This window comes from Pristiophorus japonicus, chromosome 1 (assembly GCF_044704955.1).
Source record: "Pristiophorus japonicus isolate sPriJap1 chromosome 1, sPriJap1.hap1, whole genome shotgun sequence".
NCBI lineage: Eukaryota > Metazoa > Chordata > Chondrichthyes > Pristiophoridae > Pristiophorus > Pristiophorus japonicus.
The window spans coordinates 88469799-88541887 of NC_091977.1; the positions used below are offsets into that span (position 1 = coordinate 88469799).

The following is a 72089-nucleotide window of genomic DNA, read 5'->3' on the forward strand; positions in this document are numbered from 1 at the left end:
CTGGAGAAGTACCACCAGTGCTGCTTCCGCAAGATCCTGCAAATCCACTGGGAGGATTGACGCACCAACATCAGTGTTCTCGCTCAGGCCAACATCCGCAGCTTCGAAGCACTCACCACGCTCAACCAGCTCCATTGGGTGGGCCACATCGTCTCTATGCTCGACACGAGACTCCCAAAACAAGTGCTCTACTCAGAACTCCTACACGGCAAGTGAGCCCCAGGTGAGCAGAGGAAACTTTTCAAGGATACCCTCAAAGCCTCCTTGATAAAGTGCAACATCCCCACCGACACCTGGGAGTCCCTGGCCCAAGACCACCTTAAGTGGAGGAAGAGCATCCGGGAGGGCGCTGAGCACCTCGAGTCTCGTCGTCAAGAGCATGCAGAAATCAAGCGCAGGCAGTGGAAGGAGAATGCGCCAAACCAGACTCCCCACCTACCCTTTCCTTCAACCACTGTCTCTCCCACCTGTTACAGAGACTGTAATTCCCGCATTGGACTCTACAGCCATCTGAGAACTCACTTTTAGAGTCGAAGCAAGTCTTCCTTGATTTTGAGGGATTACCTATGATGATGAAAGAAATGCAATCACAGACCTCAATAGAAAAGTATTTTACATATAAACACCATTGAGGGGAGGAGGATGGCAAGGGTTCTTCTACTTTACCACATACAGCATATATAAAAGTTCCTAGCTAAACCAGAGGACTACTGATAATGTAGCTAAAGGTACACTGACACCCAGAATGCGTGACCATCTAGAGATGGATGGGATAATCAAAGACAGTCAGCACGGATTTATTAAAGGCAAGTTGTGATTGATAAATTTTGAAGAAGTGGCTGTTGAAAAATCATCTCACCGCGGTGTTGTGCAGTCTGTGTTGTAGCCATGCAGTCGAGCTGGTTGGTAGGATTTCTAGGTGCTGTGATGGATCCAAGTTTGGGGTCGCGTGGGATGTCGATCACCGAGGCCCGTAAGCCGTCGTCACTCCGATCGATTTGGACTTGCTTCATCATCTTCTTCCCTGCAGTGTTGGACCATCACCAGCAACAATCCACAAGGGAAGCTTGTACATCGCGCTGCCATGGGACACCTGGGCATCCATGCTGCCAACGACTGGGATGGTGCCTTTTTTGTAGGTGAGCAGCTTTGCCTGGATTGGGGGCATTTTTGGTCGTTCGGTGGGATTGTCCCAGAGTTTCTCAAAGGCCGTCTGATTCATCAACGACTGGTTCGCCCCTGTGTCGATCTCCATCGAAACTGGAACCCCGTTGATTTCCACTTCCATTTTCCACGGGGAACTCTCGGTGGAGCAGGTATATATTCCGTACTCTTCTTCCAGGGGTTGAGCAGCTTCACCTTCATCAGTGTCAGAGCCCAGGTGATTGGCCAACTCTTCAGCGACTCGGTGGATAAAACTTTTTCTACACATTCGCTGAAGGTGACCTTTTGCGTTGCAGCCTTTGCAGGTATAGTCTTTGTATCGGCACTGGTGGGCCCTGTGGTTTCCTCCACAGTGCCAGCACGGGGCTAGCCGGTTGGCCCCATGTGGCAGACTCAGGATTGCGGGACTCGGGGCAGCATTCTTGCCTCTGAAAGTCGCCATTATGTTCACTGTGCTCGTTGGGTTAGAGTCCTGGGTGTGGGTCAAAATCTATTTGGAGTCACAAACCGAAATCATGAATGCCTGGCTCACTTCGATTGCCTTCTGCAGGGTGACCGTAGTGTCCGCAAATAGCAATTTATGGAGGAGGCCCTCGTGGCCGATTCCAATAACGAAGATGTCCCTTAGTGCTTCGGTGAGATGGTCACCAAAATCAGACGGTGCAGCCAATCTTCTCAGGTCAGCAATTTCTTAGCCTTCAGGCCACCGGTGAGTTTAAAAACGGTGCCTGGCTCTGAGGAAGCTCTCTTTGGATTTAAGTTGTTCTTGTATTAAAGTTACGAGCTCTGCATAGGTCTTGGTTGTCGTCTTTGCTGGGGCTAGCAGGACCCTGACGAGGCCATGGATAGTGGGCCCACAACTGCTGAGCAGGATGGCCCTGCGCTTGTTCCCTAGCGATATCGGTGAATCCCCAGCCAGGTCGTTCGCGATGAAGAAGTGTTCTAACCTTTCCATAAAGGCATCCCAATCTTCCCCATCAGCAAATTGTTGGAAGTTGCTTAGATTAGAAATGTTGTGCGTGGAAATTCGTAACCTCGTCATCAGTTATTGTGTATGCAAGCACTCTCTTAATGACACCACGAGGCAGGGGTACTGTACAGACTTTGGTCTTTTATTGCAGCTCCTATAGTGAGGACACCAAGATGTGAGCTCCCTTTTATATTTGGTTACCTGCAGTGTACAGGTGACCCTTAGGTTTCCAGCAGCAGCGCCCTCTGGTGTACTGGTATGTAATACAGGGTGAAGGTACATTCAGGTCATTCAGTACATCATTGACATGCATACATAACAGCACCTGTGGCCTAACCAAAAGTATTATACAATTTAAGCATAACCTCCCTGCTCTTATATTCTATGCCTCAGCCAACAAAGGCAAGCATTCTGTGTGCCTTCTTAACCACCTTATCCACCTGGCCTGCTACTTTCAGGATTCTGTGGACAAGCACTCCAAGGTCCCTTTGTTCATCTATACACCTTAAGCCTACCGCTTAATGTGTATACCCTTTCCTTATTAGCCCTCCCAAAGTGCATCACCTCACACTTCTCTGAATTAAATTCCATTTGCCATTGCTCTGCCCACCTGACCAGTAGATTGATATCCTCCTGCAGCCCATGACTTTCTTCTTCATTATCAACCACACAGCCAATTTAAGTGTTGTCTGCAAACTTCTTAATCATACTCCCTATCTTCAAATCTAAATCGTTAATATATACCACAAAAAGCAAGGGACCCAGCACTGAGCCCTGCGGAACCCCACTGGAAACATCCTTTCAGTCACAAAAACATCCATCAACCATTACACCTTGCTTCCATCCTCCAATCCAATTTTGGATCAAACTTGCCACTTTACCTTGGATCACATGGCCTTTAACCTTCTTGACCAGTGGGACCTTATCAAAAGTTTGCTAAAGTCCATATACACTACATCGTAATGTAACCGCAAACATAACACCCCTATTTAAAAAAGGAGGCAGATAAAAAGCAGGAAACTATAGACCAGTTGGCCTGACATCTGTGGTTGGGAAAATGTTGTAGTCCATTGTTGGGGGGGCGGTATCAGAACATTAGGAAAAACAGAATTCAGTCAAGCAGAGTCAGAATGGATTTGTGATAGGGAAGTCGTGTTTGACAAGTTTGCTGGAATTCTTTGAGGGTGTAGCGAGCAGGAAGGTGGGGGGAATCAGTGGATGTGGTGTGTTTGGACTTCCGGAGGGCATTTGATGGGGTTGCTGCACGGGATGGGGGTTCATGGGGTTGGGGGTAGTGTATTAGTATGGATGGAGGATTGGCTGACTAGCAGAGAACAGAGTCGGGATGGGTGGTTCATTCTCGGGTTAGCAATCAGTGACTGGTGGGGTGCCACAGAGATCGGTGCTAGGACCCCAGCTATTTACAATCTGTGTTGGCGGCTTGGAGGACTGGACCAAGTGTAGCGTGGCTGGGTTTGCTGACAATGCAGGGATGGAGGGGAGGGCAATGTGTGAGGAGGACACGGGGTCTGTGGCGGGATGTGGACAGGCTAGGTGAGTGGGCGGGGATTTGGTAGATGGTGTATGGTGTTGGGGGGTGTGGGGTTATGCAATTTGGTGGAAGAGAAATCAAAGAGCAATATTGTTTAAGTGGAGAAAGATTGCGGAGTGCTGCAGTGTGGCGGGACCTGGGGGAACTTATGCATGAAACACAAAAGGATAGTATGCGGGTACAGCAAGCAATCAGGAAGGCCAATGGTATCTTGGTCTTTATTGCAAAGGGGATGGAGTATAAAAATAAGGAAGTCTTGCTACAGTTGTATAGGGTATTGGTGAGGCCACACCTGGAATACTGCATTCAGTTTTGGTTTCCATATTTATGAAAGGATACACTTGCTTTGGAGGCAGTTCAGAGAAGGTTCACTAGGTTGATTCCGGAGATGAGGGGGTTGACTTATGAGGAAAGGTTGAGTAGGTTGGGCCTCTACTCATTGGAATTCAGAAGAATGAGAGATCTTATCGAAACAGATAAGATTATGAGGGGTCTTGACAAGGTTGATGCAGAGAGGATGTTTCCATTAATAGGGGAGACTAGAACTCGGGGGCATAATCTTAGAATAAGGAGCTGCCCGCCCATTTAAAACTGAGATGAGGAGGAGTTTCTTCTCTGAGGGTTGTGAATCTGTGGAATTCGCTGCCTCAGAGAGCTATGGATTTAAGACAGAAATAGACAGTTTCTTAACCGATAAGGGAATAAGGGGTTATAGAGAGCAGGCAGGGAAGTGGACCCGAGTCCATGATCGGATCAGCCATGATCGTATTAAATGGCAGAGCAGGCTCGAGGGGCCGTATGGTCTACTCCTGGTCCTATTTCTTATGTTCTTATGTACACACTACCTTCATCGACCCTCTTGGTTACCTCCTCAAAAAATTCAATCAATTTAGTCAAACACGATCTTCCCTTAACAAATCTGTGCTGACTGTCCCTAATTAATCCCTGCCATTCCAAATGTAGATTTATCCTGCCTTTCAGGATTTTTTTCAATAATTTTCCCATCACTGAGGTTAGGCTGACAGGCCTGTAATTACTCGACCTATCCCTTTCTCCCTTCTTAAACAAGCGTACTACATTAGCAGTCTTCCAATCCTCAGACACCATGCCCAAATCCAAAGAGGACTGAAAAATGATGGTCAAGGCCACCGCTATTTCCTTTTTTACTTCACTCAACAGCCTGGGATGCATTTGATCTGGGCCTGGGAACTTATCTAATTTCAAAGCTGCTAAACCCCTTAATACTTCCTCTCTCACTATATTTATTTCATCCAGAATATCACACTCCTCCTCGATAGCAGTATCTGCATTGCCCCTTTCCTTTGTGAAAACAGATGCAAAGTATTCATTAAGAACCTTACCAACATCTTCTGCCTCCACACAAAGATTACCCTCATGGTCTCTAATAGGCCCTACCTTTTCTTTAGTCGCCCTCTTACTCTTAATATAATTATAGAACATCTTAGGGTTTTCCTTAATTTTATTAGCCAAGAATTTCTCGTGCTCTCTCTTAGCATTCCTAATATCCTTTTTAAATTTGCCTCTTAACTTTCTATATTCCTCTAAAGATTATATAGTATTTAGCCGTTGGTATATGACATAAGCTTCCATTTTTTTCTTTAAGTCCCTAGGCATCCAGTGGACTCTAGAATTATTATTCCCAGCCTTTTTCTTAAAGGCACATGTTTAGCCTGAGCCTTCCAGATCTCCTCCTTGAATGCCTCCCACTGTTCATAGAGGAATTCATAGAATGCTTACGGGATTATTTCTTAGAACAGTATGTTACAGGACCTACAAGGGAGCAAGCTATCTTAGATCTGGTCCTGTGCAATGAGTCAGGAATAATAAACGATCTCCTAGTAAAAGATCCTCTTGGAACGAATTTGTAATACAGATTGAGGGTGAGGAAGTAGTGTCTCAAACAAACGTACTATGCTTAAACAAAGGGGACTAAAGTGGGATGAGGGCAGAGTTGGCAAAAGTAGACTGGGAACACAGACTAAATAGTAGCACAATTGAGGAACAGTGGAGGACTTTTAAGGAGCTCTTTCATAGTGCTCAACAAAAATATATTCCAGTGAAAAAGAAGGGCGGTAAGAGAAGGGATAACCAGCCGTGGATAACCAGGGAAATAAAGGAGAGTATCAAATTAAAAACCAATGCATATAAGGTGGCCAAGGTTAGTGGGAAACTAGAAGATTGGGAACATTTTTAATGACAGCAAAGAATGATTAAGAAAGCAATAAAGAAAGGAAAGATAGATTACAAAAGTAAACTTGCGCAAAACATAAAAACAGATAGTAAAAGCTTTTACCAATATATAAAACGGAAGAGAGTGACTAAAGTAAATGTTGGTCCCTTAGAAGATGAGAAGGGGGATTTAATAATGGGAAATGTGGAAATGGCTGAGATTTAAACAATTATTTTGCTTCGGTCTTCACAGTGGAAGACACAAAAACCATGCCAAAAATTGCTGGTCATGGGAATGTGGGAAGGGAGGACCTTGAGACAATCACTATCACTAGGGGGGTAGTGCTGGACAGGCTAATGGGACTCAAGGTAGACAAGTCCCCTGGTCCTGATGAAATGCATCCCAGGGTATTAAAAGAGATGGCGGAAGTTATAGCAGATGCATTCGTTATAACCTACCAAAATTCTCTGGACTCTGGGGAGGTACCAGCGGATTGGAAAGCAGCTAATGTAACGCCTCTGTTTAAAAAAGGGGGCAGACAAAAGGCAGGTAACTATAGGCCGGTTAGTTTAACATCTGTAGTGGGAAAAATGCTTGAAGCTATCATTAAGGAAGAAATAGCGGGACATCTAGATAGGAATAGTGCAATCAAGCAGATGCAGCATGGATTCATGAAGGGGAAATCATGCTTAACTAATTTACTGGAATTCTTTGAGGATATAACGAGCATGGTGGATAGAGGTGTACCGATGGGTGTGGTGTATTTAGATTTCCAAAAGGCATTCGATAAGGTGCCACACAAAAGGTTACTGCAGAAGATAAAAGTACGCGGAGTCAGAGGAAATGTATTAGCATGGATAGAGAATTGGCTGGCTAACAGAAAGCAGACAGTCGGGATAAATGGGTCCTTTTCGGGTTGGAAATCAGTTAGTGGTGTGCCACAGGGATCAGTGCTGGGACCACAAACTGTTTACAATATACATAGATGACCTGGAAGAGGGGACAGAGTGTAGTGTAACAAAATTTGCAGATGACACAAAGATTAGTGGGAAAGCGGGTTGTGCAGAGGACACAGAGATGCTGCAAAGAGATTTAGATAGGTTAAGCGAATGGGCTAAGATTTGACAGATGGAATACAATGTCGGAAAATGTGAGGTCATCCATCTTGGAAAAAAAAACAGTAAAAGGGAATATTATTTGAATGGGGAGAAATTACAAAATGCTGCTGTGCAGAAGGACCTGGGGGTCCTTGTGCATGAAACTCTTTTTGGAGTTTACCTGCAAAACAAAAACATTAATCGGTGCCACCCGCCCTGGATGACACACCAGACATTTACAAGGCCCTCTTTTTTTTCCTTTTTTTGGGTTTTTTTTTTGGGCACTAAAATCAAATTTTTCCTTTTTCCAGTGCCCCCTATAAAAGGGGAGGGGGACACTAAAAGCACCGGCAATTAAAACAAATTAAACTTTAAAACGTAAAATCAAATTAAAATTTGGTTGCCGGGCGTGATGATGCACTCCAGTCCCTCCGGTGCCCACCTCTCGTGGAAGGCCGCGAGCGTACCGGTGGACACCGCGTGCTCCATCTCCAAGGACACCCTGGACCAGATGTAAGAGCGGAAGAGAGGCAGGCAGTCAGGTTGAACGACTCCCTCGACCGCCCGCTGCCTGGACCGGCTGATGGCACCCTTGGCCGTGCCCAGGAGCAGTCCTACGAGGAGGCCTTCAGACCTACCCGCTCCCCTCCGCACAGGGTGCCCAAAGATCAGGAGAGTGGGACTGAAGTGCAGCCAGAATTTCAGGAGCAGCCCCTTCATAGAATGGAACAGGGGCTGCAACCTCGTGCATTCAATAAAAACATGGAACACGGACTCCTCCAGACCGCAGAAATTGCAGGCGGACTGGGAGTCCGTGAACCGGCTTAAAAATTTATTGCACGGCACTGCTCCATGCACCACCCTCCAGGCCAAGTCCCCGACAAATAGTGGGAGGACCCCTGCGTAGAGTGCCCTCCATCGGGGACCCCCGCCTCCTCCGGACGGCAGGATGGTACGCCATGGCGTGTCCGGACGGCAGGTGAGGATGGCAAAGTTGAGAGTGTGCAGGAGCAGCCCGTACAGGAAACCCCTCCGCGCGAAACTGAAGGGCACGGAGGGGATTTCCCCGAGGAGGCTCAAGTTGTGAGGCGCCGGCTCCCGAGGGAGGTTCCGGGGTTTGGCGCCGATGAGGAATTCCGTCCGGACGGGGGTCAGTTCGGACGGGATCTCCCCACGTGCTTGAGCCTCCTCGATGCACCTAACGGAGTCAGGGCCCAGAGCTGTTTTAAGCGACTCAATGGCATCGGCCGCGTGGCGGACGTTGGCAGAATTTAGGCGCCGCGCCAGCGTGTCTTGCGCCATCCAGCCCGCTCCTCCGCCATCGAGCAGGTCCCTGACCCTGGTCACCTCACCAGCCACAGCCCTCTCTTCCGACCGCCACATAAAACCTCGGTCGTGGAGGTACGGATTCCCGAGCAGCGGCTCCTGCAGGACGGCCGCCACTCCAGCCGGCGGAGAGCTGCGCTTGGTGGAGACTTTGTTCCAGACCCTGATGAGTTCCTTGTAAAAGACAGGCAGCTCCCGGAGGGCGGTCCTGACACCCCCCAAGTTCACAAACAGGAGCTGCGTGTCGTAATTGAGGTCGCGCTGCTGGCGGAAGAAATACGTTGCCAGAGCACACCACCTAGGAGGGGGCTCGACGTAAAGGTATCTCTGCAGGGTCTGAAGACGGAAAGTTGCGAGCTGGGCGCTAACGCGCGCCAACGACTGACCGCCCTCCTCAAGCGGGAGACTCAAGACCGCAGCAGAGACCCAGTGCTTCCTGTTGTTCCAGAAGAAGTCCACCAGCTTCTTTTGTATCTTGGCGACAAACGCAGGGGGAGGGGTCAAAGTGACCAGCCGGTACCACAACATTGCGGCCACCAGCTGGTTTATGACTAGCGCTCGACCCCTGTAGGACAGCACTCGGCGCAGTCCTGTCCAGCGCCCTAGGCGAGCGGCGACCTTGGCCTCCAGCTCCTGCCAGTTCGCCGGCCAGGCTCCCTCGTCGGGGCTAAGGTAGACTCCCAGATAGAGGAGATGGGTCGTGCTCCAGGCAAAAGGCCTGAGCTCCTCCGGCAGGGAGTCCACCCGCCACTGACCCACCAGGAGTCCGGAACATTTCTCCCAGTTGATCCTGGCGGAGGATGCGGCCGAGTAAATCTCCTGGCACTCACGCATCCTCCGCAGGTCAGCGGGATCCTCTACGGCGAGGAGCACGTCATTGGTGTAAGCCGAGAGGACGACCTCCACGCCCGGCCCTTGCAGAGCCAGTCCCGTCAACCCCGTCCGCAAGAGGCGCAGGAAAGGCTCCACGCAAACGGCGTATAACTGGCCGGACATGGGGCATCCCTGGCGCACCCCTCTCCTAAAGCGAAGGGGCGCCGTCAAGGACCCGTTAACCTTAATCAGACACTCCGCGGCGGCGTACAAAAGTCGGATCCGGGCGACGAAATGCGTCCCGAACCCGAAAGCGCGCAGAGTTCCGAGCAGATAGTCGTGATCCACCCTGTCGAACGCCTTCTCTTGGTCGAGGGATAGGAAGGCGACCGACAGGCCAGCCTCCTGGGAACAATGGATGAGGTCCCGGACCAGATGGATGTTGTCGTGGATTGTCCGGCCCGGGACCGTGTAGGACTGGTCGGGGTGGATCATGTGGTCCAGCACGGCACCAAGGCGAGCAGACATCGCCCTGGCGAAGATTTTGTAGTCCGTGCTGAGGAGGGAGACCGGGCGCCAGTTCTTAAGGAGGCGGAGATCGCCCTTCTTAGGCAGCAGGACGATGACTGCCCTGCGCCAAGAGAGGGGCATCTCCCCGGTCGCCAGACTTTCCCCCAGGACCCGCGCGTAGTCGCCCCCCAGGACGTCCCAGAACACCCTGTGAAACTCCACGGTCAGCCCGTCCAGCCCCGGGGATTTTCCCCTCGAGAGCCGGTCGAGGGCACCGGTCAGCTCCGCCAGGCTTAGCGGAGCTTCCAAATTTTCGGCGCCCTCCGGGCTGACCTTAGGCAGGTCCTCCCACAAAACTCTACGCGCTTCCTCGCTGGACAGATCCGGAGAGAACAGAGCCCCGTAATATTCACGGGCCTTGTTGTTGACGCCCTCCGGATCCGAGACGAGAGAGCCGTCGTCGGCCAGCAGCGTCAAGAGCTGCTTACGGACACTCTGCCTTTTTTCCAGCGAGTAGAAGAAGGGGGAGCCGCGGTCCAGATCCCGCAGGAACCGGATCCGCGACCTCACGAACGCGGCTCGGGACCCGACGAGCTGCAGGTCCTTCAGCGCGGCCTTCTTCGCTTCGTACACCGCCCGCAGGGCCGGGTCCTGGACGACTTGACCGAGACGGGCTTCCAGGTCGAGCACCTCTTTTTCTAGGCGCCCGACTCTGGCCGCCCGCCTCTTGGTCGACCCCCTCGCGTACTCTTGACAGAAGACGCGGACGTGAGCCTTGCCCACGTCCCACCATAGCCTCAAGGAGGGGAAGCCCCCCTGCTTCCTTCTCCAGTCGGACCAGAATCGACGGAACGAGTCCTGGAACCGCAGATCCTCCAGCAGCCGGTTGTTAAAGTGCCAGTACGCGGACCCCGTCCTCGCGCGGAGCGAAGCGAGCTCCGCCCACACCAGGTGGTGGTCCGAACACAGCACCGGCCACATGGAGGCCGCCGGGACGCAGGAAACGTATGCCCGAGACACGTAAAGGCGGTCGACTCTGGACCATCCTACTCCAGGCCTCACCCAAGTAAAGGCGCTGGAGTCGGGGTGGAGATTTCGCCAGACGTCCACCAAGTCGAAGGATCCGACCAGGTCCCTCAACTTCTCCATCGCCGTCATGCACTGCGGGGCACCGGAGCGGTCCCTCGCCTCGAGGGTGCAGTTAAAATCCCCCCCGAGGACAATGCAGTCGCCGACATTGACGGAGCCAAGAAGAGCGGACACCTCTTCAAAGAAGCGCTTCTGCTGCGGGCCGGGCTGAGGGGCGTACACGTTCACGAGATGGAGCGGCACGTCCCCCAGGCGAACCGTTACGTGCAGCAAGCGGCCTGGCACGGGCTCCTCGACCCCCAAGATCTCCGGCTGAAAATGCGGGCCCAGCAAGATGGCCACCCCACTAGAAATGGCGGTGAGGTGGCTCATGCGGACCTCTCCTTGCCATTCCAGGAGCCACGTGGCTTCGTCTCCGGAACGGTGTGGGTTTCTTGCAGGAAGCACACCGCATATTTCCCCTCCCGCAGGAGCGAAAAATTGTCAAATCTACGGCGTGCCCCTCTGCCGCCGTTGATGTTGAGGCTGGCTATGGTTATCTTCATGGCAAAAGCATAGTGCAACCTCTACCTTAACCTATTGTGGGGGAGGGAGCGGAGTCTTTTGTTGAACTCCGCTCCCTCCGCAGCCCAGCGAGGAGTCCCTCGAGCTCGCGCAGCTCAAGGTGTTGCGCCTTTGTCAAGGGCCCGCCCGCGGCCAAGGTTTTAGCGGCGGCGCAGACGGACCCCTTGATCAGCTCTGGCTCGGACCATTTTTCCAGGGCCAGTCGGGCTTGGTGGCAGCGACCCCGGCTCTGGGCCAAAAAGTCCCGGAGTTCCTTTGCAGGAATGAGGATGGTCTCGGCGGCGGCCGCGAGCAGATCCACCGCCTCGCTGGCGGTGGTCTCTAGATTTTCTCCCGCGTCCCCCACCGAGTCCCCGTCCTCCTCCGGGAGGTGGCCGCCAGCAGCCAGCCCATCGACCGCACAAGGTACGGCAATTGAACCGGCCGCTCCAACCGGCCCTGGCTCTGCCCCGATCCCACCCCCAGGATCGTCGGCAGAGGAGTCCCCACTGGGCTCTTTTAAAAATGGTGCTGGGTCGGGAAATGACAGCGGAAGGGGTTCCCCCTCCGCCCCAGGAACCGGGGAACAAGGAGAGACCCGGCCATAGGAAATCCCCAGGCTCCCCAAGTGCTCCAGCTCCAAAGTAAGGGGCGAGGGTGGGTGTTCCTCCCCCTCCCCGCTGCCACCCCCCGGCCCAGCATGTACAGTATCATTAAAATCATTAATTTCATTTTCTGCCGGGTCGAGCGACTCCCGGGGGAAGTTGGATAATCGCTGGGCGGGCTCAGGTTCGGCCTTTTCGGCCCTGCCCGCCTCAGTCCCCGGGACGCCCGGCCCGGCGGCAATGCATTCCTCCGCGGTCCCCACGCCCCCCACGACAGGCAGATCTTCCACGCCATCCCCGGGAGGCAGAGGCTGGGCAGCCTCGACTGTCTCACCCTCCCCGGGGACAGACTCCTCCCGTCTACGGCGCTGCTTGGGGGCGCTGGTGGGGGACGCGGGACACGCGGCGGGCACCGACTCCTCCGCGGAGGGATGTTGTTCCTCCTCCGCCTCATCGGAGCGGCGCCTCCTTTTGTTGCTGGGGGTGCACTGAGGCAGGGAGACCTCCATGTCTGCCGAGGCCTCCCGCTCCGCCCCCCCCTTTTCCTTTTCTTGCCCTCGCCCGAGCCCCTCTGCGGTATTGGTCAAGGGCTCGGGCACGGGCTCAGGGCACCCCGCGCTCGCCGGTGACTGGGTTGGGCTGAGCGCGGTGGTCAATCTTTCCGGCTCACTGAGGGGACCCGCCTCGAGATGTTTCACCTTGTTCCGCGCCTTCTTTCAGGTCGGACGCTCTCCCTCCCCCCCGCCGGAGGCCATGAAAACAAAGGCCCCCGACGATGCCTGCGCACCTACGGCTCCCGGCACGCGGACGCAACTAGGGGGAGGGGTGGCGGCGGCGCCAGCCTTGGCCGCCTTCGGTGGTTTGGCGGCCTTGGAGGCAGGGCAGTTCTTACGAACATGCCCCACCTCCCTACAGGCATGCCACCGCACGCCATCCAACGTCCAGAAGACGCGGTAGGCAGTCCCCTCGTGCACCACATTAAATGATCCCTCCGTCGTGTCCTCCCGCGCCAGCCGGACAAAGAGCTGGCGGCGGAGGGAGAACACGTGGCGCAGGCTGTTCTCCCTGAGGCCAAGCGGTATGGGGTTGATCCCCGACCTTACCTCCCCCAGTTGGTGTAGGTGAGGGAGGAGGAGCTCAGCGGGAACAAAGGGCGGGACGTTTGACACGATGACCCTCTGCGCGGTGGCCTCGAGAGGGTCCACCGGCAGGAACGTCCCGCCCACCGTGAGCCCCTTTTCAAGGGCCAGGGACACCGCCCGCTCCGACCCCAGGAAGAACACGGCCTTCCCAGACATCTTGGAGGCTGCGACAATGGCCGAGGGGCCGACTACCCCAGCCATCGCCCGCACGCACTCCTCGATGCTCATTGTGGGGTGAGTGTAGCTCTTGACCCCGTGTTTCTTTGTTATAAGTCTGAATGGTGGCAGGGCAGCGGGTGGCGCAGGAGGTGCCGTGGAAGCGGTTGCCACCTGCGCATATGTCTTCGCTGGCCCTGCCACCAGCGTGGATGGGGTCACCATCACGGGGTCCCTTTAAGGGCTACACCCACCCCAAAGTCACAGGCCTTAATGGTCTTAATTAGGCCTCGTTTGATTAGACTGAGCAGAGGAGCTCTTAACGAGGCACACCTCTCCCCTAGTTGGCAATTGGGGAGGGGCCTTGCTCCCTCTGCTCAGTTGTCTTAATTGTTTTATATATTTTTTTTAAATTAGGAGGAAGGGGTCTCAGAGAGAGAGGGGAGAAACAGAGAAAGAGAGAGGGGGGTGGGAAGGGGGGGGAACTGCGAGGGCAGGTCTCCCCTCGCAGCTGTGGGTGGGTGCAATCCCCAGATGGTAAAACACAAAATAGTCTTTGGGATGGTCTTCGGGTGAGGGGAGAAGATGTCTTCACCTGGGGCAGCTAGAGCCACCAGGCACACACTCCTAATGATGTTAAATACGTGGTAAATAAAATCTTCAGCCTGGTAGCTCCAGCGATCCCAGGCTCGGCAATTGGGGTGGGGGGGGGGGTTCAATTGTGTGTGGGGCCTAGTTGTAAGCAAGGCCCCCACACACACTTCCACACACACACACCCCCCGCGATGTTCCGGCCCTCAGTGGTCTTCTTTCCTCCCCCCACCGATATAACAAAGTCTTTTTGGGAAATGCACCCACACCCACCTGTAGAATGGTAGAGTCTCCCTCCTTCCACACTGGATGTTGTTGTTGTTGGTCTTTCCCCCTCTCTCCAACTCTTTGTAGAAATGGTAGAATTGTACAAAGTTTTCTGCCTTTTCCTCCTCTCCCTCTGGGTGAAAGTTGGTGGTGAAGCCCCTTCCTTCCTTCTCTTCCTGAGCTGTTCTCAGGGCTCTCCAGGCCTTCCAGGCAAGAGCAAAAGTTGATAACTGCTCTCCTCACTGCAGCTCAGCTCCAACTGTGCAGGACACGCCTCCACTGCTCCACGATTGGTGCACGAAACCCAAAAAGTTAGTTTGCAGGTGCAGCAGGTAATCAGGAAGGCGAATGGAATGTTGGCCTTCATTGCGAGAGGGATGGAGTACAAAAGCAGGGAGGTCCTGCTGCAACTGTACAGGGTATTGGTGAGGCCTCACCTGGAGTACTGCGTACAGTTTTGGTCACCTTATTTAAGGAAGGATATACTAGCTTTGGATGGGGTACAGAGACGATTCACTAGGCTGATTCCGGAGATGAGATGGTTACCTTATGATGATAGATTGAGTAGACTGGGTCTTTACTCGTTGGAGTTCAGAAGGATGAGGGGTGATCTTCTAGAAACATTTAAAATAATGAAAGGGATAGACAAGATAGAGGCAGAGAGGTTGTTTCCACTGCTCGGGGAGACTAGAACTAGGGGCACAACCTCAAAATACGGGGGAGCCAATTTAAAACCGAGTTGAGAAGGAATTTCTTCTCCCAGAGGGTTATGAATCTGTGGAATTCTCTGCCCAAGGAAGCAGTTAAGGCTAGCTCATTGAATGTATTCAAATCACAGATAGATAGATTTTTAACCAATAAGGGAATTAAGGGTTATGGGGAGCGGGCGGGAAAGTGGAGCTGAGTCCACGGCCAGATCAGCCATGATCTTGTTGAATGGCGGAGCAGGCTCGAGGGGCGAGATGGCCTACTCCTGTTCCAAATTCTTATGTTCTTATGTTCTTATGTTCCGACACTGATTTACCCACAAGTAGCTGTTGGCCAAATCACTCCTTAACTTATCAAAATTATCTTTTCCCCAATTCGGGACTTTTATTCCAGGCCTATCCTTTACTTTATCCATAACCAACTTGAATCTGGCTGAATTATGGTCACTGGCTCCCACTAATACCCATTCAACCTGTCCATTTTCATTCCCCAAAACTAAATCCAAGACCACCCCTCTCGTGTTGGGCTTGCTACATACTGACTAAAAAAGTTCTCTTGAGTGCATTTCAAGAATTCCGCATCCCCTACACCCTTCACACTATATTTGTCCCAATCAATATTTGGATAGTTAAAATCCCCTACTATTACTACACTATGGTTTTTGGACTTCACAGCAATTTGCCTACATATTTGCTCCTCTATCTCCCTCCCTCTGTTTGAGGGTCTTTCGAACATTTGGCAGTTCTGACGGTTTCGGTGTTCGGGGCGGCATTTATGTGTTTGGGGCGGCATTTGTGTGTTCGGAGTGGGGTTTGGGTGTTCGGGGCGGGGTTTGGGTGTGTGGGGGCGGGGTTTGGGTGCCGAGGTCAGGGTTTGCATGGCGGGGGCGGGGTTTGGGTGTTTGGGGGCGGGGTTTGGGTGTTCGGGGCAGGGTTTGGATGTTTGGGGCGGGATTTGGGTGCCGGGGGCAGGGTTAGGGTGGCAGGGGTGGGGTTTAGGGCGGGATTTGGTTGTGCGGGGGTGAGGTTTGGGTGTTCGGGGCGGGATTTTTATGTTTGGGGCGTTTTTTTTTTGTTTGGGGCGGGATTTGGGTGTTCGGGGCTGGGTTAGGGTGTTCGGGGCAGCGTTTGTGTATTCGGGGTGGGGTTTGGGTGTTCGGGGCGGCGTTTGGGTGTTCCGGGAGGCATTTGTGTGTTTGGAGTGGGGTTTGGGTGTTCGGGGCAGGGTTTGGGTGTTCGAGGCGGCATTTGTGTGTTCGGGGTGGCTTTTGGGTGTTCGGGGCGGGGTTTAGGTGTGTGAGGGCGGGGTTTGAGTGTTCGGGGCGGGATGTGGGTGCCAGCGGCGGGGTTTGGGTGGTGGGGGTGGGGTTTGGGTGTTCGGGGCGGGATTTGGGTGCCAGCGGCGGGGCTTTTATGTTTGGGGCGGGGTTTGGGTGTTTGGGGTGGAGTTAGGTGCCGGGGGGGAGGTTTGCCGGCAGGGGCGGGGTTAGGTGCCGGGGGCGGGGTCTGGGTGTTTGGGGCGGGGTTAGGTGCCGGGGGCCGGATTTGGGTGGCGGGGGCGTGGTTTGGGTAGTTGGACTGGGGTTTGGGTGTTCGGGGCGGGATTTGGGTGCCAGCGGTGGGGCTTTTATGTTTGGGGCGGGGTTTGGGTGTTTGGGGCGGAGCTAGGTGCCGGGGGGGCGGGGTCTGGGTGTTCGGGGCGGGGTTTTTATGTTCGGGGCGGGGTTGGGCGGGGCCCCGCCTCTCTGTGGGTGGGGCACTGGGAGTTTTGGGGGTGTGCGCAGTGCTCCGCTGTGGGGGTGAAAGTTGAGAGGGCGGACATGTTGCAGTGCGGTAACATGGCGCAGCCTCAGGTGCCGGTGCTGTTCTGTTTCTCGGCGTTTTGCAGAGCCGCCACCGTGCCGGCGGGCGCGGGCCATGAGCTGCTGATCCAGAGGTTCCTGGCGCTGTACGGCGGCATGATCGGCGTGCACCGAAAGTTCGTCATCCAGCTGCACTCGGCCGAGTGGGGCGAGTACATCGACCTGCCCAAAGAGTTTGTGGTCAGCGACAGGTGCAAACTCCGGCTCGTGTCTCTGCAAGTGCCGGTCAGTGCTCCGCTCCTTCAAAACGCCGCAGCGCCAAACTCGATAACTCGCTGCGCCGTCCGTGGGCAAAGCGGCACATCTGTTCAGGTCTCGTCGGTCCAACTGTGTGCAGGATTAGCAGCAGCACTATGTGTGGCTGTGAAACGTGTTTGCAATGTCAGCCTCTCGCAGGCAGTTCCCTCCCCTCCCCCCGAGTCCACACTAACATGAGTTCTCAGGTGACTGATGAGACCAATGCGGGGTCCACAGTCTCTGTCACAGGTGGGGCAGACGGTGGTTGGAGGGACGGGTGGACAGGGTGCTTGAGTTGTCGTACGCTCCTTCCGCTGTTTGTTCTTGGCTTCCACGAGCTCCCGGCACAGAGGCTCGAAGTGTTCGTCGCCTTCTCGGATGCTCCTCCTCCACTTTGAGCGCTCTTGGGCCAAGGATTCCCAAGAATCGGTAGGGGTGTTGCATTTTTTCAAGGAGGTTTTGAGGGTGTTCTTGAAGCGTTTTCTCTGCCCTCCTGGGGCTCGCCTATTGTGACGTAGCTCGGAGTAAAGCGCTTGTTTCTGGAGTCGCGCATCGGGCAAGTGGACAATGTGGCCCGATAGTTGGAGCTGAGCGAGCGTGGTCAATGCCTCGATGCTGGGGATGTTGGCCCGAGAGAGAATGCTGACGTTGGTGCACCTTTGCGGAGGCAGCGTTGGTGGTACTTCTCCAGTGCTTGGAGGTGCCTACTGTACATAGTCCATGTCTCTGAAGCATACAGGGAGGCAGGTATCACTACTACTCTGTAAACCATGAGCTTGGTGCCAGGTTTGACATCCTGGTCTTCTAATACTCTTTTCCTCAGGCGACCGAAGGCCGCACTGGCACACTGAAGGAGCTGTGGGACTTCGTCATCAATGTCTGTCCTTGCTGATAGTAGGCTCCAAAGTTATGGGAAGTGGTCCACATTGTTCAAGATCTCGTCATGGATCTTGATAATCGGGGAGCAGTAGTGTGTGGCAGGGGCAGATTGGTAGAGAACCTTTTGTCTTACGGATGTTTAATGTAAGGCCGAGACTTTCGTACGCTTCAGTGAAGGTGTCAACGATGGTTTGGAGTTCGGCCTCTGAGTGTGCACAAACGCAATCGTCATCTGCATATTGTAATTCAATGATAGCGATTGGAACTGGATCTGGACTGGAGGCGACGGAGGTTGAACAATTTCCCACTTGTCCTGTAGATTAACTCCACTCCAGCGGGGAGCTAGTTAAAGGTGAGATGTAGCATTGCAGCGAGGAAGATTGAGAAGAGTGTTGGTACGATGATACAGCGTTGCTTTACCCTGATACGCACTTGTATTGGGTCTGTGGTGGGTCCGTTGGTAAGGATCACGGCTTACATGTCATTGCGAAGCAGGCGGAGGATGGTGCCAAATTTTTGAGGACAGCCGAATTTGAGAAGGACACTCCATAATCCCTCATGGTTGACCGAGTCGAAGGCCTTTGTGAGGTCAAAGATAACCATGTAGAGAGGTTGATGCTGCTCCCTACATTTTTCTTGGATTTGTTGTGCGGTGAAGATCATGTCTGTTGTGCCCCTTAGTGGGCGGAATCTGCATTGCGACTCTGGGCGGGGCTCTTCAGCCACTGTGGGGGAGACGATTGAGGAGGATTCTTGCGATTTTCCCTGTGGCAGACAGCAGGGAAATTCCACTAATTACTGAAGTCGGACTTGTCACCTTTCTTGAAGATGGTCACGTTTCCGGTGTTTCTGAAATCCCTTGGCATGCTCCCCTCCTTCCAGATAAGAGAGATGGATTTGCGCCAAGAGTACTTCTCCAGCATGCTTTAGTACTTCGGCGGGGATTCCATCTGCTCCTGAGGCCTTGTTGTTTTTCAATTGTTGGATGGTCGTTTTAATCTCGTGTCCGGCTGGGATTGTGCTGAGGTGGTGGCAGGTGGCATATTGTGGGATAGAGTCAAGGACACTCGTGTCAAAGACACAGTTTTCGTTAAGGAGATCTTCAAAGTGCTCTTTCCAGCGGGCGCTGACTGCCCCTTTGTCTTTGAGTACCTCTCCGTTCTTGGCTCTCAGTGAAATAAGACCGTGAGTGCTTGGGCCGTAGGTGGTCTTGACTGTGCTTAAAATATCCACGCACGTCGTGATTGTCGGCCAGTTGCTGGATCGCTTGCGCTTTTTCCACCCACCATCTTCTTTAGGCCCCGAGTTTTTTTTGTTGGACCTCGGCCTTCAGTTGTCTGTAGATCTGATTTCTTTCACTCGAGTTGTGGTGGTGTTTCCAATTCAAAATTGAGATATATATGTGCAGCAAGTAGGGATACCAATTGTATTTACCGGTTTATTGGATGTTGCAGTCTCAGCCTTTGAAGTGTGCCAAAAAAGCACGGCTGTATGTCCAAAGTCGTACATTGTTCATTGATGGGGGAGATGCGGTGGGTAGCAACTGATGCAGTTAAAGCATTTAGGAAGAGCATTTTTTGGTGTGTGTTAAATATATGGAGCTTTTATGTGGAGTTAATCTACAGGACAAGCGGGAAATTGTTCAACTTCTGATGCCTCCAGTCCAGATCCAAGGTTGTTTCAACCTCTGTCATTGAATTACAGTAGGCAGATGACGCTTGCGTTTGTGCACACTTGGAGTCCGAACTCCAAACCATCATTGACACCTTCACTGAAGCGTACGAGAGTCTGGACCTCACATTAAACATCAGTAAGACAAAGGTCCTCCTGCCCCCGTCACACAGTACTGCTCCCCGGTTATCAAGATCCACGATAAGACCTTGGACAATGTGGACCACTTCCCATACCTTGGGAGCCGACTATCAGCAAGGGCAGACATCGATGACAAAGTTCAACACTGCCTTCAGTGTGCCAGTGCAGCCTTCGGCCGCTTGAGGAAAAGAGTGTTCGAAGACCAGGATCTCAAACCTGGCACCAAGTTCATGGTTTACAGAGTAGTAGTGATATCCGCCTCCCTGTATGCTTCAGAGACATGGACTATGTGCAGTAGGAACCTCAAAGCACTGGAGAAGTACTACCAATGCTGGCTCTGCAAAATCCTGCAAATTAATTGGCAGAATAGACACATCAACGTTAGTGTTCTCTCTCAGGCCAACATCTCCAGCATTGAGGCATTGACCAGCTGCGGTGGACAGGCCACATTGTCCGCATGCCCGATGCTAGACTCCCAAAACAAGCACTCTACTCCGAGTTATGTCACGAAAGGTGAGCCCCAGGAGGGCAGAGAAAACGCTTCAAGGACACCCTCAAAGCATCCTTGAAAAAATGCAAAATCCCCACTGACTTCTTGGAATCCTTGGCCCAAGATGCTCAAAGTGGAGGAGGAGCATCCGAGAAGGCACTGAACACTTCGATTCTTTTTGCCGGGAGCATGCGGAAGCCAGGAACACAAAGCGGAAATCAAGCACCCCATCCACCCGTCCCTTCAACCATCATCTGCCCCACAGAGACTGTAGAGCCTGCATTGGTCTCATCAGTCACCTTAGAACTCATTTAAGTGTGGAAGCAAGTCATCCTCGACTCCGGGGACTGCCTAAGAAGAAGAGAAGATTTCAATGTGCCTTTGTTATCTTGTAAACATAGCAATTTACTATTGAAAGAGATCAATCCTCTAATTATATTTTTTTCAAAATTCAAATGGATGTGCTAGTTGTCAGTCATTTGTTTTTGTTGAAACAAAGTCTGCAGTCATCTGGTTCTAAGTGATCAATTTTAAACATGATTACATTAAATTACATATACTGTGCCATGTTTACACTTATGCTGGCCCTTATTTGACTGGTCTCAAACTTGATGCCTCAGCCTCTGCACAAAGGAACACGTATTTGGTTACTATGCTGCCGAAAATGTATCTTTTATAGATGCTCAGTTAAATACGTTTTTTTTTGTTAACTTTGTTGGCATGAATTGCTAATATTGTAGCCCTATCACTAATGCTCCAATTAAAATATAATGCATTATTTAACATTTATTTCAGGCAGCACTCATCCTGCTGGGGTTTTCATGTGTAGTATGGGCAGATTGTAGCTTTCTGCCCTGCAACCCAACCCAATTTCACAGGCTGCCCATGGTGTTGTGACAAATGTGAAAGATTCACTCATCCATCCAATTCGAGGCCACAGTTGTCTGGTTTCAGCTTTTAGATATTTATTGATTCACATGTTTAGAAATACCTTTGATACTTTTATTGCTCCAGCCATTCTACCTACTCCAAGACTTGTAAAACGGAGACATGGGGGAAATTGTAATCCAAAACAAGGGTGGGTTTGGGTCGGTTGGGAAGTTAAGTGTTTAAAGTCTGATTCCTGACCAGAACCCGCCCCCAACCTCCACCGCTCGCTGTCAGAAACACAGACACTGACAGACAGAGAGTGAGAGAGACACACAGACAGAGAGATAGAGACACTAAGGGGGGGAGGGGCCATCCCAGCATGTTGTTGGAGGACTCCCGGTGCTGCAGTCAGTAAGTAGAAAATGTTTTATTTATTGACTTTTAAACATTCGGTTGTAATGGAAGTGGCCGGGGGCAGGCACCCAACCTGGTCCCAGGAGGCAGGTCAGCCATTTAAATAATGAGGCTGTAGTGCCTCAGATTTAACCTCCATTTTAAAATTAATTTCAGCTGGTTAGGTTTTGCAGGCCTGGTCAAATCCACCAGCTAAAGTAAGGCAAGGACTGCTGGATCCAGGAGAGAAGTGCCTTTACACTTACCTCCTGGATCCAGTATCCTTCCCTAACCACCCCCCACACTCCCAACGAGGCTTCCATTTCCCCCACCCCACCTGATCATCTGCGCCTGTCCCCTGGGTTGTTTCTGGCCCTCTGACACTCTTTCTCCTTCTCTGCCCCGCCTCCGCAGGGGAAAAAAAAATCCTCCTCCGGCCCTTTGATCAACTGCTCTGGCCCAAGCTCACTGGCGATGCCCCCTTTCCATCCCAAGCCTGCTCCTTCGGCCATTCTCGTGCTGCTCTAACCACCACCCACCCCTAGCCTCGATGCGATCCGTCCCTCCTTCCACTCTCTAGCCCACTGTTGCAGGTCTACCCACCCGCAGCCAGCCAGTTTCTCAATCTGGTGGGTGGGAAACACAGGTTTCAAATGCAAATCAGTCCGCACCGTTAAATTCGGCAGGGCTTGCAGGAAACCCGTTCTCCTGGCCCACCTCCAGATTGAAAAAAAATCAGTCCATAGTCTTCGTCTCAGTGTTAGCTTATATATCAAGATGACGACCTCATAATACATCTTGATCAGTAAGAAATAGGAGCAGGATTAGGCCATTTGGTTCCACAAGCCTGCTCCGCCATTCAATAAGATCATGGCTAATCTTCTACTTCAACTCCACTTTCCTGCACCATCCTCACATCCCTGATTCCCTTAATATCCAATTAAGTGCTTCATTCAAAATTTAGCTCACAAAAGAAAATCAGGGACGATAAATAATAAGTTAGTTTATTGGTTATATGGGACCCTTGTGCTCTGGTGATGGTGCAGTGAATGACCAGCAGGTCTACTGTGTTTGATGTTCTTGTGTCTTTTTTGGTGGACTCTTCAACTTGCATGGCACAATTTGGTCATGGCCCCTGTGGAAAATCCTGCCACAGGTGTGAAGACCGTCCGTAGTTCAACAATGCAATGTGAGATCTGCATATATGCTTGATTGTCATGATGAGCTCCCCCTCTTGCTAGGTTTCTATTTCTTTATGATGATAATCATCATCTGGCATGATTCCAGAGAACAAGATGTGGAATAGTCATCTGTGGAGACTTGAAAGAATTACAATTAATTTTGGACTCTGTAAAGACTGCAGTCTTTACAATAAAATGGTCCCAGAAGAAAGATCACCTATACATAATTAATTTACTTCAAGCACTTCAAGCACATCAAGTGATTACAGACACCGGTAGTATATAATGAGGGTTTTGTTTATAACTAAGCAATATTGGTAAGCTATTACAATAGATTTGAAGCTTCCTGTAATCGTTCTTATTCTTTAGTAAACGTACAAAGATGGTACATAACAGTCACCAGACTCCGAAGCCGTGCAGGTTTTCTCACCCAGAAGATTACATACTTTGGCAGTCATTTTTCTTGAGATTTTTTTCTTTTGAGGGGGAAAGAAACATGTAATTATCTTTCTACATTGCTAACCGTTTAAAATTTTTATGTTGCATCAAACCACGTGCTTTAAATAATTATTATGCCTTCTATATTCCGAGTCATTTGATTTATTTCCAACTATAGTTATCCAGGTCTTCCTATAGACTGCTTTTGCAGACACATTCTTTTTGCTTCCAATGTACAAATCTTTGAATTTATATATTGTTTCACCAATGCAAATGATTCAGTCTTATAGTATGTGCCTTTCCTTTAGTTGCCATTTCCCCCTGAGCATTACAGGCCAGGTGCACCTATTGTGAACTGCCACACTTCTGTTTGTAGAATAATAAACATGAATAATTTGAACTAATTTCTCTCTGGATGGCTTACCTTACACCCAGTGGTAAGTTAAGAAGCAATGGATCATAATATTTGGCTGCTTGGCAGCAGATGTATGTAATTATTTGTCATAGTGCTTTCAAGCCCAGTAATCCAATTTAAAAAAAAAATATATATATTTTTTTAAGTATTTATGATTTTCATATAAATGGTAGACAGAGGATGCCCTTCTCAACCATATGATTATCACTTATGTTACTTAACTTTTTAAAATAATAATCTAAGCGTTAGATGAGAGAAAATGTTGCAGACCATTCCAGATATCCTCTACCGGCATAGAACTGAATTGCATAAATCAAGCTTGTTAACTTTTATTGAAAATAAGAAAGGAAAAATTGATTTCAAATCTGGTATTGTATCAAGGAAAATTCATTTTAAAAAAAACACATCAATGATGTTGGATTGATGGTACACCTTTTGGTACTTAACTATTGCTATTACTGTCAAATTGCATTTTCATTCAATTAATATAGGGCTTTAAAAATATTTTTTTGCTACACCTCAGTGAAGGATGCAAGTGCTGGGGAATGAATCACTTTCCCATTTGAGGCACTCAGCATGAGCAACAAATGGCTGCAGAGCAACAGCAGATAAAGCTCCCCTAATTTGATCCAATAATGTGCAGTACCTGGAACCTCTCAAGAACAATCCAACTACATTTCCAATCGGACATAAAATAAGTCTGCCCAAAGTAATTTCACAAAGTTCCTTTGCAGCCAGTAGAGAGAGAGGAGACCTTCATCCAATCAGTCTGATTGGAACATGACTCTGTATCCCAGGAGATGAAAGAATCTATCACTCAATATCCTAACTTGAAAATAATGTTACAACAACACTGTATTTAGTGGGTTTGCAAATAATTTTCAATTGAGTACAATACTGCATCTTAGGACTGAACTTAGTGGGATCATAGCAGTATTCACAGTTGGAAAAGATTTGAATATTCATGAAGACAAAAGTTATAAATGTGATCCAGAAAAGTATTCCTGCTGGTGCTGTGAATTGTAAGCAAGATGCGTCTGATTATTAAAAGTTAACATTTTAAATATATTGGGCATGAGCTATCCGAAATATTCAGTTTACTCAATGTACCACATTCTCCTGAGGTATTCAATGTCCTGAACTAACAGCGTGAGAAATTCTTTATATTGCTGGCTGATTATGATTGTTATAAACTGGCATTTCCATCACCTGTCCTGTTGCATGTCTAATGTTTGTTATCTTGAACAAAGAAAGAAATGGAATGGCCAATTGTGACATGATACTTTTTGTATTTGTTTTACCAGATGACATCACTTGGAAACCTTATAGCTTCCAGCACTGTGTTTTTCTGTTGTGATATGCAGGAAAAGTTCAGGCCTGCAATCAAGTATTTTGGAGATATCATAAGTGTAGGGCAAAGGCTGGTAAGTTTTCTCACGTTTATTATTGTTTATTCCGAAATTTGATCCAGAACTGTTGAATTGCAACATACTGAGAAAAATCTATTTACCCTTTGTGGAGAATTTTATTCACAATCAGTAAAAACGTGACAATGCAATGATATCCTTTCCTTTTAAAATTTAAAAATTGTTCTGTTGGTTTAAATGATATGCATTTTTTATTTTGGTCTTTGGGAGCAGGTTTTCATCCCAAGCTATCTGATCACTTACCCATTGTTTGTGTGATCTTGTGCACAAATTGGCTGGTGTGTTTCCTAAATTACAGCAGTGACTACAATTCAAAATGTACCTTGTTAGCTGTGAAGCGCTTTGGGACATCCTGAGGTCATGAAAGGTGCTATATAAAGGCAGGTTCTTTTTTTTTCTTTCTTTCTGTTACTCAGATGTGTAATGAATGTTGTCTTTCTGGATCCTTCTAGCATTGAATATTTATGATGTTTCACTGGAATGACGATTCTGCAATGTTTTTTTAACCTACACTGTGTGGAGGAATTTCAAGTGTGGTACTGTTATTGTGGAATCCCAACAAACATTTGTTGGATAGCTTTTAGCCATTCATTTCTTTCTTTTGTATGAATATATTAGAAATATAGGGCTGGATTTTCAGTTCTGCTTATTTCGGGGCAGTAATGGCGGCGGGGCGGTAACGTTTGCACCTCAGTCAGCAAAGTTCATCAGCTGGGCCCTGAGTGTGGGGTGGAGTGCTAAAGGAGGCCTCTTTTAGGGCACAAAGCTGGCTGAGCAACTAAAAATCGTTGCTAAAGAGCCAGCCTCGGAGTGCCCCAAGAGAGGATTCTGTGGCTTAAAAAAAAATCGCACCTAACAACACAACAAACATTCCCAATACCATAAACACCCCACAATAAGGTACATCGCAAAAATAAAACTAAACAGAACAATCAAGCTTACTTCATTCACCAATTTCATCACTCACCACCGCCGGGACAGCTCTCACCACCTGCTTTTGCAGGTGGTCCCACCACGGTGTGTTATGGGGCGTTATAGGTTCGGTGCACAACAAATTTCAAAGCGCAGTCGAAACCGGCGGCAGTGCTGGGAGCTGGCTGGCCACCCGGAAACCATTGTCGGCTCCATTACTGCCCCTCTGGGGCGTGAACAGAGGCAGCAACATAGCAACAATTCAGCCCATAATCTTGTAATGTAGTTTCCTTTGAGAATATTCATTTATATTAATATACAGGTGTAGCGCCTAAAATCTGGAACCCTCGGGACTGAGGCCGTTCCGGAATCCGGTTCCGAACTATTGATTTGCTTTCTGACGTCACGAATCCAGAAACACCCGAGTCCAGGTTTGGGTATTTCTGGATTTCGGAGCGTCAGAAAGGGTGGAGGTGTGGGGGGTTGGGGGAGAGTGGGTGTACCTGCCGAAGAGATGTTCAGGCCATCCGAGGCCCGCCGAGGAGGATATTGTTGGGCCGAGCCCTGCCGGGGATGTGTATGGGCTGGCCCTGCCGAGGTGATGTTCTGGCGGGGCCCCGCCAAGGATGTTGTCGGGCGGGGCCCCGCTGAGGAGGTCATTGAGCGGGCCAGCGAGGAGGCCCTGAGGTTAAGGGCAGTGGCGGTGGGGCGAGGCGAGGCCCAAGGTCTGGCAGTGGCAGGGCCCCGAGGTCGGCAGGGTTGTCTGGTCCGGATTCCGGAATATTTTACGGATTCCGGATGACTCTGCCACCAATCTGGATTTCGGAACTCCGGATTCTCGACGCTGCACCTGTATAATATATTAGCAGGCACCGCTGTCTCCCAGTCTTGAGTGACAGCAGGAATGGGAAAAACTACTTGTTGAGTTGAACTAGATATTAGTTCAGGCATTAAAGTTTATGGCTAATGCAATTCTGGTGCACGAACCTAGATTTTCTGATCAGTTGGGTTTAACCAGCAGGAAAAAGGGATGGAGATCTATTAATGCTGGATCTCTGCCCATTTAGCATAACGTCCAAGTTTTCCATTAAATTCCTGAGTGTCATGGTAGTTTTCAGAGTAAGTGTTTCTTCTGCCCACCTGGGACTCGCTTGCCGTGTCAGAGCTCTGAGTAGGGCACTTATTTTTGGAGTCTAGTATCGTGCAGACGATGTGGCCCATCTATTGGAGCTGGTCGAGTGTGTTCGATGCTGGGGATGTTGGCCTGAGCGAGAACACTGACGTTGGTACGCCTATCCTGCCATTGGATTTGCAGGATATTGCGAAGGCAGCATTGGTGGTACTTCTCCAGTGCTTTAAGGTGCCTGCTGTACATAAAGTCCATGTCTCTGAAGCATATAGGAGGGCGGGTATCATACTGCTCTGTGGACCATGAGCTTGGTGCCGGCTTTGAGATCCTGGTCTTTAAACAAATGACAAAGAAGACCGACAGGATATACACAAATCTTTGAAGGTGGCTGGACACGTTGATAAGGCTGTTAAAAACCATACTGGATTCTGGGTTTTATAAATAGAGACATAGGGCTGGATTTTTGGTCTTCTGCCGCACCTGTTAGCGCCCCAGAGATGCGACACTGGTGGCAGTAAGCACTTCCGAGCGGACGGCTAGCTTCCAGCTCCCTGTCGGGACTGTCGGTGCCGAGTTAGCCGGGGCGCGGAGCATTACCACCCGGAAGAGGCGAGCTGGTTGTGACACCGGCTTGATTTTTGGCTGCCACCCGATCCGTAGCGCTCCATAGAGCGCCATGCTGGGACCGCCTGTGAAAGCGGGCGGTCCGAGCTGTAGAGGCTGCAGTGAGGTAAGTAATGTTGATTGTTTTTTATTTAAATTTTTTTGAGATTTATGTTGTGGAGGTGTGAGTTATTTATTGGGAATATTTTTGGTGTGTGTTTTTTTTCCAGGTATTTATTTTGCTCAGGCAACGGATTTTCAGTTGCTCAGCCTGCCTAGTGCTCTGAGAGATGTGTAATGCCTCCCTTAGCGCTCCGCCTCACACTGAGGGCCTAGCTGATTAATTTTGCTGACTGAGACGCAGACTTTACCGCCCCGCCACCATTACCGCTCCGAAATGAGCAGAACCCGAAAATCCAGCCCATAGAGTACAAAAGCAAAAAAGTTATGCTAAATATTTTATAAATCACTGGTTAGGCCTCAGCTGGAGTATTGTGTCCAATTCTGTGCACCACACTTTAGGAAGGTCTTGAAGAGGGTGCAGAGAACATTTTCTAGAATTATACCAAGGATGAGGGACTTCAGTTATGTGAAGAGACTCAAGAAACTGGGATTATTCTCCTTGGAGCACAGGAGGTTAAGATGAGATTTAATAGAGTTGTTGAAAACTATGAAGAATTTTGATTGAGGAAGTTAGGAGAAACTGTTTCCACTGCTGCAGGAAGGTCGGTAGCCAGAAGACACAGATTTAAGATAATTGGCAAACAAACTAGAGGGGTGATGAGGAGAAACTTTTTTTACGCAGCAAGTTGTTATGATCTGCAATGCATTGCCTGAGGGTGGTGGTATCAGATTCAATAGTAATTTTCAAAAAGTTATTTGATATATACTTCAAAAAGTAAAATTTACAGCGCTATGGAGAAGAGCAGGAGAGTGGAACTAGTTTGATAGTTGTGTCAAAGAGCCGGCACAGGCATGATGGGTTGAATGGCCTCGTCCAGTGCTGTATGATTCTATATCATTTAGATACAGCTATTAGCTATGCACAGAGCTAGGAAATATACAGAAGTGATAGAGACATGGCAGTTAATGTAGCTAGTCCCAAAGTTTAAAAAAAAAATTCTAATACACTACTCTGTTTCTCTGCTAAGTATTTATCCAGTACCCTCATTAACCTTCTGACACATAGAAACATAGAAACTAGATGCAGGAGCAGACCATTCAGCCCTTTGAGCCTGTACCACCATTCAATATGATCATGGCTGATCATGCAACTTCAGTACCCCGCTCCTGCCTTCTCTCCATACCCACTGATTCCTTTAGCCGTAAGGGCCGCATCTAACTCCCTTTTGAATATGTCCAACGAACTGGACTCAACAACTTTCTGTGGTAGAGAATTCCATAGGTTCACAATTCTCTGGGTGAAAAAATTTCTCCTCATCTCAGTCTTAAATGGCTTATCCCTTATCCTTAGACTGTGACCCTTGGTTCTGGACTTCCCCAACATTGGGAACATTCTTCCTGCATCTAACCTGCTCAATCCTGTCAGAATTTTACATGTTTCTATGAGATTCCCTCTCATTCTTCTAAATTCCAGTGAATATAAGCCGAGTCGATCCAGTCTTTCTTCATATGTCAGTCCTGCCATCCCAGGAATTAGCCTGGTGAACCTTCGCTGCACGCCCTCAACAGCAAGAATGTCCTTCCTCAGATTAGGAGACCCAAACTGCACACAATACTCAAGGTATGGTCTCACCAAGGCCCTGTACAACTGCAGTAAGACCTCCCTGCTCCTATACTCTCAACCTCTCGTTATGAAGGCCAACATGCCATTTGCTTTCTTTACTGCCTGCTGTACCTGCATGTCTACTTTCAATGACTGATGTACCATGACACCCAGGTCTCGTTGCACCTCCCCTTTTACTAATCTGTCACCATTCAGATAATCAGCCTTCCTGTTTTTGCAATCAAAGTGGATAACCTCATATTTATCCACATTATACTGCATCTGCTATGCATTTGCCCACTCACCTAACCTGTCCAAGTCACCCTGTAGCCTCTTGGCATCCTCCTCACAGCTCACACTGCTACCCAGCTTAGTGTCATCTGCAAACTTGGAGATATTGCATTCAATTCCTTCGTCTAAATCATTAATATATATTGTAAATAGCTGGGGTCCCAGCACTGAAACTTGCGGAACACCACTAGTCACTGCCTGCCATTCTGAAAAGGACCCATTTATTCCCACTCTTTGCTTCCTGTCTGCCAACTAGTTCTCTATCCATGTGAATACATTACCCCCAATACCATGTGCCTTAATTTTGCACACTAATCTTTGTGTGGGACCTTGTCAAAAGCCTTTTGAAAGTCCAGATACACCACAGCCACTGGTTCTCCCTTATCCACTCTACTAGTTACATCCTCAAAAAATTCTAGAAGATTTGTCAAGCATGATTTCCCTTTCATAAATCCCTGCTGATTTGGACTGATCCTGTCACTGCTGTCCAAATGCGCTGCTATTACATCTTTAATAATTGATTCCAGCATTTTCCTCACTACCAATGTCCGGTTTTATCTCTCTCTCCTTTTTTAAAAAGTGGGGTTACATTAGCTACCCTCCAATCCATAGGAACTAATCCAGATTCCATGGAATGTTAGAAAATGACCACCAATGCATCCACTACTTCTAGGGCCACTTCCTTAAGTACTCTGGGATGCAGACTCAGGCCCTGGGGATTTATCGGCTTTCAATCCCATCAATTTCCCTAATACAATTTCCTGACTAATAAGGATTTCCCTCAATTCTTCCTTCTCGCGAGACCCTCGGTCCCCTAGTATTTACGGGAGATTATTCATGTCTTCCTTAGTGAAGACAGAACCAAAGTATCCACCTCCCCTTCTCCCTGCCTGGTCTGTTCCAAATTTAAACTATTTAGAAACATAGAAACATAGAAAATAGGTGCAGGAGTAGGCCATTCGGCCCTTCTAGCCTGCACCGCCATTCAATGAGTTCGTGGCTGAACATGCAACTTCAGTACCCCATTCCTGCTTTCTCACCATACCCCTTGATTCCCCTAGTAGTAAGGACTTCATCTAACTCCTTTTTGAATATATTTAGTGAATTGGCCTCAACAACTTTCTGTGGTAGAGAATTCCACAGGTTCACCACTCTCTGGGTGAAGAAATTCCTCCTCATCTCGGTCCTAAATGGCTTCCCCCTTATCCTTAGACTGTGTCCCCTGGTTCTGGACTTCCCCAACATTGGGAACATTCTTCCTGCATCTAACCTGTCTAACCCCGTCAGAATTTTAAACGTTTCTATGAGGTCCCCTCTCATTCTTCTGAACTCCAGTGAATACAAGCCCAGTTGATCCAGTCTTTCTTGACCTCTTCTGAGCTTTAGTCTATACCCCCTTGTCGAGTTTTAATGTAATGTTGTAACAGAATGGCTCGGAATTTGTGGTGGGTAGTAACAGCGAATTAACAGCGTTATAAGAACATCGGAAATAGGAACAGGAGTAGGGTATACAGCCCCTCGAGTCTGCTCCGCCATTCAATAAGATCATGGCTGATCTGACCTTGGCCTCGACACTTCCCTGCCCGCTCCCCATAACCCTTCACTCCCTTCACTCCCTTATTGTTTAAAAATCTGTCTGTCTCCACCTTAAATATATTTAATGACCCAGCCTCTCTGGGTTAGACAATTCTAAAGATTAATGCTCCTTTGAAATTGACTGTAATTTCAGGATGTAGTGCATGCGCACCCTAATGCGGAAATCCTGAGGTTGCGGTCAGTCATTCACTGTTTCGACACTGGCTGCACTGTGGCCTCTCCAACCCCCATACCCAGCAGTCAGTATAATCCGGGAAATCTGTGAAACTGATGAAAACGTTGGCTTTTCCGCAATAATATCGCTGTTAAATACCCCATTAAAAGTCAGACCTTATTGTATTAGGAGTTTTAACAGTATATTGACTGCTAAATAAATATTATGGCCCTAAAAAAACTAATTTTAATTTTGTGGAGTGTCAAATCTATCCATTATAATAATACAATTTTTAAGAAACTTAAAAAAAAATGTTTTTTTTTAAAGTTCATATTTATTTCAGGTTTACCTTTTCCCCATGTGAAAGTCCCAATCTTCGTTTTGCTCTCTCTAACATTTTTTAGAAGTCAGAATAAAAGCAATTTGTTCACCTGGTTTCCTGTCTGAGAATTCTGCATTGTGATTGGCTGCGTGACATCACAGCAGATCGCACTAGGAATTCCTCACTATACTGCACTAATCTCCGTCGAAAGTCTCAAAAGCCAAAATTCTCACCACAGAGATCGTGAGATCTTTGTGAGCAGCTTTCTTTGGGGTCAGTGGCAAATGCTTTTTCTTTGCCGCTGATCCTAAATTACAGGCCGCTAGAATTCAAGTGATCTGTATCCTTTCAATAATAAGAATAAATAGACGGACCACTTGGCACCTGCTTCGGACATGACAGCGGCACACCCAGCCCAATCGATCCTGCAAAGTCCTCCTCACTAACATCTGGGGACTTGTGCCAAAATTGGAAGAGCTGTCCCACAGACTGTCAGGCTGTTGCTTGACTATAGTCATACTCACAGAATCATGCCTATCAGCCAATGTCCCAGACTCCTCCATCACCATCGCTAGGTATGTCCTGTCCCACCGGCAAGACAGATCCACCCGAGATGGCGACACAGTGGTATGAAGTCAGGAATGAGTGGCCCTAGGAGTCCTCAACATTGATTCCGGTCCCCATGAAGTCTCATGGCTTCAGGTCAAGCATGGGCAAGGAAACCTCCTGCTGATTACCACCTACTGCCCTCCCTCAGCTGATGAATCAGTACTCCTCCATGTTGAACACCACTTGGAAGAAGCTCAGGGTAGCAAAGGCACAGAATGTACTCTTGGTGGGGGGCTTCAATGTCAATCACCAAGAGTGGCTCGGTCGCACCACTACTGACCCAGACTGGGCCTGCAGCAGGTGGTGAGAGAACAAACACAAGGGACAAACCTACTTGACCTCATCCTCATTAATCTACCTGTCGCAGATGCATCTGTCCATGACGGCATTGGTAGTAGTGATCACCGCACAGTGACTGGAGACGAAGTCCCGGCTTCACACTGAAGACACCCTCCATTGTACTAAATGGGATAAATTCAAAACTCATCTAGCAGCTCAAAACTGGGCATCCACAAAGTGCTGTGGGCCATCAGCAGCAGCGGAATTATATTCCACCACAATCTTTAACCTCATGGCCCAACATATCCCTCACTCTACCATTACCATCAAGCCAGGGGACCAACCCTGCGTCAATGAGGTGCAGAAGAGCATGTAGGGAGCAGTACCAGGCAAACCTAAAAATAAGGTACCAACCTGGGGAAGCTGCAACACAGGACTAAATGCCTGCTAAGCAGCGGAAGCAGCATGCTATAAACAGAGCTAAGTGATCCCACAGTCCTGCCACATCTAGTCATGAATGGTGGACAATTAAACAACTAATGGGAGGAGGAGGCTCCATGAATATCCCCATGGTGCAAAAGACAAGGCTGAAGCGTTTGCAACCATCTTCAACCAGAAGTGCCGAGTGGATGATCCATATCAGTCTCCTCTTGAGGTCCCCACCATCACAGAAGCCAGTCTTCAGCCAATTCGATTCACTCTACATGATGTCAAGAAGTGTCTGAGTGCACTGGATACAGCAAAGGCCATGGGTCACAACAACATCCTGGCTGTTGTACTGAAGACTTGTGCTCCAGAACTAGCTGCGCCTCTAGCCAAGCTGTTCCAGTACAGCTACAATAATGGCATCTACCCGACAATGTGGAAAACTGCCCAGGTATGTCCTGTCCTCCAAAGCAGGACAAATCCAATTCGGCCAATTACTGCCCCATCAATTTAATCTCAATCATCAGCAAAGTGATGGAAAGTGTCATTGACAGTGCTATCAAGTGGCACTTACTCACCAATAACTTGCTCACCGATGCTCAGTTTGGGTTCTGCCAGAACCATTCATTTCCAGACCTCATTACAGCCTTGGTCCAAACATGGACAAAAGAGCTGAATTCCAGAAGTGAGATGAGAGTGACTGCCCTTGACATCAAGGCAGTAGTTGATCGAGTGTGGCATTAAGGAGCCCTCGTAAAATTAAAGTCAATGGAAATGCAGTGTGTACCATCTACAAATGCACTGAAGCAACTTGCCAAGGCTTCTTCGGCAGCACCTCCCAAACCCGTGACCTCTACCATCTAGAAGCACAAGGACAGCAGACGCATGATAGCACCATCACTTGCAAGTCCTCCTCCAAGTTACACACCACCCTGACTTAGAAATATATCACCATTCCTTCATTGTTGATAGGAAGGGAGTTCCAGGATTTTGACCTAACAGCACTGTGGTAGTTCCTTCACCACAAGAAGGCGGCTCACCACCACTTTCTCAAGGGCAATTGGGGATGGGCAATAAATGCTGGGCTTGCTAGCGATGTCCAAATCCCGGAATGACTAAAAAGAAATAATTGACTAATGACACATTCCTCAGTGCTGCCCACTTGTTGGAATATTAATAGATCTTTAACATCCATGTTTAATCATTGCCATATTCTGCTTCACATAAAGAATTCACCTTTTCTATAATGTTTTCATGGTGCTGAGAGTACTCCTTTATATTTTTAGGGGTTGGTTGTCTTCAGTAATGTGCGATGTATAGCGTTTTACTAAACTGTGTTGAAAGAAATGTTATTGCATTATCTACTTGTATATATTTTTTAACATTATTTTGAATGCTCTTCCAGATTCAGGGTGCGCACATTTTGGGAATTCCTGTTATTGTCACTGAACAGTATCCAAAAGGACTTGGGAGTACTGTAGCAGAAATTGATCTGACAATAGCCAAGCTGGTCATACCTAAAACTAAATTTTCGATGGTTGTACCAGAGGTGGAAGCAGCTCTTCATGAAATGCCAGGAGTTCAAAGTGTTGTGTTGTTTGGAGTTGAGGTATGTAGATACTGGTTTTATGTATGTTTATTTTTCCCTTAATTTGTCATATATTTTCTTGTGCCAAGATACATGATTAACATACATTTTCTTTCCCAATTACTTCCTCTTTTTTTAAGATAAGCGTCTTCTGTTATTTGTAGTTTGGTTTGGATAAGATTCGAACCACGTAGTCTATTGAATCTACATCTCATGGTTCAGAGAGTGTGTGTATCTGTGTTTTAATCCTTTTTCTTGAAAATCAAATCTTACCTCTATGTTCCTTCATGTTATATATTCCTTTAAGAGCAGCAGGCACCCTGTTTCCAAGATTCTGGTCAATGTTACATTTTAAAGTCCCTAGGTGATATTCAAGTGCAAGATGGGATTAATCCATCTGTATCCCTCAATGTACTGACTGAGATTGTTTTCTCGTTGACTGATTGTTTGGTTTCCCTTGAAGCAAATTGTTGTGCTGCACCGACTGAGATCAGCTCACCAAACACTAATTGAAGATTGAACCTGGGACCCTCCTGGGTTTAGCGCGACACTGGTTGGTGCCCTTGGCCACTAGGTTAGCGGGGCACTGTGTATAGTGAAACCTGTAAATTAGATACATAGAAACATAGAAAATAGGTGCAGGAGCAGGCCATTCAGCCCTTCTAGCCTGCACCGCCATTCAATGAGTTCATGGCTGAACATGAAACTTCAGTACCCCCTTCCTGCTTTCTCGCCATAACCCTTGATCCCCCGAGTAGTAAGGACTTCATCTAACTCCCTTTTGAATATATTTAGTGAATTGGCCTCAACTACTTTCTGTGGTAGAGAATTCCACAGGTTCACCACTCTCTGGGTGAAGAAGTTTCTCCTCATCTCGGTCCTAAATGGCTTACCCCTTATCCTCAGACTGTGACCCCTGGTTCTGGACTTCCCCAACATTGGGAACATTCTTCCTGCATCTAACATGTCTAAACCCGTCAGAATTTTAAACGTTTCTATGAGGTCCCCTCTCATTCTTCTGAACTCCAGTGAATACAAGCCCAGTTGATCCAGTCTTTCTTGATAGGTCAGTCCCGCCATCCCGGGAATCAGTCTGGTGAATCTTCGCTGCACTCCCTCAATAGCAAGAATGTCCTTCCTCAAGTTAGGAGACCAAAACTGCACACAATACTCCAGGTGTGGCCTCACCAAGGCCCTGTACAACTGTAGCAACACCTCCCTGCCCCTGTATTCAAATCCCCTCGCTATGAAGGCCAACATGCCATTTGCTTTCTTAACCGCCTGCTGTACCTGCATGCTAACCTTCAATGACTGATGTACCATGACACCCAGGTCTCGTTGCACCTTCCCTTTTCCGAATCTGTCACCATTCAGATAATAGTCTGTCTCTCTGTTTTTACCACCAAAGTGGATAACCTCACATTTATCCACATTATACTTCATCTGCCATGCATTTGCCCACTCACCTAACCTATCCAAGTCACTCTGCAGCCTAATAGCATCCTCCACGCAGCTCACACTGCCACCCAACTTAGTGTCATCCGCAAATTTGGAGATACTGCATTTAATCCCCTCGCTAAGGGACTTTCATCAGATGTCCTTTATTTGCAGATGTCCTTATTTTCAAAGTGGTTATTGTATGTATAGTAAACAGGATGTGCCAAATATCCCGGGATTGGCTGTATCTCCTGCGGCATTCCTTTTTTTTCACCTTCATCTTAGATTGTGCCCAATTCTGGAGCCTTGTCAACAGAATCTGATTTTAGTTTGTTTTCTGTTGGTTGGGTTTCCTAGTTCATTGCCATCCGGCAGTCCTTTTCCATTGAGGCAGGGATGTCCTGATCCTGGGATCAGCTACATTGTCAGCCTGCAAAGGGCAAGGTGGCTGCTGTAGGGCCGGTGTGCCTGGGAGATCCCAGCCAAATTGGGGGGGGGATTAATGTCCTGCAGCCTCCTGTCTGGGACTCCCTCCCTCTGTGTACTATAGCTGTTAATGTTTGAAGTGCTGGGTGGGTGAGGGTGCTGTTAGTAGCTCATCAATACCTGATGTACTGGTGGAGTAGGGTTGCCAATGCTGGTTGGAGACATTCCTGGAAGTCTGATCGTGTGATATTCTGACTACATAACATCTGACCATGTGACATCGGATCACTTGACGTCAATGACATCGGAACACATGACTGCCACAAATATTATTGGATTTATCTTATAATGATTGGGTCCCCTATAGTTGAGATCTTTTATTTGTGGTATTGTGCCAGCAGCTGTTGTGTAAGAGGTTCCAAGAACCAGGAGGCCACCCAAGAGCAGGTGCAGTGGGGAAACTGAGGATGGGGAAAAGTGGAAACCATTCTCTCCATCTCTCTCGCCAAGCCCCCAGTCTCCATCTCTCTGCCCCAACACCCATTCCCCAGGCTCCCTTATCCCTCTTTCCCAGTCTCCCTGTCCCGCTAACCCTGCTCCAGACCCCCCCACTCCCCGTGATTTTAGACCACTCTCCCATGATTTCAGGGCCCCAGATTCCTGACTACCCTGCCTCAACCAGTAGTGCCCGGCTTTTGTGTACTGGAGATCTCTTTACCCAGCATCCATAGCGGCTGAGAAACCCCCACTCCCTATTCTTGTAATAGAGCTGTGCAAGCCTTCAAGCCAAGAGATAGTGGGCTGAAAATTGCTGCCTTGCCGGGTGCGTACGATGTGTGCACGCACCCAAAGAGGCCTCGCAAATGCCGGTTCTTGGCGTGCAATGCGCATGCGCCGAGAAACCAGCTTTTCCGATCTGGCAAAATTTATTTTGACAGATTGCACGCATCCCCGCAGGAAGGACATCCACGGGGCAGAGATTAAACTATTTGCCCAACTCTTGCCCAGTGAATGTCCTTTAAACTCTGACACCTGGTAAAAGCAAGCATAAGAGTTTTGAAACATAGAAAAATTAAATTTAATCACTCATTTTTATATTTATAAACCCTGTCCATTAAGGTAAGTTTATTTTTAATCCTATTAAAATACACACAAAATATATTTTTTTGTATTTTTTTTATCTAAAACATTTAATTGCATTCAATTTCAATTAATTTTAAATCTGTGAGGTGATTTTTTTAATTTATTGTGTTGTGTTTCTTGTTTTAGGGGGGTATTCTAATTGATAGTAATGGGAGCTCGTAAAAACGGAGTTCCAATTATCAATGCGAATACTACATGTGGGTCTGGATCACGAATCCCTTTGATTCCAGGATACGAATACGTATCTGGAGGATATGTTTCCATACGCTGCACACCGGAATCCTCCATTCCTCCGGGACCATAAGGTAGTTTCATTTAAAAAATTTTGGGTCGGAGGCGTTCGACCGAAGGAAGCATCCAACTGCAGTTTTCCCCTCTGATTTCTGTGCTGCTATGTATTCTGGATAAAGAGGTCACCATTACACAAAAGCCGTTTTCTTCACCTGCCGCCGCCATGCACTTCCTTGCGTGACTAGTGTTTTAAGTTGTAAATGGACTTAGTGCATTAGAGGCTGTCTATAGTTCATAATTTGAGAGTGCCTGTGGTTTCAAGCTGCAGTTTGTATCTATTATAACGTAAGTTATTTAGGACTGTCAGTGTCTGTTTTTTGGGGATGTCTATTTGTACAGGTACTAGAATTGTATGACATAAGAATACAAGAACATAAGAAATAGGAGCAGGAGCAGGCCGTATGGCCCCTCGTGCCTGCTCCGCCATTTAATACAATCCGATCATTGCCTCGGGTCCAATTCCCTGCCCGCTCTCCATAACCCCTTATTCCCATATCGTTTAAGAAACTCTATTTCTGTCTTAAATTTATTCAATGTCCCAGCTTCCACAGCTCTCTGAGGCAGCGAATTCCACAGATCCACAACCCTCAGAGAGAAGAAATTTCTTCTCATCTCAGTTTTAAATGAGCGGCCCCTTATTCTAAGATTATGCCCTCTAGTTCTAGTCTTCCTTATCAGTGGAAACATCCTCTCTGCATCCACCCCGTCAAGCCCCCTCATAATCTTGTATGTTTCGATAGGTCACTTCTCATTATTCTGAATTCCAGTGAGTAGAGGCCCAACCTACTCAACCTTTCCTCATAAGTCAACCCCCTCATCTCCGGAATCAACCTTGTGAACCTTCTCTGAACTGCCTCAAAAACAAGTATATCCTTTTGTAAATATGGAAACCAAAACTGCATGCAGTATTCCAGGTGTGGCCTCACCAAAACCCTGCACAACTGTAGCAAGACTTCCCTGCTTTTATACTCCATCCCCTTTGCAATAAAGGCTAAGATTCCATTGGCCTTCCTGATCACTTGCTGTACCTGCATACTAACCTTTTATATTTTATGTACAAGTACCCTCAGGTCCCGCTGTACTGCAGCACTTTGCAATCTTTTTCCATTTAAATAATAACTTGCTCTTTGATCTTTTTCTGCCAAAGTGCATAACCTCTCACTTTCCAACATTATACTCCATCTGCCAAATTTTTGCCCACTCACTTAGCCTGTCTATGTCCTGTTGCAGATTTTTTGTGTCCTCCTCACACATTGCTTTTCCTCCCATCTTTGTATCGTCATCAAACTTGGCTACGTTACACTCAGTCCCTTCTCGTTAATCTAGATTGTAAATAGTTGGGGTCCCAGTACTGATCCCTGCGGCATCCCACTGGTTACTGATTGCCAACTCGAGAATGAACCATTTATCCCTACTCTCTGTTTTCTGTTTGTTAGCCAACCCTCTATCCATGCTAATATATTACCCCCAACCCTGTGCACTTTTATCTTGTGCAGTAACCTTTTATGTGGCACCTTGTCAAATGCCTTCTGGAAGTCCAAATATACCACATCCACTTCATCTCTCCCCTGTTCGTTACACCCTCAAAGAATTCTAGCAAATTTGTCAAACATGACTTCCCTTTCATAAATCCATGCTGCCTCTGCCTGACCGAATTTTGTTTTTCCAAATGTCCTGTTACTGCTTCTTTAATAATGGACTCCAATATCTTCCCAACCACAGATGTTAGGCTAACTGTTCTATAGTGTTCTGCTTTTTGTCTGCTTCCTTTTTTTAAATAGGGGCGTTACATTTGCAGTTTTCCAATCTGCTGGGACCTCCCCAGAATCCAGGGAATTTTGGTAAATTACAACCAATGCATCCACTATCCCTGCCGCTACTTCTCAAGACCCTAGGATGCAAGCCATCAGGTCCAGGGGATTTATCCACCTGCAGTCCCATTATCTTACTGAGTACCCCTCCTTAGTGATTGTGTTACGTTCCTCCCTTCCCCCCCCCCCCACCCCCCCATAGCCCCTTGACTATCCACTTTTGGAATATTGTGAGTGTCCTCTACGTAAAGACTGATACAAAATATTTGTTCAGAGTTTCTGCTATCTCCATGTTCCCCATTACTAATTCCCTGGTCTCGTCCTCTAAGGGACCAACATTTACTCTAGCTACTCTTCTTTTTTTTTCTTTTTTATATACCTATAGAAACTCTTACTATCTGTTTTTATATTTTGTGCTAGTTTACTTTCATAGTCTTATCTTCCCTTTTTTAATCATTTTTTAAATCATTCTTTGTTGGCTTTTAAATGCTTCCCAATCTTCTGTCCTCCCACTAGTTTTGGCCACATTGTATGCCCTTGTTTTTAATTGGATACCGTCCTTTATTTCCTTAGTTAGCTATCTTTTCTCTTGTGCCCGTTCCTCCTCAATTAACCAAGTAAAAATCCTAACGAACAGTGCAGCCTGTGACCATGTTGAACAAGGTTTTACTTTCTTCCATCTCTGTTAAATCAAATACAATTGAGTTTTTTTACAAATCTAAACACAGGAAAATAAACATTGTTCATGCTCATTTGTAGGCCAGAAACATCACAGGCAAAGCCTTGCTCAAGACACAATTTCACTGCACAACCCACTAATGTTTCTTTCGTTATTTATGTTTAATCTCTTTTTCTTGCCTTTTGTTACTTGACGTTCAGAGTATTACCAAACATGTAAAGCCAACATTTAGGGAGTTTTTAAATACACTTTTTATACTCCTTTTATCTTTTCTGTCTATCTGTTCATCACTGGGGAAGTGGTGGTTTTTTGTTAAACTTAACAGCTTTTTTTAAGGTGGTGTAATAAGTGATTTTACACTGGGGAGAGAACTGTTTTTGCTTATGATCACTTCTAGAAGTAAGCATGTGTGGGAATTGTGTAATAAGACAGCTTTAAATGTGGCTGTGATGCTTCCACAGCTGAAAAGCTTGTCAGACTTGTGTATGGTCAGTTGAACAAGGTACTGAAGGGCAACTGCCACCAATGGAACCATGCATTACTGTCTGTATGATAGATGGGTGGGGTGGGGAGGGGGTAGGATACTGAAAGCAAAGACAAAAAGCTTTTGAATGCCCAGATTGCACTTCTGAAAGAACAATTGTATTCCAGAGATATTCAAACTGGTGGAAGTTCAAACTGATGAATATAAAGCATTCTAACATTCTTCAGTAATGTTTAATGTAACACATAACTAATGCAGTTAGAAGAATTGAGGGACCTCTTGTTTGTTTATTATACTTTTCAATGCTACCCCAAGTGACCCTTGCTTACTTCATTCTATAATAATACAGGTGCATTGTCGAGAATCCGTAAAATGTTCCGAAATCCGGACCCGCCAACCTCGGGGAGGGGGAGGACCGCTGCCCGATCTCGGGGCCCACCACTGCCTGATGTCAGGCCTCGCCTCGCCGCCACTGCCCTTACCTCTGGGCCTCCTCGACGGTGCCGGCCCGATGCAAACAGCTCCTCGGCGGCCCCCCGCCCTTTCTGACATTCCGAAATCCGGATATACCTGAACCTCAGCTTGTGTGTTTCCAGATTCGTGATGTCAGAAAGACGATCGAAAGTCCGGAATGGCCTCGGTCCTGAGGGTTCCAGATTCGCGACACTGCACATGTACCCAATTGATGGGCATGTTCTGGGGCCAATTTTTTTGCAATAACTGAGAGGTCAAATTTATTACATAGAATTCCTGGATTTTAGCAGTGTTTTAACGATTGGATTCCATAATTTTTGTCCATTTTTCTGTGAAAACTGGTTTTGGGTATCATCAGTTCATTTTGTTATATAATTTAGTATCAGTCATGTGTCACTGCAAGAGAAAAGAAAACGTGTCCTAACCCACAATCCACGTCCTTCTCCATTTCCTGTCTAATCTCACCTCATGCCCTCTCTGAGCTCATCTTGTGGCGAAGTGTAAAAATAGAGGCCATCAACATAGAAACATAGAAAATACGTGCAGGAGTAGGCCAATCGGCCCTTCGAGCCTGCACCACCATTCAATCTGATCATGGCTGATCATGCAACTTCAGTACCCCATTCCTGCTTTCTCTCCATACCCCCGATCCTCAAATCCTCTCGCTATGAAGGCCAACATGCCATTTGCTGCCTTCACTGCCTGCTGTACCTGCATGCCAACTTTCAATGACTGACGTACCATGACACCTAGGTCTCGTTGCACCTTCCCTTTTCCTAATCTGTCACTATTCAGATAATATTCTGCCTTCCTGTTTTTGACACCAAAGTGGATAACCTCACATTTATCTACATTCTACTGCATCTGCCATGCATTTGTCCACTCACCTGTGCGTGCAGCCTCTTAGCATCCTCCTCACAGCTCACAATGCCACCCAGCTCACAATGCCATTCTGCTTATTGTCATCTGCAACACTATTACATTCAATTCCTTCGTCTAAATCATTAATGTATATTGTAAATAGCTGGGGTCCCAGCACTGAACATTGCTTTAACTTTGCACAGTAATCTCTTTTTTGAAAGTCCAAAGACATCACATCCACTGGTTCTCCCATGTCCACTCTACTCGTTTCATCCTCAAAAAATTTGAGAAGATTTGTCAAGCATGATTTCCATTTCATAAATCCATGCTGACTTGGACCGATCCTGTCACTGCTTTCCAAATGCGCTGCTATTACATCTTTAATAACTGATTCCAACATTTTCCCCACTACCGATGTCAGGCTAACCGATCTATAATTCCCTGTTTTCTCTCTCCCTCCTTTTTTAAAAAGTAGGGTTACATTAGCTACCCTCCAATCCATAGGAATTGATCCAGAGTCCATGGAATGTTGGAAAATGACCACTAATGCTATTTCTAAGGACATTTCCTTAAGTACTCTGGGATGCAGACTATCAGGCCCTGGGGATTTATCGGACTTCAATCCCATCAATTTCCCTAACACCATTTCCTGACTAATAAGGATTTCCCTCAGTTATCTCAATTTCTCCTTCTCGCTAGACGCTCGGTCCCCTAGTATTTTCAGGAGGTTATTTGTGTCTACCTTAGTGAAGACAGAACCAAAGTATTTGTTCAATTGGTCTGCCATTTCCTGTTCCCCATTATGAATTCACCCGATTCTCACAGCAAGGGACCTACATTAGTCTTCACTAATTTTTTTCTCTTCACATAGCTATAGAAGCTTTTGCAGTCAGGTTTTATTTTCCCTGCAAGCTTACTTTCATACTCTATTTTCCCCTTCCTAATTAAACTCTTAGTCCTCCTCTGCTGAATTCTAAATTTCTCCAGTCCTCAGGTTTGCTGCTTTTTCTGACCAATTTATATGCTTCTTCCTTGGATTTAACACTCTCCCTAATTTCCCTTGTTAGCCATGGTTGAGCCACCTTCCCCGTTTTAATTTTATGGCAGACAGGGATGTACAATTATTGAAGTTCATCCATGTGATCTTTAAATGTCTGCCATTGCCTATCCACCGTCAACTCTTTAAGTATAATTCGCCATCTATCCTAGCCAATTCACATCTCATACCATCGAAGTTACCTCTCCTTAAGTTCAGGACCCTAGTCTCTGAATTAACTGTGTCACTCTCCATCTTAATACCATATTATGGTCACTCTTCCCCAAGTGGCCTCACACAACAAGATTGCTAATTAATCCTCTCATTACACAAGACCCAGTCTATGATGGCCTGCTCTCGAGTTGGTTCCTCGACATATTGGTCTAGAAAACCATCCCTTATACACTCAAGGAAATCCTCCTCCACAGTATTGCTACCAGCTTGGTAGCAATCTATATGTTGATTAAAGTCACCCATGATAACTGCTGAACGTTTATTGCACACATCCCTAATTTCCTGTTTGATGCCATCCCCAACCTCACTACTACTGTTTGGTGGTTTGTATACACCTCCCACTAACGTTTTCTGCCCTTTGGTGTTTCGTAGCTCTACCCATATAGATTCCACATCATCCAAGCTAATGTCCTTCCTTACTATTGCATTAATCTCTTCTTTAACCAGTAACGCTACCCCACATCCTTTTCCTTCCTGTCTATCCTTCCTGAATATTGAATACCCCTGGATGTTGAGTTTCCAGTCTTGGTTACCCTGAAACCATGTCTCCATAATCCCAATTACATCATATCTATTATCAATTTTCTGCGCAGTTAATTCATCCACCTTATTACGAATGCTCCTCGCATTGAGACTCAGAGCCTTCAGACTTGTTTTTTTTAACTCTTTGTCCTTTTAGAATTATGTTGTAATGTGGCCCTTTTTGATTTTTGCCCTTGATTTCTCTGCCCTCCACTCTTGCTTTTCTCCTTCCTACCTTTTGCTTCTACCCCCTTTTTACTTCCCTCTACCTCCCTGCATAGATTCCCATCCCCCTGCCATATTAGTTTAAACCCTCCCCAACAGCACTAGCAAACATTCCGCCTCGGACATCGGTTCCAGTCCTGCCCTGGTGCAGACCATCCTGTTTGTACTGGTCCCACCTCCCCCAGAACCGGTTCCAATGTCCCAGGAATTTGAATCCCTCTCTCTTGCACCATTCCTCAAGCCACGTAGTCATCTGAACTATCCTGCAATTCCTACTCTGACTAACACGTGGCACTGGTAGCAATCCTGAGATTAATACTTTTGAGGTCCTACTTTTTAATTTAACTCCTAGCTCCCTAACTGCAGCTTGTACAGTCTCTCTTGAGTTCAAATAGCTGTCATCATTCTCCCTCCTTTTTAAAAAAAAATGTCCTCTACCCCTCTGTCCTTACAAACTACTGTCCCATTTCCAGCTCCCTTCTGCTCTCCAGAGTTCTTGAATGTGTTGTCGCGCCCCCTTCACCCACCCCCTGCCCCCCCCCCCCCCCCCCCCATCCATGCTCATCTCTTCTACCGTTCTATTTTTCCATATCACAGCATTTGAAACAACCTAATCAAAGTTACCAATGGCATTTTCTATGACTATAGCCATCTTGCTTGACATCTATGCAGCCTGATACAGTCGACCACACCATTCTCCTCCAACCCCTTCCTTCCATTAGTGGACTTTGTATTCAAAAATAAAATATTAAATCCAGCAGTTGCCATTGCTTGCTTCCACTCTTACCTATCTGACCATAGCCAGAGCATCTCCAGCAATGATTTCTCTTCCTGCCCCTGCACCATTACTTCTGGAGTTCCCAATGGATCTGTCTTTGGCCTTCTCTTCCTTATCATCTACATGCAGCCCATTGGTGGCATCATCTGCAGACATGGGGTTAGCCTACACATGTACGCTGGTTGCACCCAGCTCTACGTCTCCATCAGCTTTCTCAACTGCTCCACTGCCTCTGTATTGTCAGACGACTTATGATATCCAGTATTGGATAGTTAAACATTGAGAAGACTGAAGCCATTGTCTTCAGCCCCGACTATAAATTCTGTATTCTCGCCACTAGTTGCTGCATCTCCCTGGCCACTGCCTCAGGGTAACCCAGACTTGGCTTCCTATGGACTCGGCGCTGATTCTTATGGACACTCACCTGCACAAGGACCCCCTAAATCCATCTCCGTAACATCATCCACCTCCACCCCTTCCTCAGCCCTTCTGCCTCAAACTGTCATTCATGCCTTTGTTAGCTCCAGACTTGACTATTGTAGTGCTTTCCTCACCAACCTGCCATCTTCCACCCTCTGTAAACTTCAACTCATCCAATGCAACCTTTATGTCCATATCCTGCACCAATTCCTGCTCACTATTATCCCTATCCTTACTGATCTGTATTGGTTCCCAGTCTCCCAAAGCCTCAAATTTAACATTCTCACCCTCTTGTTTAAATTCCTTCATGGGCATGTTTGTCCCTATTTCTATAACCTCCTTCAGCTCTACAACCGGCCAAACTCTCTGCTCCTCCAATTCTGGCCTTTTGTATACCACCACCCCCCCACTCCTTTTGCCACATCATTGGCAGCTGTGCCTTCATCTATATAAGCCGCACACTCTGGAATTCCTTTCCATAACCTGTCCACCAGCCTCTCCACCTTTTAAGGCACCCTTTACAACCTATCACTTCATCCCTCTTAATATCACTTTGTCCCGGTATCCATTTTTGTCTGATAACCCTTGAATTGCCTTGGAACATAAGGGCTCTATATAAATGCTTGTTGCTATATTCTGCAGCAGCTGCAGAAAATCTTTACTGTGTCACCGGAGACAAAATGGCTGAATTGGAGTCTCCAAAAGAGAACTGAGCCCCTCTGCAGGCTGCAATTATCAGAGCCCATCAACTAGGTTAAAACAAGGGAATCCAGTGCTACTGCCAGAACTTCACTGGTGAAGGACTTTGCAGCTTTCACAAAAGTTGTCATATTTATGAGGATACACCTGCTGTGTCTCTTGGTGTGCTCTGAGCCATTGCTACTACTTGCACCTGTAGGATGAAATCTGGGAATTGCACTTTTGCAGCCACTCAGTTAGACTTGAACAATGGTTTCACTTAGATTTGTGCCGTATTTCGTTCAAATAATGGCTCCAGGACCTAAAGATGAAAACTCTACTCTTTCTGAATTTGTTTTCATAATCACTAAGTACCAGATTGAGATTACTAAATGTGTATAATTGATGGTCCTTCACCCTGTGCTGGATTTAATTTTTTGTCTTTAAACACCAATAGAAATTTCTCCCCAATGATTGTCCCTATCTAATCAGCGTCTAACCTGTAATTTCTCCCCAAAATTTAGATTGCTGCTACTTAAAAAATGTTACTAATTCTCTTGTCTTCTTTCTGATAGACTCATGTATGCATACAACAGACTGCCCTCGATCTGATCGGAAGAGGCCTTGAAGTGCATATTGTAGCTGATGCAACTTCTTCAAGAAGTATGATGGACAGAATGTTTGCTTTGGAGGTAGGAGCTTGATTTTTTTTTTTAATTATTTAAAACAAATTGTTTTAAAGAGAGGGCATTACTATCAGAACCCTTTTTAGTCTTTCGCACTGGTTGTTGCTAGCTGCAAGATGGTGCATTCCTCTACTCCACTGTGGTAGAACCTCCATGTCACTGTTCACTTGCAGATCAAAGGGCATGGATGTGATGGAAGCAATTGCAACTTGAAAGCTTGTCCTTCTCTCGTGTCTCATTTGGGCAAGCTCATCAGAAATTCTGCCCAATGACGTAGCATCCATGTAGCGCAAGGCCTGAATGGCAGCAGATTAAGGTATCATTGCAGCTTTTCTGACAAGTTGCTATGCTGTAGATGGAAGGTGAAATTGGCTTTTCAACGCTGTCTGCAGGTTCTGCATGCTGACCCTTGACACCTCACTCGTGTCGTTGCTGGATTCCTCCATATGCTGCTTTTTGCTGGAAGTTTCTAGGCAGATCACCTAATGATCCCACCAACTTCTTGTGCTTGGATAGTATTTGTTCTCTCGACAGCTGGACCATGGAGATCTGGTTTCCTGACCTCGGCAGGTGGGGTGGGATGCAACTTCAGCCTTCGGTGAGGGGCTACCTGCTTCTTTTCCTTCACTTGCTTCTACTTCTATCCATCCATGCTCTGTGGCCCACTACTGTGCTGCCCTACTGCTCAATACCTCAACCTTCAGCGGTGGATGTCTTTGAGCTGATGAATGCATAAGGTATATGCAGTGCTGGGTGTGCTGCTGTTAATTCACAAGAGGTTTGCTTCCTGGTGAGTTCCAGGAAAGGTCAGCTCTGGAAGCCTGAGAAGATCCTGCAAAGACATAAAAAGGACAGTGTTATAAAAATGAAGTGAGAATGGTAGTCCTCAACAGACGTGGGCAAACACATGATATGATACAGCTGCTCCTGGGAAGCTTGTGTGGCAGTTCTTCTGATAGGATGTTGGATTGCAGTGTTCAGGAAGGAGGCTTGGGATAGAAACTCTGCACTGGGATTTATCCCCCTAATTCCCCATCTCCAACCAGGTCCTGGCTGCAGTAGTCTTGGATTGAAGTGGCCTATTCCTCGAAAGCGGTGAGGGTCGTGATGAAGGCTTTCTCATCTCTCATTGCAGAGAGCTCACTGTGATTTTACAATGATTTCTCCTGCAAGGTGAAATGGGGAATGATGCTTATTACAGAATCTACAATGTTCATTAACAAGTGCTGCCAGAGGCCTGCCACTTTCAGTGTGCATCACCTAAATTGCCCTGGAACAACACCTGCACTGGAACATCCACATTATGCTTGCCATCTTTGCATTGATGTGCATCTGTAGCCATTTTGGATCAATGTGAAAATGACAGTATGACCTCGATCTTCACAATTACATTTCTGCTGTTTAAAAATGAACTATCTGCAATGATATTCTATGTTCAATTTACAGTTAGTCACAATTCCATCTCCATAACATAAATATATTTGATATATTTAGTATTCAGTGTTTCATAATGATGCCTGACTTGTATACCAGGACTGAATTGTAGTTCTGTGTATTACATGCACAAGGATATGCCTGACTTAATACTTTAAAACTGTAATATTTTAATAATTTGTCACTGCTAATTTAAATTTCTATCGGTGACTCCTAGACTCATTAAATCTAAATATTTTTTTTAAATTGGTACATCTGGAAAGAACTGAATTAAAATGTGTCCCTGTTACTAATGCTAAAATGAAGGGCTACATGCCATAATTGATGGCATTAGTTTGTACGAATATTTATGGGGCTAGAATTTCCATTGCATTGCCACCCAGTTTCTCAGCGGTATTAGTCGTTTTGGGCGAGAACCAGGTTGGCGCAAATTTCCACAACTGAGTTCCGCCGGTGATTTCGAAGTACCGCTCGGGAGCGGACCGCTGGCGTGCACTGTCCATAGACTGCCATCGCCCGATTTTTGGCTCAGCGGTGACCCGTAGGTAGGATTAAAAGTGCCCACGAGAAGCAACGGTGCTAGGCAATAGATAAGTAGCCCTGCAAAAAAAGGTAAGTAATTGGGTTTTTACTAATTATTTTTAAATTCTCTTGCAGTGATTTAAGTGAAAAGGGTCCCGAAAATGTTTTTCTGATTTTTTATTTTTTATTTTACGTCTTTTGAAAAAATAGTGTTTGTGTTTTTCTCCTTCGAGACCCAACCTACAGCCTCGGTATAAATTTTAGTAATTATCGCCCTTTTTTTTTTAAGAGCCACCCAATCGGGCCAAGATTCCATTTTCCGCCGAGAATCAGGGTGCAAGGTCCATTTTTTTTTCACTGGGCGGATTAATAAATGTTTTTAATAGCTTTTTCGCCGCCAATAATTTGCGAATCTTTTTGGGCGGCAATCGGCGATGGTGGATTTTTCGGAAATTCTAGCCCAATTTATGGTAATTTTAGCTAGCAGTATGATCGGCTGTTTACCTTAGTGCTGTAACTACTCTTGTCTTTAATTTAAAACCCTACGAATGACATTTTTATGATTACATAGAATATACAGCACAGAAATAGACAATTCAGGCCAACTAGTCTGTACTGGTTTTTATACTCTACACAAGTCTCCTCCCATTCCATCGACCTCATCTCAGCCATTTAGCATATCTTTCCATTCCTCTTTTTCTCATGTACTCTCTAGATGCTTTAAAAAAAGAAACTAAACAGTTTGCCTCAGCTACTTCCTGTGGTAGTGAGTTCCACATTCTAACCCCTCTCTGAGTAAAGAAATCTCTCCTTATTTCCCTATTGAATTCATTAGTAACTATCTGGTATTTATAGCCTCTAGTTTTGGATTCTCCCACAAGTGGTAACATTCTCTCCACATCTACCCTGTCTAACTCATTCATAATTTTAAAGATCTCTATTAGGTCACCTATATGTCTTTTCTTTTCTAAAGAAAAAAGCCACAACATGTTCAATCTTTCCCGATAGCTGTAATCTCTCAGTTCTAGTACCATCCTTGTAAATCTGTTTATTGCTTTTCTCCAGTGCTTCTATGACCAAACAGTAGTAGTGAGGTTGGGGATGGCATCAAACAAGAAATTAGGGATGCGTGCAATAAAGGTACAGCAGTTATCATGGGCAACTTTAATCTACATATAGATTGGGCTAACCAAGCTAGTAGCAATGCGGTGGAGGAGGATTTCCTGGAGTGTATTAGGGATGGCTTTCTAGACCAATATGTCGAGGAACCAACTAGAGAGCTGGCCATCCTAGATTGGGTGTTGTGTAATGAAAGGACTAATTAGCAATCTTGTTGTGCGAGGTCCCCTGGGGAAGAGTGACCATAATATGGTAGAATTATTTATTAAGATGGAGAGTGACAGTGTTAATTCAGAGACTAGGGTCCTGAACTTAAGGAAAGGTAACTTCGATGGTATGAGACATGAATTGGCTAGGTTAGACTGGCAAATGATACTTAAAGGGTTGACAGTGGATAGGCAATGGCAGACATTTATAGATTACATGGATGAACTTCAACAATTGTACATCCATGTCTGGAGTAAAAATAAAACAGAGAAGGTAGCTCAACCGTGGCTAACAAGGGAAATTAGGGATAGTGTTAAATCCAAGGAAGAGGCATAAAAATTGGCCAGAAAAAGCAGCAAACCTGAAAACTGGAGAAATTTAGAATTCAGCAGAGGAGGACAAAGGGTCTAATTAAGAGAGGGGGAAATAGAGTACGAGAGGAAGCTTGCAGGGAACATAAAAACTGACTGCAAAAGCTTCTATAGATATGGAAAGAGAAAACGATTAGTGAAGACCAACGTAGGTTCTTTGCGGTCAGAATCAGGTGAATTTATAATGGGGAACAAAAAAATGGCAGACCAATTGAACAAATACTTTGGATCTGTCTTCACTAAGGAATACACAAATAACCTTCCGGAAATACTAGGGGTTCGAGGGTCTTGCGAAAACCTTATTAGTCAGGAAATTGTGTTAGGGAAATTGATGGGATTGGAACGGACAATCCAGGGAGAAGTGGAGGTGGATAGTAGGTGGGTACTTTGGTTCTGTCTTCACTAAGGAAGACACGAATAATCTCCCGTAAATACTAGGGGACCGAGAGTTTAGCGAGAAGGAGGAACTGAGGGAAATCCTTATTAGTCAGGAAATTGTGTTCGGGAAATTGATGGGATTGAAGGCCGATAAATCCTCAGGGCCTGATGGTCTGCATCCCAGAGTACTTAAGGATGTGGCCCTAGAAATAGTGGATGGGTTGGTGGTCATTTTCTAACATTCCATGGACTCTGGATTAGTTCCTATGGACTGGAGGGTAGCTAATGTAACCCCACTTTTTAAAAAAAGGAGGGAGAGAGAAAACAGGGAATTATAGACCGGTTAGCGTGACATTGGTAGTGAGGAAAATGCTGGAATCAATTATTAAAGATGTAATAGCAGCGCATTTGGACAGCAGTGACAGGATCGGTCCAAGTCAGCAGGGATTTATGAAAGGGAAATCATGCTTGACAAATCTTCTATAATTTTTTGAGAATGTAACTAGTAGAGTGGATAAGGGAGAACCAGTGGATGTGTATTTGGACTTTCAAAAGGCTTTTGACAAGGTCCCACACAAGAGATTGGTGTACAAAATTAAAGTACATGGTATTGGGCGTAATGTGGATAGAGAACTGGTTGGCAGACAGGAAGCAGAGAGTTGGAATAAACGGGTCCTGAGAGCTGTGAGGAGGATGCTAAGAGACTGCAGGGTGACTTGGATAGGTTAGGTGAGTGGGCAAATGCATGGCAGATGCAGTATAATGTGGATAAATGTGAGGTTATCCACTTTGGTGGAAAAAACAGGAAGACAGAATATTATCTGAATGGTGACAGATTAGTAAAAGGGGAGGTACAATGGGACCTGGGGGTATCATGGTACATCAGTCATTGAAGTTTGGCATGCAGGTACAGCAGGCGGTGAAGAAGGCAAATGGCATGTTGGCCTTCATAGCTAGAGGATTTAAGTATAGGAGCAGGGAGGTCTTACTGCAGTTGTACAGGGCCTTGCTGAGGCCACACCTGGAATATTATGTTCAGTTTTGGTCTCCTAATCTGAGGTAGGACATTCTTGCTATTGAGGGAGTACAGCGAAGGTTCACCAGACTAATTCCCGGGATGGCACGACTGACATATGAGAAGAGACTGGATCAACTGGGCTTGTATCCATTGGAGTTTAGAAGAATGAGGTAATTTCATAAAAACATAGAAATTTCTGACGTGATTGGACAGGTTAGAGGCAGGAAGAGTTCCAGAACCAGGGGTCACAGTCTAAGAATAAGGGGTAAGCCATTTAGGACCGAGATGAGGAGAAACGTCTTCACTCAGAGTGGTTAACCTGTGGAATTCTCTACCACAGAAAGTTGTTGAGGCCAGTTCATTAGATATATTCAAAAGGGAGTTAGATATGGTCCTTATGGCCAAAGGGATATGGAAAGAAAGCAGGAAAGGGGTACTGAGGTTGAATGATCAGCCATGATCTTATTGAATGGCGGTGCAGGCTCGAGGGGCCGAATGGCCTGCTCCTGCACCTAATTTCTATGTTTCTTTGACCTTTTTACACTATGAAGACCAGAACTGTGCACAGTAATCCAAGTGCGGCCTGACCAGGGTCTTTTATAAGTTTAATGTAACTTCACTACTTTTGAATTCTATACCTCTGGAAATAAATCCCAGTGCTTTGTTAGCATTTGTAATTGCTTTGCTGCCCTGAGATGCTGCATAATGTACCTGTATCCTGGATGCCTTTGCTATTCTACCCCATTCAGTTTTTTTATTTTCTAAAGTGTAGGCGATGTTTCTATTTTTCCTACCTAAAATGTATCACCTCACATTTATATCTGTAAAAGTTCATTTACCACTTAGCTACCCAGTTTGCAAGTTTTCTTCTGTTTTCTTGATGTATAAAATCTTCTAAAGAGAGATGAAAACTATTTTACATAACACGTGGAAACTGGCCAGACGAAATGAAAACTGTTTTACGAACAATATTGTTTTCTGGTACCATAATTTCTTCACACTTGGGGCCCAAGTTTCCACATGATTTGCGCCTGATTTTTAGGAGCAACTGGTGGAGAACGGATTATCTTAGAAATCGCAATTCTCCACATTTTTTTTTCTGCAGTTCTAGTCAGGTAGAACAGTTCTACTTTGGAACAGAATTTTTTCTTCAAAAGGGGGCGTGTCCGGCCACTGACGCCTGATTTCAAAGTTTCCACAGTGAAAACGTACTCCAAACTAAAGTAGAATGGTGCAAGTGAAGATTTTTGTAGAACTGAAAAAACCTGTTCTACACATTAAAAAATCAGGCGCAGGTTACAAATTAGGCGTCCAGAACGAGGTGGGGGAGGGGGGGGGGGGGAAGGGAACTAATTAAATTCTACAATAAATCCTTATTTATACTTCTATAAATATTATACAAATAAATCCAACCTGAATAAACATTTATAAGCAAAGAAAAGATTAAATAAACCATCTTCCTACCTGTGTGAAAGTGCTTCAGGCACGGAGAATTCTGCAGTCAGCCTGAGGCGTCCGTTCTTCCCGCGGGGGGGAGGGGGAGGGGAGAGGAGGCGCCCGTTCTTTCCCGCGGGGCGGGGGGAGGCACCCGTTCTGCCTGCGGTGGGGGGGGGCGGGAGAGGAGGCGCCCGTTCTTTCCCGCGGGAGGGGGGGAGGCGCCCGTTCTTCCCGCGGGGGGGGTAGGACGCGCCCGTTCTTCCCGAGGGGGGGGGGGTAGGAGGCGCCCGTTCTTCCCGCGGGGGAGGGGGGAAGGAGACAATGAGAAGGCTGCAAGTGCTGATGGCAATGTGCTTTTATTAAAAAAATGTTCAAAAATTAAACGGCTACAAAGAACTACAAAAATGGCCGAGTGCCAATGTTTGTTTCACACTGAGCATGCGCGAACGTTCCAACGCGCCGTTGCCGGCAGGAAAAAAACTAATTTAAATAGTACCCGCCCCCTCCCACTTACAAAATTGGCGCGAGTGTAGGCTCCGCCCCCCTGGGCGCCGCGCCAGGCAGACAAGGAGCTGCAGAACGCTCCAGAATCGCTATTTTTTTTTTTTAGGCGTGAGAAACGGGCGCCCAGCTTGGAGGGGGCGCCCGTTTTTTATCGTGTGGAAACTTGGGCCCTTGGAGTGAACAGAACAATCAGTGGTACATCTAAAAGAAAATAAAGACTTGGATTTATATAGCGCCTTTTATGACCATCAGATGTCTCAAAGCACTTTATAGCCAATTAAGTAGTCACTGTTGTTGTCAGCCATTTAAAAACCAGAGCTGGGTCTCACCTAATTAGTTTCTTTTTCTGTCCTCTTTCTTCTCCTCTTAACATTGGTGTACAGACATTAGATAACATCATTATAAGTGGAAGTTGTTATTGACAAACAGATGGAAATGTGATGATCTCGGAATGTTTGAAAACTGATGCCTCAGTGGACAAATGTCACATATGATTTGACATTGAGTCACCCAGGACTAGAAGGTCCCAAATTCAATCCATGATCTGTGCTGGGCCATCTGATCTCAGCCTGGGCAGCAGTTTGGATGCTAAATTTGGTTTCAGAATTTCTCGCCTAGGAAGGACGGAAGGAGAGAACAGCCACGATTCCTGCTTCTGAGCACGATCCAATGACCTTTCCTGGAAAGTGGGGGCGTGACTGTTTCGTGTGGACAGGCTTGATCATGACCTTGAGGCCCTCAGGGTAGAATAGTCTCGGCTCACACATGAAGGAAAGTCTCTGGCATGAGGTCCTGGCAAATAGCTGAGATCTGTGAAATTGTACCCCAGCAAGAGTTACCGCCTTCAGGAGAGAGGGAAAAAAAAACTGATGATGGTGGGGAAGGGAAACATAAGAAACAGCTGGATTTGTTCTCACTATTGTCACCACCGAACTGTATTTGAAACTTTTATTTAATCTTTTATTTCTTTTCATAGCGTCTAGCCCGTACCGGGATTATAATTACCACCAGCGAAGCCGTACTGTTACAATTGGTTGGTGACAAGGATCATCCCAATTTTAAGGAAGTTCAAAGCCTCATCAAGGCAAGTGCGCCAGAATCGGGACTCCTTTCCAAAGTCTAAACAAGTAAAGTCACCAAAAAGCATTCAGTTACATTAAGTCTGGTGAAGGAGTCATCTGAAAGTTTTGGCATCACACAAGAACATCAGGCATAAGTGCTTAAAATGGTATGGGTATCTGTACCAGTATGGTCTTTTTATAGTCACTATTCATTTGTTATGGTTGTATACTATAGATACTGTGTTGTGGCGTGGTATTTCTGGAAGGATTACCAAATGCCTATTTATTTAAGTAAGAATTAATGAATTGTATAACCACAGTAGGTTCTCCTGATTTTGATTACTTGTGCACTTTGTAAACGCAACTACATCTTGTTCTGCTGAATCATTTTTGTAAATCATTGCAATCAATTAAACAGATTTAAAATATACAATGTGTGCATCTTATACTAAAAGTGGCAATTTTTTGGTATGATTGGGGAGGCCAAACTTGCAGTAAATATCAGTCTAAAGTCTAAGACACTAGTATAAATTGCAGTTGGATCCAATTATGTAAAGTAGGTTGGGCTGGACAAAATTTAACTCATTGGGATTCAAATTATTTTGGAGAGCAGAACGAATTCCAAACTTCTATTCTCCAATACCAACCATTTTCTCCTTTGTTCTCTAATGTGAGGAACTTATAAATTTATTTGTAGCCAAAATTCAGACCATCTATAATCCACTCACCTGACTCTATCCCTTACTTCATCCCAACTTGCCCTCACCAAACTCATCTTGTTACAGAAGATACAAAAGGACAAGCTAGAGAGTGTTGAGAAACAATGGAAGTGCCTCAAAATGCTGCTGTTCACCCACTTCTGCATCCAGCTGTCGCTGATCTGTGGTACTTATTATTGCATAGAAATACAGAAATTTACAGTGCAGAAGGGGGCCATTGTGGCCCATCGTGTCCACGCCGGCCGACAACGAGCCGCACGGCCCTTGGTCAGCAGCCCTTAAGGTTGAACTATGAACAATGACGGAAAGGCAAAGAGCACCCAGCCCAACCAGTCCACTTCACACAACTGTGACACCCCTTTTACTGAAACACTCCACCCCAACCAAAGCCATGTGATCTCCTGGGAGAGGCAAAAACCAGATTAAAAACCCAAGCCAATTTAGGGAGAAAAAATCTGGGAAAATTCCTCTCTGACCCATCTAGGCAAATCAAAACTAGTCCAGGAGATCACGCCGTATTCAATTCCCTATAGTACTTACCATTGTATCTGCACCGTCCAACAAAAGGTCATCCAGTCTAATCCCAATTACCAGCTCGAGGTCCATAACCCTGCAGGTTACTGCACTTTAAGTGCCCATCCAACCATCTCTTAAAAGTGGTGAGGGTTTCTGCATCTACCACTCTTCCAGGTAGCGTGTTCCAGATCCCCACAACCCTCTGCGTAAAGAAGCCCCCACCCCCTCAAATCCCCTCTAAACCTTCCACCAACCACCTTGAAACTATGCCTCCTCATAATAGACCCCTCCACCAATGGAAATAGGCCCTTACTATCAACTGTCCCGACCCCTCAATATTTTGTACACCTCTAAGGTCTCTCAACCTCTGTTCCAATGAGAACAAACCCAGCCTATCTAATCTGTCCTCATAACTAAGATTCTCCATTCCAGGAAGCATCCTAGTAAATCTCCTCTGCACCCTCTCTAGTGCAATCACATCCTTCCGATAATACTGTGACCAGAACTGCACGCAGTACTCCAGCTGTGGCCTAATGAAAGTATTATACAATTTAAGCATAACCTCCCTGCTCTTAAATTCTATGCCTCGGCCAATAAAGGCAAGCATTCCGTATGCCTTCTTATCCACCTGGCCTGCTATTTTCAGGGATCTGTGGACAAGCACTCCAAAGTCCCTTTGTTCATCTACACTATTAAGTGGCCTACCGCTTAATGTGTATACCCTTTCCTTATTAGCCCCCCCAAAGTGCATCACCTCACACTTCTTGGAATTAAATTCCATTTGCCACTGCTCTGCCATCTGACCAGTAGATTGATCTCCTCCTGCAGCCTAAAACTTTCCTCTTCATTTGATCAACCACTCAGCCAATTTTAGTGTCATCTGCAAACTTCTTAATCATACTCCCTATATCAAATCTAAATCGTTGATATATACAACAAAAATTACTTCTTATCCCACAAACATCTGTGGTTGGGGAAATGTTGGAGTCCATTATTAAAGAAGCAGTAGCAGGACATTAGGAAAAGCAAAATTTGGTCAGGCAGAGTCAGCATGGATTTATGAAGGGGAAGTCATGCTTGAGAAATTTGCTGGAATTCTTTGAGGAAGTAACAAACCGAGGGGATAAAGGGGAACCAGTGGATGTGGTGTATTTAGACTTTCAGAAGGCATTTGACAAGGTGCCACATAAAAAGTAACTGCACAAGATAAAAGTTCACGGGATTGGGGGTAATATATTAGCATGGATAGAGGATTGGCTAACTAATAGAAAACGGAGTCGGGATAAATGCTTCATTCTCTGGTTGGCAACCAGTAACTAGTGGGGTGCCGCAGGGATCAGTGCTGGGACCCCAACTATTTACAATCTATATTAACGCCTTGGAAGAAGGGACTGAGTCTAACGTAGCCAAGTTTGCTGGTGACACAAAGATGGGAGGAAAAGCAATGTGTGAGGAGGACAGAAAAAATCTGCAAAAGGGCAAAGACAAGCAAAGTGAGGGGGCAAAAATATAGCAGATGGAGTATAATGTTGGAAAGTGTGAGGTCATGCACTTTGGCAGAAAAAAAATCAAAGAGCAAGTTATTATTTAAATGGAGAAAGATTGCAAAGTGCTGCAATACAGCGGGATCTGGGGGTACTTGTGCATGAAACACAAAAGGTTAGTATGCAGGTACAACAAGTGATCAGGAAAGCCAATGGAATCTTGGCCTTTATTGTAAAGGGGATGGGGTATAAAAGCAGGGAAGCCTTGCTATAGGTATACAGGGTATTGGTGAGGCCACACTTGGAATACTGCATGCCATTTTGTTTTCCATACTTACGAAAGAATATACTTGCTTTGGAGGCAGTTCAGAGATGGTTCACTGGGTTGATTCCGGAGATGAAGGGGTTGACTTATGAGGAAAGGTTGAGTAGGTTGCGCCTCTACTCATTGGAATTCAGAAGAATGAGAGGTGATCTTATTGAAACGTATAAGATTATGAGGGGGCTTGACAGGATGCAGAGAGGATGTTTCCACTGATGGGGGAGACTAGAACTAGAAGGCATAATCTTAGAATAAGGGGCCAACCATTTAAAACAGATGAGGATAAATTTCTTCTCTGAGGGTTGTAAATCTGTGGAATTTGCTGCCTCAGAGAACTGGAAGCTGGGACATTGTATAAATTATAGAAATAGACAGTTTCTTAAACAATAAGGGGTTATGGGGAGCGGGCAGGGAAGTGGAGCTGAGTCCATGATCAGATCAGGCATGATCTTATTGAATGGCGGAGCAGGCTCGAGGGGCCATATGGCCTACTCCTGTTCCTATTTCTTATGTTATGTAAACTGCTTAGTCAATCCTTCCCTTCCCAGCTCTTTACCACCCAACTTCTCTCCATCCTCCCCCTGCTTACTGGCATTATAAATATTTCCTTGAGTCCTCTGGTTTGATTGGCCAGTTACACCTTCTCCACCTGCCCTCAGTTTGCACTGTTCAGGCCTCCCTAGAGTGAAACCCATATGGGCTCAATTTTCACCACCATTCTGCACCCTTTTTTTGGCGTCCGCTTTTTTTTTTGGAGCAAACTAAAATCTACAAGTTTCGTCAAAATTTCTGCACCATCGTAAACTACTTATGGCGGAATTGTTTAGTTCCCAATTTTTTGACGTCACTGGGAGTTACGGCTGCCATTTCTGACCATTTAAGCTAGTTTGGACAACTAGAAATTTTTCAGAACGGCGCAGTGCTCCTTACGTGAACTTAAGAAAATCGGCGCGGAAGATCGAGTTCCACGGATAGGAGCGGCGCAGGGGGCCATTCGGGGCCCGGGATAGGAGCGGCACCGGGGCTCTACAATTGCATATATCTTGCTGTATCTTGTATGATTCACTTTGCAGCCTCAGCCCTTCAGTGTGTCGCTCGTTACCCTGGCAACCTGTTTTTCGGCGCAGATCTTAAGCTCCACCCGCAGAGCTTAAGGTCTATGTGCGCCGCTCCAAAATGAAAATTTATTCCAGCGAAACTTGCAACTTTTTTTTGGCGCAGCTGACACTAAAAAATCGGATGTAGCTCTACAACTGTGCCAAAAATCATCAATGTGGAAAATTGGCCCCCTAGAGTCATCTGCTGCGCTGCTTGCCGCCACATTTTCCTTCTCCGTAATACTCAGCCAATCGAGCAAGATAGCAGCCTGAAATCCCCATCTCCTCTGGAGTCTTCTCAAGTGTGGGACGCCCTGGACCTCATGCAACTCAGTCATAACTTCTGTAGCTGCCTAACCTCATCCAAGAAAGCCCGCCCAGTGCTGTAAGGCCATGATCTTGCCTTCCCTGAACTGGTTGTCTTTAACCCCCCTCAGTACCTATGTCATTCCCACTACAGTATTTAATGGCATGGACTAATAAACTCCCACTTCCATTACGCTTGTATAATCAAAATAATCCATCCAAACTCCAGGCCACAGCTATCTGTGTGGTCATAACACCAGATGCCTCACAACGTCTCGGAATGTGGGCATGTTTGTCCTTCATATAATGGTAGGCCTTCAACATGCTGCCATATTCAATTGTGAAAGAGCAGCTCGTGTCTTATGATGATAGATTGAGTAGACTGGGTCTTTACCCATTGGAGTTCAGAAGGATGAGGGGGGATCTTATAGATCTTATAGGAACATTTAAAATAATGAAAGGAATAGACAAGATAGAGGCAGAGAGGTTGTTTCCACTGGTCAGGGAGACTATACCTAGGGGGCACAGCCTCAAAATACGGGGGAGACAATTTAAAACCGAGTTGAGAAGGAATTTCTTCTCCCAGAGGGCTGTGAATCTGTGGCATTCTCTGCCCAAGGAAGCACAAATGTATAGATTTTTTAACCAATAAGGGAATTAAGGGTTACGGGGAGCGGGCGGGTAAGTGGAGCTGAGTCCACGGCCAGATCAGCCATGATCTTGTTGAATGGCAGAGCAGGCTCGAGGGGCTAATTGGCCTACTCCTGTTCCTAATTCTTATGTTTTTATGTCTCGCAACACCCTTATATGCGCTCCATTCACCGGTTGAAGATAAGGAGTCATTCTATCTATAAAACAGCGGTTACAACATCACTGGCCTAATCATCCCTTGTGTGTTAACTCAGCCTCCGAGTTCATATTGTAAGATTTCTAGCAGTGGTTCCCCTTGTGACGACCTTGCCACATTTAAAACACTTCAGGGACAAAATTGTCCCGCGCCCGGTTTGGGGCGTGTAACTTGAATTAAATAAAAGTTTATCGCCCGGCAGGAAGAAGAGGTTACTGACCCAGAATTCGGGTCTTTAACTGAGAAAAATTGTCAGGGCGGTTTTGGAGGCGCTCTGCGTCTCCCAGGGGTGAGAGGGGGTAAGAAGCGTGGCGATGTCACTCAGCGAGCGCGGTGCTGACACGTCACAACGCCCCTCTCTTAAAAGGGAGGACCGCTACGAACTCTGCAGCCACTTCCGTGGCGCCCACTGGGTCACCAGAGGGTTTTGGCCTGGCCGGCAGCCCGGCACAGACAGCCACCATTGTCGTGCTGGTTGCAAAGTCAGTGGACAAAAAAAATATGTCCGCCGTGACGCAAGGCCCTCCCCTTTAAGGCGACCCAAGCAGCTGTCGGTGGCATCGTCCCACGCTAACTTCGCTCTCGCAGGACAATTTCCCCCACAGGGCATAAAGGGGTCGGCGTGCATGGCAATGCCGTGTGCACCGCCACCTGGGGTGAAAACTATGGAGCACGGCGCAAAGCCGTTTTTGCCGGGGGTAATTCTGGGCGGGTTGCTTCCGCCGCCTGGGCAAAAAGTCTTTAGCGCAGCCCGCAGGTGCTAACAGGCCTTTCGGAAAGTGACAAATTCGCCCCCTTGAGCTCATGTCTGCGGATCTCTGAAGTCTGTTTGGCTGCTCCCCTTCGAGCTTCGCCTCGGGTGATTTGCACAGCTGGCTCACTGAGCAGTTTGTGGGACGTTGTGAGGCATCTGGTTTCCCATCCATGCGGCAGCTTACCTGTGCTCACAAGGCCATTAAATGCCAAACGCGTAGGTTTAGCTGCTCAAGAGTTTTGTTTTCCTGGTTAACAAGCCAGACCCTTAAATTGTCTGGAACTGTTTCCCTTCGCGTTAAGTGGCAAAGACCTTTTGTAATTGTTTTGTAGCCACATCTGCTATTTGTCTGCATGCTCAATAACCTGTAAGTACTGAATGGATCTACACTTAGCTTCTTAAATTTGTACCTTTATGCTTCAAGCACTAAATCATAAGCCCTGAGAATAGCACACTTTACAATGTCATAGTCTGTGCTAACATACATTCTGACACTTCTTTCCAATGTGAGGAAAGCTATATAAATGTGCATTGTTGATACTGCCAGCACTGGGACACTAATTTAAGTTATATCATGAGTATATATATGTATTTTAAAAGCAAATCTAATTAAAACCAAAGGGCTGAAATGTGGAATACATTGCCTCAGAAGGGCATAAATGCAAAGTCAATTGAGCTGTTTAAAAAGGAAGATAGATACTTGATTAGGAAGTAAAAGCGTTAAGGGAAATGGAGAAAAGGTATGGAACCAGAGTTAAAGAAACATAACTGCCATGATTAACCAAAATGGGAGACTGCTTTGATGAGCTGAATGACATACTCCTGTTCCTACGTGGATTTGGCTAATTGGAATATTGTAATATTACAATAACTGTCCTTTGCCTCTGGAGGGCAGTGCAGTATACAGGTATACAGTAACTGGTCGTGGCAGAAAGTGAAGACTCATTTTAAAGCACTAACAACCCTGTATGATCTATACTGTCAGGCACTGGGCCAGCAAGCTAACTTTATTAATTTATAACATTTTTGGAAGACCCAGTCCAGTAACACAACCACTATGCTACTGTATCCCTGGGGGTACGATAGCATAGTGGTTATGTTACTGGATTAGTAATCCGGAGGCCTGGACTAATAATCTGGAAATGTGGATTAATAATTCGGAGAAGTGAGTTCAAATTCCACCACGGCAGCTGGGGGATTTAATTTCAGTTCATTAATTAAACCTGGAATTTAAAACAAATGCTAGTATCCATAATGGTGACCATGAAACTACCGCATTGTCGTAAAATCCTATCTAGTTCACTAATGTCCTTTAGGGAAGGAAACTTGCCGTCCTTACCCGATCTGGGCGATATGTGATTCCAGACCCGCAGCAATGTGGTTGACTCTTAATTGCCCTCTGAAATGGCCTAGCAAATCACTCAGTTGTACCAAACTGCTGCGACAAAGTCAGCACTGTAGGAGTACCTTCACCACAAGGACTGCAGCGGTTCAAGAAGGCGCCACCACCTTCTCAAGGGCAATTGGGGATGGGCAATAAATGCTGACCTTACCAGCGTCGCCCACATCCCAGAATGAATAAAACGTTTCTGTGGTGTTGGGATATGGCCAGCAGAACTTTGGTTGAGTGCAAGGTGGGAGGCCAGCCAGGAGAGCATTAGAATAGTCAAGTTAGATAAAGATATAGATGAAGATTTCAGCAGCAGATAAGCTGAGGCTGGAGGTGGAAGTAGCTATCTTGATGATGGAGAAGATATGGGGTCGGAAGCTCAGCTGTGGGATAAATAGGACACCAAGGTTGCAAACAGTCCAGTTCAGCCTCTAACAGTGGCCATGGAGAGGGATAGAGTTGGTGGTGAGGAAACGGAGTTTGTGGCAGGGACCGAAGACTTCCCAGTATTTAATTGGAGGAAATTTCTGCTCATCCAGTACTGGATTTCGGACAAGCAATATGCCTTGGGCTAACCAAACTGGAGGAGAATTTCCTGGAGTGTACAACGGATGGTTTTCTAGACCAATATGTCGAGGAACCAACTAGAGAGCAGGCCATCTTAGACTGAGTCTTGTGTAACAAGAGAGGACTAATTAGCAATCTGGTCGTGCGTGGCCCCTTGGGGAAGAGTGACCATAATATGGTAAAATTCTTCATTAAGGTGGAGAGCGACACAGTTAATTCAGAGACTAGAGTCCTGAACTTAAAGAAAGGAAACTTCGATGGTATGAGGCGTGATTTGGCTAGAATAGACTGGCGAATGATATTTCAAGGGTTGACAGTGGATAGGCAATGGCAGACATTTAAAGATCACATGGATGAATTACAACTATTTTACATCCCTGTCTGGACTAAAAATAAAACAGGAAAGGTGGCTCAACCGTGGCTAACAAGGGAAATTAGTGTTAAATTCAAGGAAGAGGCATATAAATTGGCCAGAAAAAGCAGCAAACCTGAGGACTGGGAGAAATTTAGAATTCAGCAGAGGAGGACTAAGGGTTTAATTAGGAGGGGGAAAATAGAATATGAGGGTAAGCTTGCAGGGAACATAAAAACTGACTGCAAAAGCTTCTATAGATATGTGAAGAGAAAAAGATTAGTGAAGACTAATGTAGGTCCCTTGCATTTAGAATCAGGTGAATTCATAATGGGGAACAAGGAAATGGCAGACCAATTGAACAAATACTTTGGTTCTGTCCTCAATAAGGAAGACACAAATAACCTCCCAAAAATACTAGGGGACTGAGGATCTAGCAAGGAGGAACTGAGGGAAATCCTTATTAGTCAGGAAAAGCTGTTAGGGAAATTGAAGGGACTGAAGGCTGATATATCCCCATGGCCTGGTAGTCTGCATCCCAGAGTACTTAAGGAAGTGGCCCTAAAAATAGTAGATGCATTGGTGGTCATTTTCCAACATTCCATGGACTCTGGATCAGTTCCTATGGACTGGAGGGTAGCAAATGTAACCCCACTTTTTAAAAAAGGAGGGAGAGAGAAAACGGAATTATAGCCCGGTTAGTCTGACATTGGTGCTGGAATCAATTATTAAAGATGTAATAGCAGCGCATTTGGAAAGCAGTGACAGGATCGGTCCAAGTCAGCATGGATTTATGAAAGGGAAATCATGCTTGACAAATCTTTTAAAGTTTTTTGAGGATGTAACTAAGAGAGTGGATAAGGGAGAACCAGTGAATGTGGTGTATTTGGACTTTAGACACGGTCCCACACGAGATTAGTGTGCAAAATTAAAGCACATGGTATTGGGGGTAATGTATTGATGTGGATAGAGAACTGGTTGGCAGACAGGAAGCAAAGAGTGGGAATAAACGGGTCCTTTTCAGAATGGTAGGTAGTGACTAGTGGGGTGCCGTAAGGTTCAGTGCTGGGATCCCAGCTATTTACAATATACATTAATGATTTGGACGAAGGAATTGAGTGTAATATCTCCAAGTTTGCAGATGACACTAAGCTGGGTGGCAGTGTGAGCTGTGAGGAGGATGCCAAGAGGCTGCAGAGTGACTGGACAGGTTAGGTGAATGAGCAAATGCATGGCAGATGCAGTATAATGTGGATAAATGTGAGGTTATCCACTTTGGTGGCAAAAACAGGAAGGCCGATTATTATCTGAATGGCGGCAGATTAGCAAAAGGGGAGGTGCAATGAGACCTGGGTGTCATGGTACATCAGTCACTGAAGGTAGGCATGCAGGTACAGCAGGCAGTAAAGAAAGCAAATGGCATGCTTGCCTTCATAGCGAGAGGATTTGAGTACAGGAGCAGGGAGGCCTTACTGCACTTGTAAAGGGCCTTGGTGAGACCACACCTTGAGTATTGTGTGCAGTTTTGGTCTTCTAATCTGAGGACGGATATGCTTGCTATTGAGGGAGTGCAGCGAAGGTTCACCAGACTGATACCCGGGATGGCAGACTGACATATGAAGAAAGACTGGATCGGCTAGGCTTATACTCATTGGAATTTAGAAGAATGAGAGGGGTCTCATGGAAACATATGTAATTCTGACAGTACTGGACAGGTTAGATGCAGGAAGAATGTTCCCGATGTTGGGGAAGTCCAGAACCAGGGGTCATAGTCTTAGGATAAGGGTTAAGCCATATAGGACCAAGATGAGGAGAAACTTCTTCACCCAGAGAGTGGTGAACCTGTGGAATTCTCTACCACAGAAAGTTGTTGAGTCCAGTTCGTTGGATATATTCAAGAGGGAATTAGATGTGGCCCTTATGGCTAAAGGGATCAAGGGGTATGGAGAGAAGGCGGGAGTGGGGTACTGAACTTGCATGATCAGCCACGATCATATTGAATGGCGGTGCAGGCTCGAAGGGCCAAATGGCCGACTCCTGTACCTATTTTCTATGTTTCTATGACAAACCAGAGACAGTGGTGGGGTTAGAGAGGTGGTGGTGAGGTAGCGCTGGGTGTCGTCAGCATACATGTGAAACCTGATGTGTTTTTGGATGATGTTGATGTGAAATAGGAAGCTGCCAAGCATAGTTCTTTGGAGGACTCCAGAGGTAACAGTGCGGGAAGAGAAGCCATTGCAAACGATTTTCTGGCTACGACTGAATAGGTAACTACTGTGGCCACAGGAGTAGGTCAGAGGCGGGGTATTCTGTCTCACCTCCTGACTCCCCAAAGCCTTTCCATCATCTACAAGGCACGTCAGAAGTGTGATAGAATACTCTTCACTTGCCTGGAAGAGTGCACTCAAGAAGCTTAACATCATCCAGGACAAAGCAGCCGCTTAATCGGCACCCCATCCACCACCTGAAGCATGCACTCCCTCCACCACCGCGCACCGTGGGCTGCAGTGTGTACCATCTACAAGATGCACTGCAGCAACTCACCAAGGCTTCTTCGACAGCACCTCCCAAACCTGCGATCTCTACCGCTTGGAAGGACAAGGGTAGCAGGCGCTTGGGAACACCATCACCTGCAAGTTCCTCGCCGAGTTACAAACCATCCTGACTTGGAAGTATATCACCGTTCCTTCATTGCCGCTGGGTCAAAATCCTGGAACTCCCTAACAGCACTGTGGGAGTATCTTTACCATACAGTCTGCAATGGTTAAAAAAGGCTGCTCACCACCATCTTCTCAATGACCAATAAATGCTGGCCTTGCTAGTGATGCCCACATCCAAGGAAGAAAAAAAAAAGATAGTAATGGAAGCAGGTGAGTGCAGTTTCATCCAGCAGGACGATGGAGGACAGACGTTGGAGGAGGATGGTGTGGTCAACCATGTCAAAGGTTGCAAACGGGTCGAGATGGACGATGAGGGATAGTTTACCATGGTCACAGTCACATAGGATGTAATTTGTGACTTTGATCGGGGCCGTTTCAGTACTGTGCCAGGGGTTGAAACCCAATGGGAGGGGTTCAAACATGGAGTTTCTGGAAAGATGGGCACAGATTTGGGAGTCCACAACACATTCAAAGGACTTTGGAGAGGAAAGGGAGGTTGGTGATGGGCCGTAGTTTGCAAGGACGGAAGGGCCAAGGGTGGGTTCTTTGATGAGGGGGATGATGACAGCATATTTGAAAAGGAGGGGGACAGTAATTGAGGAGAGAGAACCGTTAACAATATCAGCTAACATGGGGACCAGGAAGGGAAGTTGGGTGGTCAACAGTTTGGTTGATATAGGGTCGTGGGAGCAGGAGGTAGGTTTCATGAACGAATTAACTCAGAGACACATGAGGGGAGATAGAAGAGAAACTAGAGAATGCTGCCAGTGCAGTGGATTGACATGGTGAGCCAGGGAAAGGGCGGGAAGCAGCAAGAGGCAGGTGAACGAATGGTCTCAATCTTCACAAAGAAGTTCAAGTGTTCCTTGTTTTTGGAGGTGAGGGTGGATGGGGTAGGGGAGAGGGGTTTAAGAAGACGGAGCCTGCTACCGGCCCAGCAAAATCTCAAATCTGCACTCGCTAGTAGCCTAATGACCAGGTACTGACTCTTTTTTTGAAGGGAGGGAGGGGCGGGGGTGGTGGTGTGGGCGACGAGGTAAGCGAGGCCTAAAGTGACATGCCTGCTGATGGAAGTTTGAAACCAAGTCTAACCTTGTAGCAGTCTCGGTAATCTGATGCTTTAGCCTGGCAGGTCCATTGTATTAAAGAGTGCTGATAATGATTGATGAGCCAGGCTGGCTTACGAATTGAACCTGGAAAGGTCGACCTGTCACTGGAGCTCCAATTCCAACCATGACATGCCATGTGGTATAAACTATCTATTGGCAAACTGGCTAAGGACAAGCAAGAAAGCTGAAAAAGGAGCCATAAGCTGAGAGGAAATTTGTGAAGCAGATTGTGTCATCCCATGAACATTATTCTTTTCAGAGTATGGTACCAGACTTCAATAGTGCTCTCATAACTGGGGAAGCTTTTTCTGTCACCCTTATGGACCTAGCTTGCTGTCTTTTCACTGATTCTCACTTCTAGCCTACATTCTCTCCCTTTCTCCATTGTACCTATTATTCTCTATTTTATCAATTATATAGTTATGATTTTCAGACAATATCAGAAATGTCTAGTAAGCTCATCACCAGCAACAACTTCCATAAGCAAGCCCTCAATTTCTACAAATCAAAGTGGCCACAGTTGGACAGAACACTTCAGTTACTGTCACTACATTACTGGACCTTTCTCATGTTCTCCTAATCTTCAAATAAAGGAAGAATAATAACATAGAGTGATTCTTCAATCAGACCATGTGACTTCGGCTTTAATCTATTATTCAGGTTTATTAAAAGCAAATATTAAACAGTAGCAAAAACTCAACATGGAAGAAGTCATTAAATCATTATATTTAACTTGTGCCTCCTTGGTTCACAAAACGATAAATGATTTAACACTAATTCTCCTAGTATTACTGACCCTGGATCAGTAACCGTAACATAAAACTGAAGCCACATGGTTGCGTTTAACCCAACTGAGCATTCACGTGTACACTTCTACATCAATGCAACATGAAGGACTGGCAAAAAGTGGATGAATATATTTCTTTGCTGGGACGTGGAGCTGCTGGTTAACCCCTTCCCACAGAGAGTCCCTGTGGGATATTCCTTGCCATGAGAACAAGGTTATTTGAGTTCAGATTTTGCAGGCGTTTGATATTACCACCCAAAAATCAAAAGGCACCTGCTTTCCTTGGCTTGATAATAAAGAAATCCACTCATACCTAGTTCTTGGTACCTTTATTTTAACTGAATAGTTTCATAACAAAGAAAATCAGGTTGTAATTAAAATACCAACATATTAACTGCACTTTAGTCTAGAAACCTTTTGGCAACCTCTTAGTGGCGGATAATGCCTGGCCTGCCGAATTTCAGTACTTTGTCTCATCAAGGCACTGTAGCTGGTTTAACTCTACTGTTTCAGTGAATGCAGAGTCTCCAGACTAAGCGTGGTGTTTATATATTTTAAACACAGAAGTACCTTGTACATAAGAATAAATAAACTACAGACCAAAATAATTAAATTTTTGTCACAAGTACTATAATCATTATTATGACCTAAACATTCCTCTTTTATTCTCTGCTCCAAGTATATCTTTGCCTCTGAATCCACACTGCGTTAAAATCTAGAACCATTGCATTATCTCTTAATATAGATATTCTTTCCCAGAACCTCAAAACTAGAACTCCATATTCCCTCATACCTTCCTTCCTCTCACAATTTTCAGCGCTTAAAACTCAAGCTTGACATTATCTAACCACCATTTATTGATTAAACTCATCTTTCCTTCTATTTTATTTTCAGTCTTGTTATCCCGCATAATGGACCTTGGTTCTTCACCTAGGTTTCTCAGGGGAAAAAAATCAACCAACTACTATCTGGATATTCAAGTCTGCAACTGCTGTTAGTTTGCATTCTTTGACCGGAGTATTGAATCTGTTTATTATTAACCTCATGCCCATGGTATTGTTATTCTAACTAATTTGACATTTGCCTTGTCATAACACACAATGAGTTTTTTTAACCTTATGGGTAAAGATAAACTGATTACATTTCTGCTCCAGACAATGCGATAGAGATAAGTCCATATATACGCTTGTGCAAGCCAAGTCAAATTGATTTGTGCCAGTCATTTCATCATGAAGTGATTCTTAAAAGGTTCTCAGGATAATTTTTGCAGTTGTTATGGTGAAAAACATTTTGTGTGACTGAATCACAGTCACACAAAATGATTTTTTGGAGGGGGCATTTACAGGGAAGCTTGTTGGGCTGGGGGGTGCACTCCTGTTCCCTTGGCCCACAAGCAGTGCTGTAAAGGCACTTACCTGATGCATCCAGCCCTTCTCACCTCCTTTTACCTGCTGGGTTTCCAGAGGCCCAGGAAACCTGGCCAACAGTAGTTGAAAATGGAAACCCTCTTAAAATGAAAGCATGCAGCCTCCTTAAAAGATTTCAATGAGCGACCCACCTCCTGAGGGCTGATTGGTCGCCCGCCCCTCGTCCTGCTTCCGTTAAAAAAGGATGTAGGTGGGTTGAGTTCCTGTTTCAGATTTTTAACATTTTAACTCCCCACTCGCCACAAACCCACCTGTTTTTGGGGGTTAAAATTACCCCCTTTATTTCTCTTTCTGTACCTGATTTGACATTGAATTCACCCACTCTAATTTACACTTCCTTCTTAGCTCTTGCTCTAATTTTCAAACCCTTCAATATGATTGGTTAGGAGATACACAGTTGTGTGCCCTGTTCACTCAGGTCCCAGATGCCTGGTTTCTCTCACTGCCACATTATCAGCTTGCACTTTCAGAAACTTGCACGCAAAAAATTAAAAAACCTAGGGCTAGAACCTCCATTTTTGAGCTTAGCGGCCAGTAATGGACATTATTTCCAGCGTGGGCGTTAAAAAAGGGTTTTCAGATCGCCGGCTTCTCGCCCATTCTGAAAACACCTAGTTTCCATTTTTTTAAATGGGCGTTACCACGAGCAATATAAAATGGGCGGTAGCGTTAAATTTTTCTGACCTTCTGCCATAAAGTGTCGCCGTCCTTAGCAACAGCATGGCAATGCTCCATTCCCGCAATTCTGGAGGTCAAGGGTCACCATGACATGCGCAGAAGAGACAGAAAGGGAAGGAGCTCAGAGGGACTGAAAGCATGTGTGGCTGTGGTGTGTGCTTGTTTTGCTGTTGTGGGAGGAATGATGGAGATTCATCAGCAGCAAAAAGCCCACTAAGCACCAAGAGCATAGTTGGCACCGAGTTTTCTTCCAACAAATAACATATAAAATGGAAGGGATGGAAGAGGCCCTGGAGCTGGTAGCCAGGAACACTGGTGGCAGAGGGCGCCCAGTGGTCCCGGAGTGCCGTACTGCATCCCAAGGTGATGTACTCCCATTGCCAACCACACATGAGAGCCAGCAGCAACATCTTGCTTCTGGCTCGGAGCACGTTCCCACCTCGGGACCATCCTCTCCCGTATCCATCCAACCAGCACTTCGGCCATCACCCCCTCCCCCCCAATGAAGCATCGCCTGAGGAACTCCCAGGCCAGGCAGCTTGGAGACAGGAGGGAAGGAACGGGAAGGGGTAGAGGTGGGGAGGAGAAGCGGGGTGAGGGGGTGGGGGGGGGGGGGGTTGCTTTGTAAAGAAATACTGATGATTTCAGACTAATGTTCGGTTTAAATGTTTTTATTTAACAATACCTTGCAGCACATTGGGTCAGATACCTGCACCATTGCACGCTGGTGATTCCTTAACATCAAATGGTATAATCACACTTAACTTCAATCAACTTAAACTTTTTCAATCAACTTAAACTTTAACTGTCACCAAGGTGATGCCCACCATTGATGTATGACCTGCACACCCAGCAGTGTGTCAGCCTTGTAAATTACACCAACTTTCTTTCAGGCAAAGCGATCATTGATGAGCTCCTGATTTAAGGTTCTTGCAGCTATCATGCCACCATGGGCCCTTTCATGCGGTCTACAGGGGGGCAGGGGCATGGCTTCAGCATCAGCCTGAGTGTCTGGCCCGATGTCAGTGTCTGCCTCCTTGTCCTCCTCTTCCTCTCTCTGGTGAGGTGGACTGTCAGGCTCATCAGGCAATTCTTGTCCCCTCCTGATAGCCAAGTTGTGTAGCATGGAGCAGACCACCACGAATTGAGCTACCTGCTCAGGGTAGTATTGGAGCTCGCCTCCTGAGTGGTCCAGGCATCTGAAGCGCTGCTTCAGCACTCCAATAGTTTGCTCCATGATATTGCGAGTTGCTCTGTGGCTCTCGTATCGCCTCTCAGCCTTGGTGTGGGTGTCATGCAGAGGGGTCATGAGCCAGGTGTCGAGACCATATCCTTTGTCCCAAAGCATCCAGCATTGACCTTGTGGCTCATTGTTAAATAAGTCAGATACAGTGCTCTCACGCAGGATGTGCGCATCATGGATGCTGCCCGTAAATTGAGCATTCACAGCCAGTATAATTTGCTGGTGGTCAACAAGCAATTGGACATTCAGGAAGTTTGCAATTCTGGAGAAACTTAGAGCCCTCTCACTCTGTGCCTCCCTGGTCATAGGAAAGCTGATCAAGTCCCTCCTGTATGCGTACAGGGCTTCAGTGACCTGTCTAATGCAGCGATGTGTGGCATGCTGAGAAAGTCTGCAAATGTCTCCAGCTGTGGCCTGAAAAGAACCCAACGTGTAGAACGACAGTGCCGCGGTGACTTTGACCTCGACGGACAGTACCGTTCTGATGGTGCTGGCAGGCTGCAGATCTGCCCTTATCAGCTGGCATACCTCAGTGATAACCTATTTGTGGAAGCGCAGTCTCCAAAGGCAGGTGTCGGGCAAGTCGAGGTAAGAATGCTTCTCCTTGTACTTGCTGGGGGTGTAATGTTTGGACCTCCTCATCTGTCTGTCACTTCGTTCATTGGGCACATAATGCATTGCAGCATTCCTTCGGCGATGTCGAGTCTGCTGCATGTATTTGTTCACCAAGGGAGGGTGAGAAAGGACAGGCTCCATTGCAGTAGTTCTCTGTTTTCCACCGATTGCACACAAACAAGGAAAATCCTGACGAACACACATCTTCAATTCCAATCGGTCACAGTGTGGTCAAGATGTTTTTAGAGATGTTCATATCAATTCCAACGACCTGCAGAGTACATCCGAACTCCGCCGAGGTTGAAGCACAGCAGCCTTTTAAAGCACGTGACATGTGAGCTACAACATGGTGTCCATATCGCTGTGATTCGTCCCGGTTAGTTCCACTTTTTGTGGGCGGTTTTTTAAGCGAGCGATATTGTGGGCGAAATGTATGTGAGGTGGTGAAATTGATAACGGGCGACCTCTATGGCCGCTAGCCGCCGGGCGTTAATATTGAATCTCGGCGTTAATTCCATGTGGAATATAACGCTGGGCGATATTATGGGCGGTGAATTCGCCCATCCTGCTGATTCCGCCCAAAAAAAGTGGGTGGGCGGCACATGGGGAAAGTAACGC

General features: G+C 46.5%; 1 protein-coding gene across 1 annotated transcript; it reads left to right on the forward strand.

Moving 5' to 3' along the window:
• Window positions 1–16529: 16529 nt before the first annotated feature.
• Window positions 16530–54995, forward strand: isoc1 (isochorismatase domain containing 1). Its single transcript, XM_070881636.1, has 5 exons — window positions 16530–16810; window positions 24605–24724; window positions 34180–34383; window positions 46437–46553; window positions 54514–54995. The coding sequence occupies exons 1-5, from the start codon at window positions 16544–16546 to the stop codon at window positions 54658–54660; spliced, it is 855 nt and encodes a 284-aa protein (XP_070737737.1). The 5' UTR covers window positions 16530–16543; the 3' UTR covers window positions 54661–54995.
• The last annotated feature ends 17094 nt before the right edge of the window (window positions 54996–72089 follow it).

Excerpts from the sequence above, each read along its gene's own strand:
- isoc1 (XM_070881636.1), top strand. The coding sequence starts at position 16,544 with ATGTTGCAGTGCGGTAACATGGCGCAGCCTCAGGTGCCGGTGCTGTTC. Across the intron at positions 34,384-46,436 it reads TTGTGTTGTTTGGAGTTGAG|ACTCATGTATGCATACAACA; the intron begins GTATGTAGATAC and ends TCTTTCTGATAG. Across the intron at positions 46,554-54,513 it reads ACAGAATGTTTGCTTTGGAG|CGTCTAGCCCGTACCGGGAT; the intron begins GTAGGAGCTTGA and ends TTCTTTTCATAG.